Here is a 52,065-nt window from a genome sequence, read left to right as displayed (position 1 = left end):
TAAGCAACAAACTATGAGGTAGGTATTAATATAAGTTCTTATTTTATAGGTGAAGAAATCAAGGCAGAGTTTAAATGACATGCCCAAGGCTAGCTGGTGACCTAGCAGGTGCTAGAGAGCCAGGATTCAAATCCAGGTTGTCTGGTACCAAGACTTATGTCCTTATCTCTACCACATTGTCTTGCAGTCACACCTTGCTTGCCTTCTAAATTTGAATTCCAGGCAAGCCTGTGTGGCTCAGTGGGTTAAAGCCTCTGCCTTTGGCTTAGGTCATGATTCCAGGGTCCTCCTCCTCTCTCTCTGCCTGCCTCTGCCTACTTGTCATCTCTGTCTATTAAATAACTAAATAAGTAAATCTTTATATTTGAATTACAGATAAACAATGAATAATTGTTCAGTACAAGTATATTCCATGCAATGTTTGGGTCAAGACTTCTTCCGAGTTGCAGAGCCTGTGGTATTTCTGACCAGGTTCAGGTCTGTCTTTACTCCAGGCAATGCTGCAGATGCCCGGGGTCCCAGCATCTTCTCCTTCCCACCTCAAAATACATGCTTCAGTATCTATATGAATATTACACATATTATGGACTCTTTTGAGAATAATTAAGAGTAGACTATGAAGTAAGCTAGAAAAAAAAAAACCTCAACTCATGTGTGAAATACCACCCAACTGGTGGGCAGAATGGCAGCCTCCCCAGAAGATAAGTCTACTGGGAACTTGTGAATGTGAGCTTATTTGGGAATTGGGTTTAGATCGCCCCCCGAGGATCTTGAAATGAGATCATTCTGGGTTTAGGAGGGACCCTTAATGCAATGGTATATATGCGTAGAAAGGTAAAGGGAGGGACACCTGGGTGGCTCAGTTGGTTGGACGACTGCCTTGGGCTCAGGTCATGATCCTGGAGTTCCGGGATCGAGTCCCACATCAGGCTCCCAGCTCCACGGGGAGTCTGCTGCTCCCTCTGACCTTCTCCTTGCTCATGCTCTCTCTCTCACTGTCTCTCTCTCAAAAAAGTAAATAAAATCTTTAAAAAAATAAAAAAGTTCAAGGGAGGTTTGAGATACAGAGTTACAGGACACAGAGGCAGAAGGCCACAATGAAGACCAGTAGAGATTGAAGTCTTGCTGGTAGAAGCCAAGGAACATCTGGATCCACCAGAAATTAGACATGGAAGGATTCTCTTCCAGAATCTTTGGGGAGCTCCTGCTGACCCTTGATTTTGGACTTCTGGCCTCTAGAACTGTGAGAGGGGGGGAAAAAAAAAAAAGCACAACCCACCTGCTGTCTTTTTCTCTAAACAGTTGTGGTGATTTGTTGGGCAGTCTCAGGAAACTGACACAGGTCATGTTCCATCCATCAGTGAATTATGACAACTCAACCTTCAAGATATATCTAGAACGAGCATCACCTCCCTCTGCCCAGTTAGCTGCACAAGCCACCAACATGGTGGTGGTGGCCATCCTGTGCTAGTCCCTTTGTCCCCTATAGTCACAGCAATCAGAGAGTGATTTTACACTGAAGTCAAATCTTGCCAGTCCTCTGTTCAAACCTTTCCACTTCCCATTTCTCTCAGAATAAAACCCAAAGTTCTGACCAGGGCCTGCAAAGCTGGATATGATCTGGCCCTACTTTCCCTCTGACCTCATTTCTATCCACCCAGTCTCTGTTTCCTTGGTTGTTCCACAAAGGTGCCAAACACCTCCCTTGGAGCCTTTGTGTGCCCTTCCTTCCAGCCAGATAACCACAGGCCTGCTTCCTTACACGTCCCTGCTCAAGTCCCACCTCCTCAGAGAAGCCTTGCTCACCCATCCTATCCAAAGTGGCCAATTACTGTCTAAACAAATTTGTTTATTGATTATCCTGAAAGTACTCATCGTAAATACTCTGTGTTCCTGTTCATAGCCTCTCTTTTTCCTGTTGAGCATGAAAGCCTCCTAAGTGTCAGGACCTTGTCTGTCTTGTTCCTTCTACATTTCTGGTATTAATGCTCTGTACAGTGCAGTCAGTGATAAATAATTGTTGAATGAAGAAATGAATAAACCTTATAGCTATTAAGGGTGTCGACCAAAGAAGATGGAGATGGTGACTACTTTCAGGTCCGCCCAAACAGCACTTCTAGAAAAGTAACCTGGATAGCTACCTACACACATTCTCTGTGGATGGAATAAGAGTCACCACCAAAAGAAACAACCCGCTGTAATGGCAAAGGAAGATCTGAAGAGAGGGCATAGTTTAATACTGTCAGCTGTTTAATGAGACATTTTAGAATGCTTGGAACTGTCAAGTCCAAGAGATCTATTCATGTGAAATCTAGAAATGGGCTCCTAAAGGAATTTGGAAGGAACAAAAACAATTTTTCATGTGTTTAACACTCAGCAGTTGAAAAAGTGCTTTCATACTACTCATTTGGACTGTTACCTGCCTGAGTATAATATTCTCATCTTACAGATGGAATTAGGGAGACTGGAGAAGGCTAAGTGAACTAACTATACAAGGGCACAGCTGCATGACTGATGTTAGGGTAGCGTCAGACCCAAACCCAGACTTTTTGTTTTTTAAGATTTTATTTACTTATTTATTTATTTACTTAATTATGAGAAAGAGCAAGAGGACAAGCAGGAGGAGTGGCAGAGTGAGAGGGAGAAGCAGGCTCCCCAGTAAGCAGGAAGCCTGAGGTAGGACTCCAGTCCAGGACCCTGGGATCATGACGTGTGTCGAAGCCACCCGGGCACCTTACAAACCCAGACTTCTGGTTTCAGATTCCTTATTTCCCTCTCTCGCACACCGTTCACTTATTTATTTAATGTGCATTATTGAGCACAAACTGTTTCAGGAACTGCTTTAAGTGTGTCACATTAGGTTAAGAAGGTTAATAATCTTTGCCTTTCGTTTTTTCAATTAAGAAAAAGAATGTACATGTACTAAATATTGTTGGGGAAAAAAGTAACAGTAGCTGCTACCCTTTACCCACCCGCTTTTTATTTCTCCGGATGCAACTGCTGTTTTCTGGAAATTTTGGTAAATAACGCAAGTCCCCTGTCTGTCGCGTTTGTGAAGGGGGTTCCTTCATGCAGTTGGGGATTGGACAGGACGACTTTGGCTGGCTCATCGCCACTCCGTGGGCGGCCACCGCGCAGGATAAGCGAGCTACACCTGGTAACGAGGATGCCGTTCTCGCGTGTAGGGCTGTGGAGTGGGAAGCATGACGGTGCTGCTGGACATGCTCCCAGAGGGGCCGGGGCCGAGTACCCCGGTAGCAGCACCTCAGGTCCGAGGTACACAGACGAGTTTAACCTGCGTTCTCGGGAGGGGCGGGGCGCGACGAGGCTCCCCGTGGGCGGGGCGCGGGGCGGGGCGGGGCCGGGCGCGACCCAGAGGCTCCCAGCGGGCGGGGCGGTGCGTGGTCGACGTGGCAGCCGCAGGGGCGTGCGCCTTCGGTGGCCATTTTGGAGGCGGGGACGCGCAGCGGTGAGCTGTTGCCGGCGTCTTCGCGGTCTTCTCCGAGCGGTAGTCTTAGCACCCCGAAGTCCTGTCCTGCACTTTCCAACTGCCACGCATACGCTCTCTCGGGCCCCCAGGTAAGCGTCAGCCTGGCAGCGACGCAGGTGCTGACGGGCGGTGGGGTGGGATGCGGGCGCCAACGGGCGCCGACCCCTCCAGGTGGGCGGGCCAGCGGGCAGCGCCGCGGGATGGTTAGGGTCGCTTCGGAGCCCCGCAGCGGAGTCCCGAGCGCAGGCTGTGCTAGCGTGTACAGTGCGGCCCGGCACGGGGACCCTTGGCCAGGCGAGCAGTCCCCGCCGCGCGTTTAGCACTGTGGGTGCCGGTCCTGGGTCCGGTTCCCGTCCTTGGCTCCGGGGTGCGGACCCAGCCTGGCGCCCCTGACCGTTTGGCTCCGCCTTCCAGCGCGCGGGCGGCCGAACGGGACGGGCGGCAGGCGCCCGCTGACCTTAGCCCGGCCCGGCCTGGAGACGTGGCAGGGCCTGCGGGAAGGCCGCTGTCTCCGGGCACAGGGTGCCGGCCGTTCCCGCCTTCTCCCGGCTCCTGGGTCCGTGCACTGGGAATGGCAGTGGGAAGGAGTTTATTTTCCCCAGGTTCCCTGGCTTTTGCATTCTGCTCTTTGTTCGCCTTTGGGACCGGCTTCCGGCAAACTGGCATGCTAGCTCCTATCCTAGATGGGCAGAATTTATATCCATTTCTGCCTGTCAGGGTAGGTATTTTTGAGTGACAACATGTACTTGCTTGGGAACATGACATTTTGGCGTTCCGGTCTTTCTGCTTTACAGCCATTCTTTCATTCAGTGAACATTTATGGAAGTGTATTTTGGGGTCACAGCTGAGAATGCGTAGACAAAACTCTCACATCCTGCTTTGGCGTTCGTTGTTTGTTAGAGCACCAGTAATAACTGCTTTTAAGGCTTTTACTTTGATCAAAGCTGCATTATTCCATTTCTTTATTGTATTCTTATAAGTAGCCATTCACTTTGTATTAGAAAAACCATAATAGATGCAAATTCGAAGAGACTGAGGACTCAATTTTCTAAGCTATTTTTCATTACTTTCTTTAATGTTGACACCTTAATAACACTTCCTATGCTGAAAAGGTATGCACTAAAACCTTTACCAAGTCTGACACTTCACTGTAATCACAGTAGCTTTTCTTCAGTAAGAAGGCATAATGTTTATGTACACCGAATTTACCTAATAACCTCATTAAGCCACTTCTTAGTGTGTCTTTTAAAGACGGAAAGAAATGGACCCTTTGTTGCAGGTTATAAGTTGTTTTCATTGCAGAGACTGTTTTGCCAACACATTCATTAATTTAGGGATCAAGATTATCTTTAAACAGGACTTCTACTGGCCATTGTGAGGATTTGGTAGTATCTGTAAGGAGGAAAACGGGGAGATGAAAAGAGGTGGCTTTGGCAGGGAGGGATCAAGTCCCCAGAAGGCTGTTTGTGTTCCAGTTTATCTCACTTTGGTGTAGAGGTACTGAGTGAAAAGATGCTTGCCTCCCAGATCCCTGGTCTCGACTTAAATGCCATAGATATTTCCTCCACATTCACAACCAAACTCTTTCAAAGTGTTGTGTATTTCTACCTCACCTCCTCCTACTCAGTCCAATTGAAACTGGCTTCTAGCCCTGCTCTTTCTATGGAAACTGCTCTCCCTGTGTTCATATCTTCAGTTTGGAAAATCAGTGACATTCTTTCAGATATCATAGTACTTTGGCATTTCTGCAGCATTTGGTACTGCTGCCCCTTCCTACCTTGGAACTTCTTTGGCTTTTGGACACCACCGTCTCCTGGTTTTCTCCTTTTTGGTCATTTCACTCTTTGCAAGCTCACCTGCCAGGCATTTTTTCAAGGATTGGTTGGGTCATCTTTTCCTTTTCACTTGGTATTCTCTCCTTAGATAACCTTATCCCAGAACACGACTTTAGGACTCAGTAAACTGAAGAAACCTACACTTACGGCTAAACCACAGACTTCATCAGTGTCTCTATTTGGATGTTTCAAGGAGCTTAAACTTGGTATGTCCAATTTTAAGCAGCGCATAATGCCCCTTCCCAAAAAAGAAGACATCAAACCTCTTGACCTTTTCCCGTGTTCCCTGTCTTAGTGAATGCATAGCCATCTATACATTTGTGTAAGTCATGCCCCATCTCCAGTTTTTGAATCTACTCATTCTTCCTTATCTCCCCTGTCATCATATTAGTCTAGGCCAAAGCTTCTCACTCTTGCTACAATTGATATGTGGGGCCAGATAATTAATCATTCTTATGAGGGTTTTCCTGTGCCCTGTGCGATTTTTAGTTGTATTCCTAGCCTTTACCTACTAGATACCAGTAGTCCCTCTAGTTCTGACAATGAAAAATGTCTCAGATGTTGTCCAATGACCTCTGGGTCCCTCCTCCCCTCCCTGCACTTTAGAGGCACTTGCCTTGGGTGTTATCAGTTCCTATATGAACTACTCTCCTTCTTAATAGTCTCTCTGCATTTACTCTGACTGCCCTATATCCCAACCTGCATACTGTGGTCAGAGGAATGTTTTCAGAACACAAATATGAATTGCCAAAAGCTGGAATTAGCCTAAATGTCCTTTACCAGACCAATAGATAAACTGTGGCACATCAGTAAAATGGAATACCATTCAGAAATTTTAAAAAACCCCAACCAGTGATACATCCGACAACTTGGATAGGTCTCAGGAGCATTATATTGACTGAAGAAAAAAAAAAAAAGCCAGTCTCAGAATGTCATATGCCGTATGGTTCTATTTAGGTAACATTCATTAAATGAGAAAATGATAGAGAACAGTCTCTTGCCACAGCCTGTGGTTAGTGGGAGGCTCTGACAAAGGAGCACCACAAAGGAGATTCTTTAGAATGATAGTGGTGTTGGTTACATGAGTCTTTGTGTGTGATGAAACTTCATGGAGCTACACACACAGACAGAAGCATACACATGTAAAAACAGGTGAAAACCCAAATAAAATCACTGGTTACTAGTACAGCACCAGTGTTAATTTCCTGGGTGTGATCACTCTACTGCAGTTAGGTAAGATGCTGTTGGTTGGAGAAGCTGGGGTTAGGATACTCAGGAACTCTGGTCTATTTTTGCATCTTTTTGCAAATCTAAAACTTCTCCAAAAAAGTTAGAAGGCAAATATGTCATCCCCAGCTTGAATGCTGTACGGTGCCTTTGTGTCCTTAAAAAATCCAACTCCTTGATGTGGTTTATAAGGTTCAACACGGTATGGGTTTTTGCCTGTGTCTCCAGTCTTCATCTTTTTTTCTGTTCCTTGTCACATGGGTTTTCTTGAATATGTCTTGTTCCCTCTACTTTACGCTTGTACACTTGGTGTATATTCACTTTTTCTGGAACCTTCCCTACTTCTTTCCCGTTGCCTAATGAAATTCTGCATCTTTTGGATCTCTGTTTATATGGGACTTCCTTTCCTCACTCAACTGAAAATCGTATTCCCCCTCAAATAGGATGGTGTTCTTACCCTCAGAGCACATAATTAAGGCTACAGTTCATTGGTGGTATTACTTGACCCTCTGCTGTACTGGACTGTAAGTATCTTGTTTGTCTTTGTTTACATTTTATGTCCAGAGGCACTGGTGCAGTGCTTGGCTAGCAGTTGACTTTCATTGAGTATTTGTTAAATGACTGAACACATCAAAATCAAAACCAGAAGTTTTATTTAGAAGTTTTGATTTTATACTTGAGACAGACTTGAAGTTTTTAGTTTTTAAGGAAGTTTTCCATATTTGATAAACCATTTTTCTCTTAGGATCCTGCTATCTAGTTTAACATTTCTAAAATATGAGACATATCATTTAGCCATTACTAAGTATGATTTTACTTTATTTATTTATTTTTTTTTTTAAAGATTTTATTTATTTATTTGACAGAGAGAAATCACAAGTAGATGGAGAGGCAGGCAGAGAGAGAGAGAGAGGGAAGCAGGCTCCCTGCCGAGCAGAGAGCCCGATGCGGGACTCGATCCCAGGACCCTGAGATCATGACCTGAGCCGAAGGCAGCGGCCCAACCCACTGAGCCACCCAGGCGCCCCACTAAGTATGATTTTAAATGTGAACTAGAAAAAGAAGAAGAAAAATAAATTAACATATTTTTATTTTAAATGTATTAGTAACTAGAATGAAGATAAAAGTCTAACGTAGATTCATGTGGCAAAAAATTGTATTAGTGAGTTACTGTTTGAAATTTATGAATAATATAAAATTATTTCTCAATTATAAGGTATGTGTATGAAAATGTTATGTGCACATTAAACATTGTCACAGACAATGTTTTTCTAGGAGTTTTGACAGAGCCTTTATCCAGAAATAAGTGGCATTATAAATTGTATAGACCTCTGTGTCTTGATGATTTTTTTTTCTAAAATTATTCTTTGAAACTACACTTGATTACTGTGCAATATATGTTCCATTTCTCTATTTTTACAGTAAACCATAATTGAAGAAAAATGATGGAAGAGAGCGGAATAGAGACAACCCCGCCGGGGACTCCTCCACCACACTCCGCAGGCCTGGCTGCAGCTGCCGCAGCTTCCACCCCGCTGCCTTTAGGTACGTGGCGTCGCCAGCATCTAGTGTGGCTGGACGGTAGTAATGATGTTGTTAACTTTCCTCAGAGTCGGTTATAAGAAAAATACATAGACGAAAACATTTCTGATTTTTCCCACGATGAAGGGAAGTGAACTTTTTTTATTGAAGCCCAAAAGTTTGTTTTCCTTTGGGTAAACTTTTGTTCTCTATATTCATACTGACTACAGATGGTCATCTTAGGACAAAAGTATCCCAAAAAGCTTGTGTTAGTTTTGTCTCATAGTCTTGTCACTTTGTGATGATCAGCCTCCTGACCAAAATTTTGGAGTCACTTTGTAGGTTTTTATGCTAAAGGCATCAAGGGTGAAAACAGCTCTGTTTTCTTGGGTGGGGGATGGGAAGCAAAATGAATGAAAACGTAAAGATCTATTTATGACTAGGACTGTAACTTAATTTTATGTAACTGCTACTTTTAGTTAGGGGAGTTGAAAGTCATTTGCACTTAGTCGTAGGTGTTGTATATTTTAAATAACACATTAAAGATAATGGGTTATGGTCTGTTAAATTTTTAAATTTTGCAGTAAAAAAGTAATGAGATACTTTGAAAACTAAGTGAATGAAAAGCATTTCTAATTTTTGTGGGGTTTTTTCCTTCCCATCTTCCAGCTGCAACCAGTTCTTTCTCTTCTCCAAATGTGTCCTCCATACAGTCTTTGCCGCCACATGCGTACTCCACCCCTCAGCCGTCCCTCCCTCCCGTGAGGCCCTCCGCACCCTTGCCCTTCGTGCCGCCTTCACCGGTCCCTTCTGTTCCAGCTCTCACGACTTCTATCCCACCTCCTGTCTCTCCACCACCTGCTGCTGCCTTCAGTAATCCTCCTCTGTCCCACTTCCCGGCTTCATCGTCTGCCCAAAGCACTCTTTCATCTGCACCCCCTTCTGGTCCTCCCACATCGGGATTTTCCGTTGGGGCAACTTACGACATTACAAGGGGACATGCAGGAAGAGCTCCCCAGACACCCCTGATGCCGTCATTCTCCGCACCTCCGGTAACAGGTAATTCTCTTACTGATACTTTGAAATAAATGGCTACAGTTAATGTTTAAATACATTTTAAAATAATTGCTTTATTGGCAAATAATTTATATCATACAATTTACCCTTACGTTAAAGTATATAATTCAGTAGTTGTCACAGTATTTACAGAGTTGTGCAGCCATCACTGTCATCAGTTATAGAAACTTTTAATCACCCCCGAAAGAAGCCCTCTACCTATTAGCAATTACTCCCCACTTGCTCCCGATGTTCACAGCCCCAAACAACCATTCATGAGCTTTGTGCCTCTATGAGTATACCTATTTTGGATTTTTCATATAAATAGAATCATACCATATATAGTCTTGTGACAAACTTCGTTCACTTAGTGTGTTTTTTTTGAAGATTTTATTTGAGAAAGCAAGTGAGCGAGCACATGAGTGTGGGAAGGGGTGAGGGAGAAGCACACTCACTGCTTAGCAGGGAGCCTGATGCGGGGCTCCATCCCAGGACCCTGAGATTGTTACTGGAGCCGAAGGCAGACATTTAACCTACTGAGTCAACCAGGCTCCCCTCAGGGTATTTTTAAGTTCATCCATGTTGTAGCATGTGTCTGTACTCTTTGTTTTTATGGGTCAGTATTCTGTAGTAGGGATTTTCCTTCCACATTTTGTTTATTCATTTCATCCATTGATGAACTTCTGTGTTGTTTCTACTTTTTGGTATTACACACACTGCTTTTATGAACATTTGTGTACAGGTTTTTGTGAAGACATATTTTCACGTCTCTTGGGTATATAACTACGCATGGAATTGTTTGCTTTCAAGAAACTGCTAGACTGTTTTCCAAGGCATTTTTACCATTTCACTTTCTCTTCAGTACTGTTTGAGGGTTTCAGTATTGCTGCATTACTTTTTTTTTTAAACTTTTTTCTTTTTTGCCGCTTTACTTTTAACTCATGTCTTTGATTTCTGGAGTTTTCTTTTCCATGTTTTGATATTTACATTATCAAAATAAAGGTAATGTTACTAGTGATAAATTTTGTGTGTTGTAAAATGTAGAGTATGTATACTGTATGTAGTGTCAGATAAAATTTTAAATACTTGTTCTAATATTTTGTATACTTACAGAGAGACAGCAAGGTGATATTTGAGAGTTTTTTTAAAAGCTTTACTTAAAAGGATGGTCCAGGGAGTAGGGAGTATTTTTATTTAGCCAGGTAAAAATTTAAAACCAAATAAAAGCTTCATGTGTGCCTTAAGTTTATGGTAATGGGCCATCTTCTTTTCTAAATCGGTTACACCTACTTTTCTAGCTTCCCTGGAATGATTGGTGGAAACCAGTAATAAAAGTTCGTCCTTGTCATCCTTTGCCTGTTACGTCTAGTTTTAGGAAAAGAAGTAATTTCGTTCTGATTTTTATTAATCCAACTTTGCTAATCTAGTTTTACTAATAAAATTTTTTGCATAGTATAGGCATTATGTCTATCTCTTTGAATATATGAATTTTCTTTTTTGAGTTAAAGTAGGGCATATAAAATAAATATTGTTACATGCTTTTATATGTTGGTCTTGGGTGCTCACATTAATTATTTTTATGCATTAAAGGGATTAGAATTACAGTTGTCCACATCCATGTGCTAAATAGGACCAACAGGGAGTACTTTTTGATACATATTTTGTCCTTTTTCAGGACACTTGGTTAAAAAGTCTACAGAAAGGGCAGGAAATTTCTTGAGAATTTTGTTTTTGTTTGCATTTTATAAAGGTTTAGGTGATTCTTGGAGTGCATACCTCAGTCTTGAAATACCTGAGTATGTATTTACATTATGTACGCCAAGAATCACCAAAACGTTTATAAAATATGAAAGCTATTTTGAGTACTCATCTCCTACAGTGTATCTTCTTTTCATAGAAAATCGCTTATGAAATAAATTATATATATTGGAAATTTTTGCCACATACCAGGTATTTTGCCAACTCCCATTACTCAGCAAGCCAGTTTGACATCTCTGGCCCAAGGACCAGGAACCACATCAGCCATTACGTTTCCAGAGGAACAAGAAGATCCTCGAGTTGGTAGAGGTCAGGATGAAGCATCTGCTGGTGGACTCTGGGGTTTTATTAAGGTAACGGGTATTGAGTTTGAAAGTTATACTGAACTTTTTAATTTCGAAACTATTAGATGTTCATTAGAATGATTTTGAAAGCGTAAAATGCTATAAAGAAAAAATAGTAATTCTTTTTATTCTTATTACCAGTTTTCTGTAGTTCTCAGTCTTTTTATGTGCGTATCTCTACAGTTGTAATTTTTTAGATTACTCAAAATGGGTTAGTAACGTGGACACTGTTTTGTATCTTGTGTTTGTCTTTATCTAGCATATATTAGGAACATCTTCCCAGTCATAAATATTCTGCAGAAATTTTTTTTTCCTTTATGGCTGTTTTTGCCCTGCATGCCATAGGGCATTTATTTCCCGTATTTTGCTAATGTAGTTTAGTATTCTGTAATAGTAATTTTTTTTTAAGATTTTATTTATTTATTTGACAGAGATTACAAATAGGCAGAGAGGCAGGCACAGAGAGAGGGGGGAAGCAGGCTCCCTGCTGAGCAGAGAGCCCAATGTGGGGCTCCATCCCAGGACCCTGGGATCATGACCTGAGCCGAAGGCAGAGATTTTAACCCACTGAGCCACCCAGGTGCCCCTCAATTGGAAATTTTTTTCTGATTTTCTTTGATTCTTTTTTTTTTTTTAAGATTTTATTTATTTATTTGACAGAGAGATCACAAGTAGGCAGAGAGGCAGGCAGAGAGAGAGGGGGAAGCAGGCTCCCCACTGAGCAGAGAGCGCGATGCCGGGCTCGATCCCAGGACCCTGTGATCATGACCTGAGCTGAAGGCAGAAGCTATAACCCACTGAGCCACCCAGGTGCCCCTGTAAGAGTAATCTTACAAATAAAACTATGATGAGCACTCTTACTTGCATATCTTTATGCCCATCTTGTTTTATTGAGGTTAATTCCTGATGAATGTCAGGGTAAACATTTTTTAAAAAATTACTTACAAGAATGACTCTCCAGGAGGGTTATATCAAAATAGACTGTCCCAGTATTTTTCACTTGCCGGCACTGATTATGAATTCGAAATAGAACTTTTTCTAGTTTGATAGACAAAAAACATAACCTCGTTTTAATTTACATTTCTTGGTTACCAAACTTGAACATTTTATTCATGTGTTTTTTTTTTTTTTTTTGGTTGTTTGTATTTTTCTTTTGTGCAGTCTCTAGTCGTATTTGTTGCCCATTTTTTGAATTGGGATGATTTTCCTTTCTAAATGAATTTGTGAGAGTGCCTCATGTAGTAATATTTTATTATATGCTGTCATATATCGCAGTTTTCTCATATTTTTATCATACATTTAAATTTTATTACCCTTTTTTTGACACAAAAGCATCTAAATTTTCAGGAGTCTTTTTTTCAGTCTTTCTTTTCATTTTTTTATTAAAAATAACCTTCTCTCCACCACAACATGTGGTAAATATTTTTCTGTGATTTCTTCTAATTCTTTTATGGTTTTATTTTTTTATACCTAACCAATTTAATGTTGCTGACACTTAAGTTTATTACGTAAAATAGAAGTCAGACTTAATTTTCTTCCATCCACTTTCTTGACTTCTCCAACATCCTATTCCAGTGTTGTGATATGTCGTCTTTATCTTAGTTATGTGGTTGTGTGTTAATGTCAGTTTCTGGACTCTGTTCTGTTCTGCTGTTTGGCCTGTCTCTGCAGTATTACCTTACTATTTTAGTTACTGTTAATTCTGTTTATTATTATACTAATACTTAGTGAAAGTCTCTTCTGCTCAGGTGAGGATGGGGAGTACGCATTGATGAGTAAGAAAGAAAGATCATTTCCACGTCTTTGCATTAATAATGACCTATTAGTATTTGGTTTTATAATATAAGTTTGCCAGTTTCTCTCTACTTGAGAATTTTTTTTTAACTATTCTTTTCTGTTAATTTCTCTTAATGAATTTTGGGATTACTGTGTCACATTCCTCCCAATATTCAGAGGGTTTGGCTGGATCTTAATTATATATTAAATATATTTTTAAATTGGTAAGTGGCTAACTAATTCACTACATTTGAATTTTATGTTTCACAAATACGGTATTTTTCTAAGCTTCCTTTTTTTTTTTTTTTTTTTTTTAAGATTTTATTTATTTATTTGACAGAGATCACAAGTAGGCAGAGAGGCAGAGAGAGGGGGAAGCAGGCTCCCTGCTGAGCAGAGAGCTCGATGCGGGGCTCGATCCCAGGACCCTGAGACCATGACCTGAGCCGAAGGCAGAGGCTTAACCCACTGAGCCACCCAGGCGCTCCCATTTTCCTTTTTTTTTTTTTTAAATCCTTCTGTACCTTTTCAAGGTTTTCTTCATACAGGGATTACTACTACTTTCCCTGGTTAAGAGCATGTGTCAGTGTGTCTGTTAGCACTTGTATCCAACTCAACTCTACATGTCCTATAAATCATTCTTCTAATATTCTGCATAAGATTGGTCAACAGTTCTAAATATCAATATTAAGGATTCAGCTTTTCTCTGAACCACCTTGGTTCAGTGATTGGTTGGAAGAAGTGGAATGATGGCCTGTTAGCCAGGTGCTATCTCAGAAGCCACTGCTCCCCTGAAGTCTTTTTTACCACGGGAGAAGTAGAGCACAAGAAAGGAATACTCAGACCTGGTTCCTTCTGTTTAATAGTGTGGTTTTAAGAATTCAGAGGAATAGGGCTGAGTTAAAAGAGAAAATTTGGGAATAAACACAACAAATGGGAAGTAGAAAAAAATGTTAATAGAAGATAGCAGAGTAATATATATTAATAGGTAAATTTGGGGAGTAATGATGAGAAATGTTGATATTCCTATTTTTTTCTTAGGGAGCGAAGTATGTGTTTATGGAGACAACTAATTATAGTTTTTATTTGGGACCTTGATGGATAGGTTTTGCCTAGTCTTTGTTATAAATAAAAAGATGTGAAATGAAATTAAAATATATTAAAATATATACACACAAAGAAATAAGATGCATATATAGGGATACATGTGTATAATGAATACATATGAATATATACATCCATAAAATGAATACACGTATGTGTGTGTACATGGAATTCCTAGGTCAGTGCTCCTCAGAACGTGGTCTGCACACTGCCATGGGTCTGTGAGAAAAAGAGAATGTGAGAGTGAGCCTTTTGAAAACTTAACAGCAATTTGACATTGCCGTAGCCTTGTTTTTCTTATATTTTACCAAATTACAAGTCTGTGGTGTATCAGAAACATAAGAGTTTTCTTACACCATCAGGTGTTCTTTGCTTAGAATGGGTGTTTATGTGTTATTTTATCTTGTGCAGGGTGTGGCCGGAAATCCTATGGTGAAATCTGTGCTTGATAAAACAAAACATTCAGTAGAAAGCATGATTACAACGCTGGACCCCGGCATGGCTCCATATATCAGTATGTACTTAAGATAGAGCAGCGTCTGCCTGTGTTTTTAAAGTATGTGCCTTTGTCAGGCTCTCACTGTTACTCTATAGTCTTGTAATCAGTGAAAATCCTATGTTGTAAGTTGCTTATAAGTCTTAGTATTATTAATTTATCTTTTTCTTAGTCACAAATTTTGAAAACACCATAGGATGAACTTTGGGAGGAGTGAGACCAATATGCATTAGTATACTAATTAGTACGCTTTAACTGTAAGTAGTATATTTTAATTGTAAATATGGTTAGCGTTGCATTGTATGAATTTTCCTTTATTCACTAAGGACATTTGAAGTGATATTGGTTATATATGATTTTGGTAAGTGTCCAATTATCTGTTTTAATTAAATGTGATTAGACTTAACCTGGGAATAATATTTTTAGAGGAAGTTAATCTATTTATTAAGAATATCTGATTAATAGGTTTGGCGGGGGAGCTGTTTTAACCACTCTTGAATCCTCCTTCCCAAGAATTCTGTAGACATGACATAGGCATACATGTTGTCTGCCATTTAATTTTGAGTGTACCTGTCCACTATGTGAAGAAACAACCACTTTAATGGGATCCGTGGACAATTATTAGTCATTCTGTTAAACATAGCACCTTGGAAGCCAAAGTTGTGCACTAGAACAGAGATTTTCAATAGCAATAAAAAATCAGTTGCTTTCAGCAGTCCTGATCCTGTTGGTAGTTTACAAACCAGTAAATGTCAAAGAACAAGATCTTTGTCCTTTATTATCAGAATTATCATTTATTAAGTGCTTGCTCTGCCAGACAGTACTTAGGAACTCTGCAAGGTAAGTATTTTCCTCAAGTTGTAGATGAGGAAGAGATGATCTCTCTGAGTTTGGGTTCAGAGAGATGATTATCCTCAGCCACACAGCTTGGTGGAGCTAGATTGAGCCCATGTTCAGTTTGTTTCTGCACTTAGCTACTTTGCTTCCCTGAAAGTAGAAAATCGATTTAAGTATCAAGTCAGCTGAATTGTTCTTATAACTGCCTGAGGATTTAGAAATTGGACTCTACCATAGATAAGACTTCCTATATTCATAATAATCGAGTTTGACATAATTCATACATCATATATATTTTTTTCTTCATGAGGTCTTTTTTTTTTTAAGACATTATTTATTAGAGGGGCGCGTGGGTGGCTCAGTGGGTTAAAGCCTCTGCCCTCGGCTCAGGTCATGATCCCAGGGTCCTGGGATCAAGCCCCGTATTGGGCTCTCTGCTCAGCAGGGAGCCTGCTTCCCCCTCTCAGTCTGCCTCTCTGCCTACTTGTGATTTCTCTCTGTCAAATAAATAAATAAAATTAAAAAAAAAAAAGACATTATTTATTAGAGTGAGAGAGAGCACGAGACAGAGGAGGGTCAGAGGGAGAAGCAGAATCCCTAGTAGGTGGGGAACCCCATGTGCGACTTGATTCTGGGATTTGGGAATCATGACCTGAGTTGAAGGCAGATGCTTAACCGATTGAGCCACCCAGGCACCTGCCACAAGCCCATATTTTGAATGAGGGAAAGAAAGAAATTAGTATTTTTGGAGTCCTTGCTATTTTAATAGGTACTGTGTTAGACTGTGAAAGCAGTTATTTACTCCTTAGAACAAGCCCTATGAGGTGGCCAATACTTTGCTGTGAAGAAACAAGCTCAGTGACTTCACTGACGTAACAGAGCTAATGAAGTCAGGATTCAAACCCAAGGCTTTATCTCAGGCCAGTAGTCTGCCTGACATCAAGAAAAAGGCAAAAGGTGAAGGGGGTAGGATTCTGGGGGAAGGTACAAAATGAAATGCCTATTAGTGAATATCATAACTTAACATATGATCTCGATCAGGTAACTGTAAAAAGCAGTAAAACTAATATGAAAAAGTTGACACCTTATTGACAGGCAGTGAAAGCAAGGCCATTCTGATGTAACAAAACTTGAATTAAAACCCAAGGTATTTTTAGAGAAATATTCTAGACATCGTAACACTTTCAGAGATACCAAGAAAACACAAGAACTGTTAGAAATGGATTGTAACACAGTTTAGGTTCCTACATTCTTAGAATTACTTTTCCCATCATCATTAAAGGTGGCACTGCTTATTAACAAAAAGGCTGGGCGCCTGGGTGGCTCAGTGGGTTAAGCGGCTGCCTTTGGCTCAGGTCATGATCTCAGGGTCCTGGGATCGAGTCCCACATCGGGCTTCTTGTTCCGTAGGGAGCCGGCTTCTCCCTCTGCCACTCTGTCTGCCTGTACTCGCTCGCTCTCTCTCTCTCTCTCTCTCTCTGACAAAGAAATAAATAAAATCTTCTTTAAAAAAAAATGCTCCTTTTTAAGTTGGGAAAAGATGGTAGTTTGGGTCTAAACACTTGTAATAAGATGCTATGAGATGAGGGGATGAAAATGTGTGTGATGGATCAGCTGTGTAGTGAAGAGGACTTTGGAGTTTGGCAGATACAGGTTTGAGTCCCGACATCATGGCTAAGTAAGTTGCTTTGTCATCTTGGACAAGGCATTATCAGTCTTAGTTTCCTCAGCCTATAAAAAAAGTTCATCATTTGTGTCTTGCGGTATTTTGTGAGGTTGGTAATAATTATATACCAAAATGTTAGTATATGGCATTTTTGCTTAAGAGAATTTTATTATTTTATTTTGGAATTAAAATTTTCTTCTGATCTTTGTAGAATCTGGAGGTGAACTGGATATTGTAGTGACCTCAAATAAAGAAGTAAAAGTTGCTGCTGTCCGAGATGCCTTCCAGGAGGTCTTTGGCTTAGCTGTGGTCATAGGGGAAGCTGGACAGTCCAATATTGCCCCACAGCCGGTAGGCTATGCAGCTGGATTAAAAGTGAGTAATACAATACCTTTTTTCAGCATAAAGAAACTGGCAGTTAATTTTTTCATAATTCTGGTGATAATCTTTGGTCTTTATGGAGCTAATGGGTTTTTACATTCTGAGGTATTGATCGTCTTGGTTTTTATTTTGACAACTGTTGTGTTACGATGATACAGGGTCAGGTTTGATGCTTGGGGCGGGGAGGAAACACATGCAGAGAATACAGAGAGTAGTTCAGAAGAAATCTTAATCGATTGCTAACCTGTAAGTCCTACTGAACTTAAACATTTTATACTGAAATTATAGTATTACTTGAATTCTCTAAGCTTTATATTACTATCACTGTTAATAATAATAATTTATACTTATGTATTTCTTCATGGTTTTGGAAACTCTTAACATATTTGAAATTTTCCAGAGTAGTAATGGGGCTCCAGTAGGCAGGTTCTAGATTGACCCTCTAAGTCTGCCTTTTCCCTTGTGCTTGCTGACGGGACTCAGCATTCTTCAGAAAGCTTTCCCTTGCTTCCTCGGCTTGATTCTTCCTTTCTCCATCCTTTTAATTCCCTTGTCTTAAAGACCCAACTAGCTAGCACCCTATAGGTATGTATTACACCTTTATATAACCAGAGTTTTCCAGGATCTCTCTCTCTCTTTTTTTTGGCCAGGATCTCTTTTAATAGAGACCTATTAAATCTTACTATCAGTAGTAATATCAAAAGGAGGGCACTGCCTTAGTTTTTCCATAGTGAGAGAAGAGAATCTTGTGATCAAGTCTATACATAATAAACTCTCCATAACAGGGACAGATGATAGGATAACTTACTTTAAAGAGAAATTTCATACAAGTGCATAGTGACACCACCACTTCAGTATTACACAGTTTGTCTTCTGGCCTGTTACTATTTAAAAATTTGTCCCATGTCTGCATAAAACCAGGCCAATTTCCAGTGAACTAGAACTGGTCCCCCCAAATCAGTGAAGGTTAAAGTTCCAAGAATCCTGTCCTCCCATTTTATTTATTTATTTATTTATTTATTTATTTATTTATTACCACCAGTATATAGACACACAGGAACAAATGAACACTGAACCAGGTCATCAGCATACAAATATTTCTCCCGCTTTAAAAAGCATACAAAAGAAATTTTTAACAGATTTTTTTTAACCTCCTCTTCTCATGATCTAATACCTTAATTTTTAGTTGCTTCTTTTTGCAGCAGAACAACTCCACAAAGAATTGCCAGCATTTTATCTCTAGTTGTTTCCTGCATATTCTCTTACCCCTGGCTCCGTCAGGTGCTCAGCCTGACTCCTCGGAGAATGCTGTACAGATCAGCAGTGTTCCCCATCTTGTTTTGCCTGTCAGTGGCTTTTGAGACAGTTCTTATTCTTTATTGTTTCTTTCACTTCTGAAGCGCCACACTGTTTTTTTTCCGCCGCCTCACTATTTGCTCACTCCTCTGTGCCGCCTCTTTTGGTTTCCCCTAATGATCCTGTCTTTACATTCCTTCCCTCGTGAGCTCATAGTGTCTCATGGCTTTAAATACCATCTGTGAGTGGACAGTTTCAAGTTTCTATCTCCAGCACTGGCCTCTCACCTAAACTAGATGCATGTTGAAGTTGTCTGAGTTCTCAACACCTTAAACTGAATGTCTCAAACTTAACTGTACCTAGCATCCATCTGCTTTTCTTTCCTCCAAGCCTGTTCCTTTAGCCTTGTCCATCTCTGTTCATTGATGGCAGCACTATCCTTCCCGTTTCTCAGGTGAGCCACCTTAGAGTCACCCATAACTTCTCTCTTTATCCATGTCTGGTTCTTCAGGAAATCTTATTCATCCTCCACACTTGTTCACAGTGTGTCCAGCATCTGACTCCTCACATCACTGCGTCTCTCTCTGGAGCCTTGCCATTGCCTACTACGAGGCCATCCAATTTTAGTGTTATCTGATAAGGTAACTTTGTGGCCTTCTAGGTCATTCTGAACAGAGTAGACCGGTAATCCTTTTAAGTCATAGGTCAGAACATGTCACTTGTGTTTCAGCACTTTATATTTTACTCATTGTAAACCCACATTCCTTAGGGTGGCTTCCATGGCCCCAACACAGTCTGGCTGATGTGGTGCTTGTTTCCTCTCTGGCTGCTTCTCCAGCGGACCTTCCCATTGCCCACTCATGCCAGTCACGCTGTCTTCCTTCTGTTCTTCATACTTGGCTGGCATGCTCCTCTCTTAGCCTTTTCTCTAGCTCTTTCTTCTCTTTGGGACATTCTTCCCTCAAATATATACTTGGTTGACTTTCTAAACCTTCCTTAAGTCTTCACTCTAGTCTTCCTTGCATGGCGAGGTCTGTCCTCATTGCCTGCTGAGTACTACATTCCACACTTACATACCAAGATCACCCTTCCTCTCCTCTCTGTTTCCTTTCCTGTAGTACTCAGCACCTTCTCCTACACTGTGTCATTTAGTTTTATATTCGTGTTTTATGTTTTCCCATAGGAATTAAGGTCCTCAAGAGCAGGACCTTTTTTTTGAGTCATGGATGTGAACTCTCAGATGTTCTTTAAATGAGTATCTAGGAGTTTTATCAAATTCCAAATGCTAAACTTCAGGGATGCCTGGGTGGCTCAGTCAGTTATGTGGCTGCCTTCAGCTCAGGTCATGATCCCAGAGTCCTGGGATTGAGCCCGCATCGGGCTCCCTGCTCAGTGGGGATCTGTTTCTCCCTCTACCCTTCCCCCCTGCTTGTGATCTATCATTCATGTTCTCTCTCAAAATAAATAAAATCTTCAAATAAATTAATAAATTAAACCTTAAACACAGAATTAAAAGTGCAGGAGTATGTTTTTAAAATTCTTTATTTCCTCAAGTAAACAGTCTAGTATGCAAAATACTTTCATTGTGAGGTTTGCTTTCACACTTTTACTTTAACACCCTATCAGTTTCATGAGGAGAATAAAGATGTTTCATTTAATAGCACTCTAGTGGCCCATCCATTGTGATACCTTGATCAAACCTCCACAATCAATCAGTGATCTTCAGACTTGTCTAGAAGTACCTCTGTTGATACACAAAGATTTTACAAGCTGTAAAGAGACCCAGAGAGTTTTAAGGAACTCAGCTTCTTCAGCTTCCATATGTACTCTTGCCTAAAAATTTTCTGCCTGAATACTTACCTGTGGTTAATTAAGGTAACTTGTTCTCCTTTCCCATCTCCCCCTTACAAAGCCCACTTCGCTTCCTTTGGGAAATGAGACATACCTTGTATCCACTAAATATTCACATGATACATTGCCTCCAAACATAAAATACTCCCAAGTGTCATCGGAAGGAAGGGACAATTCAAAATAGTGTTTTTGATGTTGGGAATACAAATGACATAATGCCTGGGTAAAACCCTTTTGGAAGTCATGTGGCTTCCTTTTGTTTGTTCCCATCAAAAATAAAGAGGGGACCAGACTGAGTTGTCACCTGATAGGTCATTAATTTTTGATGATAAATCACCATGTGATATTTGGAGTATAATTCAAAATTTCACAGTTTTAAAAACAAGGGTCTTAAATATTTTGTTATAGTAAATATTATTACATAGAAGATACTTAAAAATCATTAGGTGCTGTTCTTGTAAGGCTGAGATTTTTTCTGAAAGAAAAACCTCATCTTCTAGATCATACTTCAGTTATGTTGTGGTTTGACTACTGTCCGACAGATTCATTGTGCTATTGGTTTTGCTCTTCAAATTCAGACATTGGGTTTCTTTTCCATAATTTTTTTTAAAAGATTTTATTTATTTATTTGATAGAGATCACAAGTAGGCAGAGAGGCAGGCAGAGAGAGAGTGGGAAGCAGGCTCCCTGCTGAGCAGAGAGCCCAATGCGGGGCTCGATTCCAGGACCCTGAGATCATGACCTGAGCCGAAGGCAGAGGGTTTAACCCACTGAGCCACGCAGGTGCCCCCTTTTCCATAATTTTTAATAAAAGCTTAAAATAAAAATTCATTAAAACTGATAACATGCATAGGAAAATCATTTATAAATTTATCAGTTTTTAATTCTTTTCAGAAACAGTAGAGGGAGCTAATGAGAAGAAAAATAATGTAGAATCCTAAAATATTAAAATTTCAATCCAGATTTTTTTACTCCCCATCAGATTGTATTTGAAGTGATTGGCTCTTTGAAGGAAAACTGAAGTTTAAAGGAAATAAATCTGCTATAATTAACGTTAGGAAGCCCCTGAAACTTATGTGCCAGCCATTAATTTCATCAAAAAGCCTGTCATAGTTACCACCACTGTTTTATAACTTATATTCATCAAAGATGTAGATAACATTTACATGCACATTAGAAGCAGCATGGGATTTTGATTAAACAAAATTGCTTAGTATAAACTCTTAGAGTACAGGGTAAACTCTGGGGGCCTTTCTGTATCTTTCTTCTGTTCGAGACAATTACTTAAGTGTGGTCTGAAAACTATGTAATTCTTGATTCCTTACACTTCTGAAAATAAAGTTAAAATTTCATTCTCAAAATGAAAGGGCTAATCTTAAGTGTAAGGGCTAATCTTAAAGTGTCTATATTTGTGATTCCAGAAGATGCCACACTTAATTAACATCAGAGGAGAAGAGGCACATATAACCCTCACTTCATTTTTTTTATGAAATAAAAAGCTCTGTGTTGTAGGATAGTAGAAAATGAACAAGCTTAGTTTCCTGGAAGCATCAGATCTAGGGCTATTTTGTTGCAGTGCTTAGCTGAGATATCTTCAAAGAGCCAGGAATGAATCTCCTAAATACCCCACTAATCCTATAATAGTTTTTACTGAATTAACATTTTTTTTTTAAAGATTTTACTTATTTATTTGACAAACGGAGATCACAAGTAGGCAGAGAGGCAGGCAGAGAGAGAGAGGAGGAAGCAGGCTCCCTGCAGAGCAGAGAGCTCGATGTGGGGCTCTATCCCAGGATCCTGGGATCATGACCTGAGCTGAAGGCAGAGGCTTTAACCCACTGAGCCACCCAAGGGCCCCAACTAAATTAACATTTATTTAAACTTACTCATAAGCAAATTTAACCATTACTGATTTCCTCTTGGGAGGAAAATGATTTAGGCAAATTTACATTATTCAGTGTAACATCTGTTAAATTTTCTTTCAAATTCAACAGCTGCCTCCTCATTCACTGTTACTAGATTGACATCATTCAGATTCTTAACATAAGCGATACAAATTTTTAAGAAGGCCCTTATTTCTTACCTTTTGTTGGGTTAGACTGTGCGTGGTACTAGAGAGATAAAAGTAAGATAATCAATATTAGTATAGCTTAATTCATACCTTCTTTCATCCTTCATAATTATAAGCTAATATCTTAAATTGGTTTATCCATTTTCATGCACTGGTCAGCTTCTCCTCTTTATTTCTGTTGTCTCTGAAATAAGTTTAGTTATCTCTAGAAGTGTCCTAGCTTTTGAAATTCTCATTTGATAAGGATTGACCACTTTTTCTTATTCACTACTTACCTCTGCTGTCCAGAGTAAAAGTAGGTTAATGTATTATCAATGGTAGTTTTATTCAAAAAAATAGAACACATTTTGTCTTGCTTTTTGAATACTTACTTTCACTTCCCTTATGAACACTGTTAATGAGGTGATTCAGATAAAGTAGTAAGTAGCAATTTTATTAGAAAACTTGGAGTTTTCTACCATAAGAAATGTATTGATGATTTTGAGTTATCTGTACAGTGTTCTAGTCCCTCAGTTTTATTGCATATTAATAACTTTCTTAAATAAGTTTCAGTGCAATATACACGTTTGTAGTTAAAAATAAATCACCAGTCATTTTCATGCATATTTTAGGCTATCTTTAAAGGAAGTAAGAAGCCAGAGAAAAAAAATCCACTTTGATATGACTGCCTACCTAGATACCTCAAGAGAAAATTAAATAAAAACGACTAGGTCTGAAAAAAGATTTTTGTCAGTAAGGTAGCCCTTAGCAGATCAACATTAAGAAGTACATAGTTTCATTATATTAGTAATGACCAATTAAAACATTAATATAAATATCCATTTTATAGTAGCAACCAAAATAATAGTGTATGTGGGAATATTTAGAATGTGTTGTATGAACTGTTAATACCAAGGGGCACATGATTGGATTTTTTTTTTACTATTCTTTATACTTCCATATTTTTTGAATATTTACAGTGGGTGTATAGGTGTTCATGTGTAAATGTATTTGTGTAATATTGTATAATCATAAATTAGGATATTTGATACTGAATGATTAGAAATAGTCTCTAACCTCCATGGTTGTCATTCAGGGTGCCCAGGAACGGATAGACAGCTTGCGTCGAGCTGGAGTGATCCATGAAAAACAGACTGCTGTGTCAGTAGAAAACTTCATTGCAGAATTGCTACCTGACAAGTAAGAGGCTTTTTTTTTTTAATAACATAATAACAAATTTGCTTTCTTGTAGTGAGAACTCTCAGGATCTACTCTTTCAGCAATTTTCATATACACAATATAGTAGTATTAAGTGTAGTCACTGTGCTGTACATTTGATCCTCATGACTTAATAACTGAAAATTTCTATCTTCTAACCTGCTTCACTCATTTTAGTCGCCTCCGCCATCACCCTGCCAACCATCAGTCTGTCTTTGTGAGTTTCTTTTTTTTATTCCATGTAAAAGTGGGATTATATGGTATTTATTTTCTCTGACTTTTTTCCCTTAGTATAATGCCCTGAAGGTCCATGCATACTGTTGGAAATGGCAAGATTTCCTTCAATTTCCATGGCTGAATAATGTAGTGTGTGTGTGTGTGTGTGTGTGTGTGTGTGTGTGTGTTTATGCACACATTTTCTTGATTCATTCTTTCATTGACAGGCACTTAGGTTGCTTCCATGTCTTGGTTATTGTCAGTAATGCTGCAGTGAACTGGGTGGGAGGTGCATATATATCTACAAGGTAGTGTTCTCATTTCCCTCCAATAAATAACCAGAAGTGGAAATGCTGGATCATATAGCTCATTTAATCTTTTGAGGAACTTCAAGATTGTTTTCCATAGTGGCTGCACCAGTTTACTTTCTTATCAAGAACTTTCTTTTTCTCCATATCTTTTCCAACACTTTTATTTTTTTACTTTTTGGTAGTAGCCATCCTAACAGGTGTTAAGGTAATACCTCATTTTGGTTTTGATTTGCATCTCCCTAATGAAGAGTGATGTTGAGCATCTTTTCATGTGTCTATTGGAAAACTTTCGTGTGTCTTAGGAAAACTTTTCAGAGCCTCTGCTCATTTTTTAATTGGATTCTTTTTTTTGCTCTTAAGTTCTTTGAGTTTTTGATAGGTTTTAGATGTTAACACTTTCTGAGGTATGTGATTTGTGAATGTTTTCTCCCCTTCAGAAGGTTGCCTTTTCATTTTGTTGATGGTTTCCTTTGCTGTGTAGAACCTTTTTAGTTTGATGTAGTCCTACTTAATGATTTTTGCCTTTGTTGCCTTTGCTTTTGGTGTCAAATCCAAAATATTATCACCAAGATTGGTATCAAACAACTTACACCATCGTCTAGAAGTTTGGTTTGTGGTCTTAAGTTCAAGTCTTGAATCTATTTGAGTTACTTTTTGTGTATGGTGTAAGTACTCCAGTTTCCCCAACACCATGTATTGTACAGACTGTACTTTTCCCATTGTATATTCCTGGCAGTTTGGTGTAAACTAATTGGCCATATAGGTGTGGGTTTATTCCTCAGTTCTTTTTTCTGTTGGATTGATCTTTGTGTCTATTATTATGCCAATACCATACTATTTTGATGGGTATAGCTTTGTAATATAGTTCAAAATATAGTTTGAAATCAAAGAGTGTGACGCTGCTTCTTTCTCAAGATGGCTTTGGCTATTCAGGGTCTTGTTCCATACAAACTTGAGGGTTGTTCTGTTTCTGTGAAAAATGCCATTGGAATTTTTGTAGAGATTATATTGAATTTGTAGATTGCTTAATGAATACTGTGGATATTTTAACAATTTTAATTTTTTGAATCCCTCAATCTGGAATATTTTTTTCATATATTTGAGTTTTCAGTTTTTTCCATTAATGTCTTACATAGTTTTCAGAGTAGAGATTTTTCACCTTCTTGGTTAAATCTATTCTTCAGTGTTTTGTCACAGTGTTCTGTCATTCCTCAGTGTTTGGATGTGATTTTTAAGTGGTATTTTTTCTCTAAGTTTTCTTTTTGGTAGTTTATTAGTGTATAGATATGCAACAGATTTTGGCATATCTATACACTACAGATTTTGATTTTTTATTCTGCACTTTTACTGAATTCATTTATAAGTTCTAAGTTTTAGAGGTTTTATTTTGTTTACTTGTTTGTATTGTTTTTCCATATGTAGTATCATGTCATCTGAAAATAATCACAGGTTTTCTTCTTCCCTTCCAGTTTGGATCCCTTTTATTTGTTTTTCTTGCCTAATTGCTCTGGTAAGGATTTTCAGTACCATACTGAATAAAGGAAGTGGAAAGAGTGGGCATCTTTGTCTTGTTCCTGATCTTAGAGGAAACACTTTCAGCTTTTGATTGTTGAATGTGATACTAGCTATGGGCTTATCATATGTGGCCTTTATTATTTTGAGTACATTCTTTCTAAACCTGTTCAGAGAGTTTTTATCATTACCAGTAGTTGAATCACATGCTTTTTCTCTATATTGGGGATGATCTTAACGATTTTTGCCCTTGATTTTGTTATTGTGTTGTATCATGTTGGTCTATGGATGTGGAACCATCTCTACATCTCTAGAATAAACCCTAAATGATGTGTATGATCCTTCTAATATATTGTTGAATTTGGCTTAATATTCTGTTGAAAATTTTTACTTATCTGTTTCTATGGAAATTGGCCTTTGATTCTCTCTTCTGTTGTGTCTTTGTCTGATTTTGGTATCAGGGTAATGCTGGCCTTGTAAAATGAGTTTGGAGGTGTCCCTTCTCTTTTTGTTTTGGAAGACTTTGAGAAGTGTTGGTAGTAATTTTTCTTTAAATGTTTGGTAGAGTTCACTAGTGAAGGGGTCTGGTTCTGACAGATGTCTGTTGGGAGGTTTTTGATTACTGACTAGAATCTCCTTACTAGAAATCAGTCTATTTTTGATTGATTTTCGATTTCTTCATGATTCAGTCTTGGTAGGTTATATGTTTCTAGAAATGTATCCATGTATTCTAGGTTATCTAGTTTGATGGCATATAATTATTCAGTAAGAGACTTATTTTGTCTATCTTACGAGCAGAATACAGTTAGTTCTGGGGTTACTGAGACTGAATATCTAGTTTAAAAATGTTTAGGTATTCAGTCTTTAACTATCCTATTTTAGAGAAAATTATATTCTGGTCTAGCTTTATCATCTAACCAGCTGTGTCATCTCTGCTACCTAGGTTTCTCTTTTTTAATTATAAAATGGAGATAATAATGTTTACATCTTAAGATTGGTGCTATTATATTTAGTGACTATATACACAATACAGTACTGTTTTGGCTGAGGTAATTGACCACCAGTAGCCAACATAATCATTCACATAGTTATTCAGCGTAATGGAAGGTATGGGAAACAGGGCCTGGTGCCAGTCATCAGGTTTGAGATCTGAGCAATGATGCTTATCTATTTAGTTTGGAGGATATTCAGAGAATCGTATTCATTATGGTCTTTTCAGGGCTTTGTACTTTAGTTGGCTTTTTTATGGGAGAAATTATTTTTAAAATGCTGAATTTATTTATACTGAAAGAGCTTCCTAACTTTTGAAATCGATCTCTTTTGTAATTACATTTGGTTTTGTTATTTTTTTTGTTTATTTATTATTGAATAGCGTTGTGCCTGGGACTTAATGGCTATAGTATATTAAAAATATTCTCCAGCTCTGAGAAGTTCTCCCAACTGCTGGCCAGTTGGGAGAAAATAATGTACACAGATGAACTGTTTTAAGTGACTGTATAAAATAGTGTGTAATTTTTTGTAGGAAATATATGCAATTCAATGAGAAATAACTGAATGTAGAGGTAGCATCAGATGAGATACGTGAGTGAGTGGGACTTGGACAGGATTGTGAAGAGTAGGTAAAATTTGGGTAAGTGACAAATATAGGACATTGTGAGTGGAGGAAGAGTTTGAAGATGATGAAGAGGATTCTGGGGTCAGTAGTTAAACTAGCTTTGCTGATCATTTGTTGGATTAGGAAATCAAGAAGTGATTTGGGACAGAGAGCTTTGAATGCTTTCCGTGTAAGCACCAAAGAGCCATCTAGTGATCATTATTTCATTTTTCCCTTATCTTAAGTTTTTACAATTCATTTATTGGTTATCTTAGAAATTAGTCTTTTAATAATAAAAATTGTGACTTGGTAATACTGAACCACTGTTAGTATTCTTTACCCAACATCCCCTTCATCTTTTATGGTATTATTTTCAGTTTTCTTAATTGTGCATACATTTTACACTCCTAAGGTATTAGTAGTGTTGTCCTTTACTGTCAGTATTCATTGATACTTATTCTCTGAATTCCTTCCTGTAGTTTTGTTTTCCTTTTTGGGATCATTTTTCTTCTGTCTTAGGGACTTCCTTTGGTACTACATTGCAATGGAAGATTTTACCTACAAACTTTCTTAGCTACTGTTTGTCTGAAAAAAAAATTTTTTTTTAAGATGTCATTTATTTGAGAGAGTGAGCTTGAGCAGGGGTAAGGGTAAAGGGAGAGGGAAAAGCAGACTCCCAGCTGAGCACAGAACCCAACACGAGGCTCGATCCCAGGACCCCAAGATAATGACTCGAACTGAAGGCAGACACTTAACCAGCTGAGCCACCCACGTGCCTCTGAAGATACTTTTAATTCACATTTACTAAGGCTGTTTTTGCTGAATATACAAGTCTAGATTGGCCGTTCTTTTCATTTGGCACTTTACTTTTTCTTTAATCAAAATAAACTTGTGGTACAATGTTTTATTAGTTTGAGGTATATAGCATAGTTATTAAACAATTCTGTACATTACAGAATGTTCACCGTAAGTGTAATTATCATCTTCACTCTACAAAATTATTATGGTGTTTGTTACTATTCTGTATGCTGTATTTTTGTCCCCCTGACTTATTTTATAACTGGAAGTTTGTACCTCTTAATCCCCTTCCCTATTTAGCCTGTCCTCCCACACCCTTCTCTTCTGGCAACCACCAGTTTATTGTCTTTCTGTTTGTTTGTTAATGTGTTTGGTTTTTTAGTTCCACATGTCAGTGAAATCGTATGATACTTGTCTTCCTGGGTCAGACTTATTTCACTTAGCATAATAGTCTCTAGGTCCATGTTGTTCCAAGTGGCAAGATGTCATTCTTTATGACTAATATTCCTGTGTGTGTGTGTGTGTGTGTGTGTGTGTGTGTGTGTGTCTGTCTCATATCTTAATCCATTCGTCTGTCAGTGTACATTTAGGTTGCTTCCCTAGCTTGGCTATTATGAATAATGCTGCAGTCGGCATATGGATGCAGGTATCTTTCTGAATTAGTATTTTTTTCTTTGGGTAAATACCCAGAGTGAAATTACTGGATAATAAGGTATTTCCATTTTTAATCTTTTGAGGAACCTCCATACTGTTTTCCACAGTGGCTGTATCACTTTACATTCCCACCAACAGTGCACGAAGGACCCTTTTTCTCTGCATCCTTGCCAATACTTGTTATTTATCTTTTTAAAATTTTAGTTATTCTGGCATTCTCTTTGTGGTTTTGATTTGCATTTCTCTGATGATGAGTTTTGTTGTACATCTTTTAATGTGTCTTTTGGTCATCTGGATGTCTTTTGTTGGAAAAATGTCTGTTCATGTCTTCCTTTTTTTTTTTTTTTAAGATTTTATTTAATGGAGAGAGAGCAAGAGAGCATGAGCAGGGTGAAGGTCAGAGAGAGAGGCAGATTCTCTGCTGAGCAGGGAGGCCAATGTGGGAATCAATCCCTGGACCCTGGGATCATGACCTGAGCTGAAGGCAGATGGTTAATCTACTGAGCCACCCAAGTGCCCTTTTCTGCCCATTTTTAACTGGATTATTTGGTTTTTGGTGTAGTTTATATTAGAGTTTTTTATAGGGATATTAACCCCTTATTGGATATATCCTTTGCAAAGATACTTTGTTAGGTAGGATTGCCTTTTTGTTTTGTTGATGGTTTCCTTTGTTGTGGAAAAGTTTTTTATTTTGGTGTAGTCTCAATGTTTATTTTTGCTTTTGTTTCCCTTGCATGAGGAGATATATTTAGAAAGAAAGTTACTCAGGCTGATGTTTAAGATACTGCTGTCTTGTGTTTTGTTTTAGGAATTATTTATGTTTAAGTTTTAATTAATTAAAATTTTTTTTTATGTTTATGTTTTATGTTTAAGCTCAAATACTACATTTAAGTCCATTTTGAGTTTGTGAATGGTGTTAGAAATTGGTCCATTGGTACCATTTATTGAAAACTTTTCCCCATTGTATATTCTGGCCAATTTTGTCCAAGTACTTTTGTCCAGTAAATTTTGTCCAATTTACTGACCATGTAAATGTGCGTTTATTTCCGGGTTCTCTACATTGTTTTATGGGTCTTTATGTTTATTGTACCAGTATCCTAGAAATTTGGTTACTTTAGCTTCAAAGTGTAGGGCTTGAAGTTTTGGATTATAATACCTCTAGCTTTTTTCTTTTTCCAGATTGCTTTGGCTATTCAAGGTATTTTGTATTTTTATACATATTTTAGTAGTATTTTCTCTAGTTCTGTGAAAAATTATACCAGTATTTTAATAGGGATGCATTGAATCTGTAGATTGTTTTGGGTAATGTGGATATCTTAATGCTGTTGCTTTTACTAATCCGTAAGCATGGAATATCTTTCCATTTGTGTCACCTTTAGCTTCTCTTCATTGTCTTATAGTTTTAAGATTACAGGTCTTGGGCATCTGGGTGGCTCAGTTGTTAAGCTCTGCCTTCAGCATGATCCCAGGGTCATGCTGGGATGTTATTTATCTTTTGGTGTTTGTGATGATCCCAGGGTCCTGGGGTCAAGCCCCAAATCGGGCTCTGTGCTCTGCCTGAAACCTGCTTCTCCCTCTTCCACGCCGCCCCCCCCCCCGCATCCCCCCACCTCCACCTGTGTTCCCTTTCTCACTATGTCTCTGTCAAATAAATAAATAAAATATTTAAAAAAAAGAAAGTACAGGTCTTTCACCTTCTTTGCGGAATATATTCTCAGGTATTTTATTCATCTGATGCACTTTTAAATGGGGTTGTTTTCTGTTATTAGTGTGCAGAAGTATACCAGATTTCCATGTTTTGACTTTGTGTCTTGCAACTTTGAGTTTTGTGGCATCTTTAAGTTTTCCTGTACATCATATCATATGCTCTTTCACTATTGACGGTTTGACTTCTTCCTTATCCAATTTGGATGCCTTTTATTTATTTTTTCTTGTCTGATTTCTGTGGCTAGAACTTTTAGTGTTATTATAAGGGCCTATTTAGCCAGGTGGCCCCACTTTGGTCGAACAGCCATTTTGTTGTTTATGCAATAAAACTTAAATTGACCCTGTCCCCCCCACCCCCCGGGAACTTATTTAAAAGCAAGTCCAGGAAACCAATCCCAGGTAACAAAGTCCAAATACGAGGATGGGTCAGGCCAGGTGGAGGTCTTCAATCAGTGGGGACCATACTGTCTCCTAGCTACCAAGGTGATAGGCAAGTTTCCATAGCTACTGTGGGGTGAGTTGTAATTCAGTTAGCCACCTGTGTGTGGCCAGGCCCAACCACATGGCCTTTGCTCTATAAAAGTTAGTCTGTGAGGCAGGGAGGGGTCGTCCTCTCTGTAAGGGGTGGCCCCAACCAGTCTGTTTGATGGTGGGTCTGATTCTTGATGCTTGGCACGAAAATAAAGCTTTGCTTGACTTTCGCTTTGTATCAATTTCGCTCCTTTGACCATGGACCCATTACTGGGGGACCCAACACTATGTTGAATAAAAGTGGTCAGAGTGTACATCTTAGTCTTAGAGGAAAATTTCAGTTTGTCACCATTATGATGTTATCTGTGGCTATATTGAGGTGTGTTCCCTCTAAACCTACTTTATTGGGAATTCTTAGCATGAATGGATGTCGAATTTTATCAAGTGCACTTTCTGCATTTACTGAAATGATCATATATGGTTTTTATCCCAGGTTTTGTGAATGTGATACATTATATTGATTTGCAGATGTTGAACCATTCTTGCATCCCTGAAAGAAGTCCCACTCAATTGTTATTATTTTAATGTATATTGAATTTGGCTTGCTAATGTTTTGAGGATTTTTGCATCTATGTTCATCAAGGATATTGGCCTATAACTTTCTTTTTTGTAGTTTTTGTCTGATTTTGCTATCAGGGTAATGCTGGCCTTGGGGAATGAATTTGGAAGTTTTCCTTCCTATTCTTCTATTTATTTATTGATTGATTGATTGATTGATTGATTGATTGGATAGTTTGAGAAGGGTAAGTATAAATAACTCAGAATTCTCTTGTGAAACTGCCTGGTCCTGGATTTTGTATGTTGGGGGCTTTTTGATTACTTAGTTTTGTTACTAGTAATTAATGTGTTCACATTTTCTGTTTCTTCCTGATTCAGTTTTGTATGTTTTTTGGAATGTATACATTTCTACATTCTGTTGTCTGTTTTGGTGGTGCCAATATTTTCATAGTATTCACAAGTATCTCAAAAATTTTTAAATTCTTATGTCATTTGTTGCTTTTCTTTCATTTCTCATTTGACTCTATTTTCTTGATTAGTGTGGCTAACGGTTTGTTTATGGTTTCAAAGAAGTAGCTCTTGATTCTTTTGGGGTGGGCGGTTTCTATTTCCACTCTAATCATTGTTATTTTTTTCCTTCTGTGATCTTGGAGCTTTGTTCTTTTCCTAGGTCTTTTAGGTTGTAAGGTTGAACTTTTTAGTTGAGGTAGTCCTTTAGAACTGCTTTTGCTGTGTCCCAAAGGCTTTCAGCTGTTGGGTGTCCATTTTCAGCTGTTTCCAAGGAGTTTTTGAGTTCCTCTTTGCTTTCTATGTTGACTCCTTGGTTTAGTAAGAAGCATATTGTTTGGTGTCCATATGTTCATGTTTTTCCCAGTTTTTAAAATTTTTTTCCTTGTAATTGATTTTTAGTTTAATAGCCTTGTAGTAGGAAAAGGTGCTTGATAGGATTTTATTCTCTGACATTTACTGAGTCTTGTTTTCAGCCTAATATATGATTTATCCTGGGAACAATCCATTTGCTATTGAAAAGAATGTGTCTTCAGTTGGTTAGGGAAGCAGTGTTGTATACAGATGCGTTAAATCCATCTGGTTGAAAGCTACCATTTCCTTACTGATTTTCTTTGTGAATGATCTATGCATCATTGATGTGTAATTTGGGGTCTGAGGGTGAATTTCTTTACTGTTATTGTTTTACTGTCTGTTACTTTCTCCTTTGAGATCTGCTAATACTTGTTTTACATATTTAGATGTTCTAATGTTGGGTACGTAGATAATATTGTTCTACTCTCTTGTTCAATTGATCCCATTATTACTATTATTATGTAATGCCATTCTTCGTCTTTTAATACAGTCTTTATTTCAGAGTCTATTTGTTCTGATACATGCCATGCTTCCCAGTTTTTGTTTTGGTGGGTTTTTTTTTTCACTTCCATTTACTTGAAATGCCTTTTCCATTCCTTCACTTAAAAGTCTCTTGTGTGTCTGTAGGTATAAAGTGGCTCTCTTTTAGGCCACATGTGGATGGGTCTTGTGTTTTTATCCAGTCACCCTATGTCTTATGATGGGAGCATTACGGACCTCATTACCATTTCATTGTTTTGTAGTTTATGTAGTTCTGCCATGTTCCCTTCTCTTTGTGACTGATGGCTTTCTGTAGTGTTATGTTACACAATCTGAAGTTGATCTATTTTAAGTTTAGACACATTCAAAAAGCACTTTACTCATCCCTCTACCTTTTATGTATATGAAGTCATTTTATATATTTTTATTTTGTAAATCCTTTAATGTAGATATAATTGATTTAACTACTTTTGCCTTTTAATGTTCCCAACAGCTGGGTAAGTGATTAATCTACTTCCTTTACTGTGTGTTTGCTTTTACCTGTGAAATTTGTCCCTTTTTTAGTTTTCACCTCTAGGCATGGCCTTTTCTTCTTAGAAAAGTCTTTTTAACATTTCTTAAAAGGTTGATTGAGTGGTGATAAGTTACTTTTCTTCAGGTAGAGTATTCCTGATTGTAGGTTTTTTTCTTTCTCTACTTGGAACAGATCATGACACTCCCTTCTGTTCTACAAAGTTTGTGTTAAGAAATCTGGTAGGTTTATGGGGTTTCCCTTATATGTAACTAGCTGCTTACCTCTTGGTGGCTTTATGATTATTTCTTTAATTTTTGATACTCTATGTTTCTTGGTGTGGACCTCCTTGGGTTCATCTTACTTTGGTTTGTGATTCTTGGGCCTGTATCTGCTACCTTCACCAGGCTAGGGAAGTTTTCAGGTCCTTTCTTGGTTTTCTGGGACCCCTATAATGTGAGTATGTATATAGTACGGTTAATGTCCCAGAGACCATTTAGCCTTTTTTTTTTTTTTTCCTTTTTGCTCTTCTGCTTGGTTGCATTATGATACCCTGTCTTCTGGATCACTGGTCTGTTCTGCCACATCCTCTCCTTTGCTGCTGATTCTCTCTAGTGTATTTGTCATTTCACTTACTGTATTTCAATCTGATTGGCTTTTTTATATTTGCTGAATTTATGCACTCTTCATCCAGTAGACTAAATCTTTGTTTCATTTAAGCATATTCCTGTCTCCCATTTTGACTTTGTGAATTAGGCCAGACACTTAGTTCTCCCAGTGTTGAAAGGGTGGCCTTCTGTAGGGATGTTCCCTGTGCAGTCGATGTCGATGAGAGTCGATGCAGTTGATGGGAGCCTTGAGGTGTGGGTGTACCACTGCATCCCATGCTGGGGCCGTCACAGTGAGATGGCTTGAGCTGGTGTGTGCGCACCAGGGGGACGGGGATCATTGAGGCCACCGGCCGGCTAGAATGTGCAAACTCTGCTTCTGTCTGCATGGTCAAAGTGGAAGGGGCACATAAATAACTTTGCTCCTGAACACTTCCAACCCCCAGAGTAAAGTCTAACCATTTCCCTACCTAGATGTTAGTGGTGGGTTTCCTTCACTTGTAGTCTGCTGGGTGACTTCAGGCTGGGTGGCATTTGGGTCCAGGTGTGCACCTCATTCTCAAAGTTTATCCCCTGTCACCAGCATTATTCCATGTGGTCCTCCTGCCTTCTACAGCTCTGTGACACAGGTAGCTGCAGGACTTGTGTACCTCTTACAGCTTTTCTTTGGGAACATTAGTCTGCCGTCAGCTGTCCCATCCTATGTAGATGTAGTATGTGGTATTTTTCCTACCAAATGCCTTTTGACAAGTACAGTAGCCTATTAGAAAGATTAGGGATAGTAGAAACAGGTGATTATTGAAAAGCATGGATTTGAACTGTACAAATCCACTTACATGTGGGTTTTTTTTTTTTGATACAGTGTAGTACAAAAAATGTATTTTCTTGCTGTGATTTTCTTAACTTTTCTCTAGCTCACTTATTATTATAAGAATATACAAAATACGTATTAGTAGACTATTACCAGTAAGAATTCTGGTTAACAGCAGGCTATTAGAAGCTTTTAGAGAGTCAAAAGTTTATGTCCCAGGGGGTCATAGCAACACTAACCTCCGCATTATTCAAGGATAAACTGTAATGTTAGGAAATCACTGGTTTCTAGTATGGGATTAAAGAGGAGAGTATGGAAAGGTGGTGTGAGAAGGTATGGAGGAGCAGAGGGGGAGGTCATGTGAATGGAGAGCAAAGCTAGGATCCCTACCACTTGATCGTTGGTGCTTTGGTTACTTCTATCTCCCGTGGTCCTGTGGGAAGTAAGTGCTGAGAAGATAAAGTCAAAAACATGGTTACTGATAGAGAAAGAGCCGGACAGCCAAAAGAGATCCCAGATGTGTTTAGCCCTAACAAAGAATAGAGCTAGGCCAGACCTGCCTGTCTCTGAATTTCACATCAATCCATGGTACATGAGAAAAACTACCATGATGTGTCCCTGACCTAGACAAAAGCCTGTGTAAGTATGGACTATCCTTATTCGGAGGTTAACCCACAAAGTTGAAAAATCTTGGGTTGTGTGTTAAGTGTGTTAACATGTCCTTTTTTTCTGAGAATTGACCAGTGGTGGTAGAGATCTTTTTTGTAAAACAGAGTGGCAGTTCCGACATCGTTTTAAGATTTTTGCTGGTAAATGAAATCCAAGTATCTTGGAACTACAGTTCTTCTTAAGCCCTTTTTTAATCAGAGTGACCCCTATGAGATCCTCCTAGTCCGAGTTCTTTCAGCAGCTGCATGGAGAGGGGGAGGAAGGGACGGAGACAGAGCCTTAGGAACTGTCCGTGAATCATGTGAGGTGGGGTGTGCGGGGGAAGTTGAAGGACAGTAACGAGGAGTGGAGAGTTCAGCATTTCCCCCACCAGCAGTACTAGTGAAAGAGATCGAAGAGGTTTTCATGGGCATGACGGTCGTTGCAGTTCTAGCTACTGAGTGGGCTATCCCTCTTGACTTGGTTAAGAGCACCATTGAATTTCAGATAGCAAAGAGGACCTTAGAGATCTAATCTGTATTCAGCAGCATCACGGGATGGTGGGGGCCCAGGCCGGGTCGGGGAGGGGGCGTGCTTTTACCTTCCCTGAGTCTGCTTTTCAGGAAGTCCATGCCTGCCAGCTTAATCACCACGTTTGTTCTCTATCTGCATTATATCCAAGTTATTGACTGATTAGTGTTCCAAATAAAATTCATATCCTTATTTGATGTTGTTTGTTTGAAACCAAGTTTTAGGATATGTATACTACAGATACTACCTGTTATCATTTTAATCTGCAGCAAAACTTACTCCATTTTTACTTGCTGTTTCTTGGAATATGTTAATGGAAGTTACCTAATTCATTTCGTGTTTTATCACATTCCATTAGATCTACATATTTTTAAAAATAGACTGAACTTTTTTTACTCTGTATATCCTCTTGTTATCCAAACTCATTTCATGGCATCTGGTGGTTGCATAATTCTGGTTATCTAAAATGCTGGTGCTGTTACAGATGACTTAAGGCAATTATAAAATGTATTTTTATAATTTATGAGTAACTTTAAATGGAAGAAAGTTTTCTTGATTTCATGAAGTGTTTTCAAAGACAGATTATCAAGAATAAGATTTGTTACTTCCTCTGAATGAGCTTATTTAATTTGCTAGTAACTTTGCAAGTGGGCTACACAGTAACCATAGAGATGGTAAAATAAAATTTCCTGTATTTTAGCAAGTGACATTTTTAAAAAGTTACTTGTGATTAAGTATTTGCATATTCAGATGAGTAACTATCTGTTGCTTTTTTAAATCTTCGTCTTCCCATCCTTCTGAGTCTCAGCAAGAAAAGCAAGAAAAACTTCACCTGGATAAGTTTCAGGTGTTTGTTTTTTTGTTGTTGTTGTTGTTGTTGTTGTTGTTGTTTTCCTCATTCCTGTTGGAATTAAGCCAACAGGTCATTTTTTATATAGTTTTTATGGATTATTCCCTTGAAAACTGATAAACATTTCGTTTTTGAACTCCAGTGGTTTATGGGAATGATACTAACTATTGTGGATTTGTTCTATCTGGTCACTGTAACCTTTATTTGGCACATGAACAACCATCTATTCTGTTGCAGGTGGTTTGACATTGGCTGTTTGATAGTGGAAGACCCTGTCCATGGCATTCACCTGGAAACGTTTACACAGGCCACACCCGTGCCTTTGGAATTTGTACAGCAGGTTCGTTTTCTTCTTTTTCATCCTATTAAATAGAAACTTGAAATACCGTTTTTAGAATACAAGTTTGTGTGAAATAGGCTATATATTCTTGATTTTGTGACAACTTCGCACTTTTAGCCTTTTCTGTTTTTCAGTTTCTAGTTTCTTTCATGTCGTTTGAGTACCTTCCTCCTTTCTTTTCCAGCTGTCTTTGAAAAGGTAATATGTCACAGGCTTAATCACTATTTTCCTCTTCTTTTTATTATCCTGTTCACTACTGTCAGCAGAAAAAAATGATTTACCTGTTCTGCTGGTGGTCTGTTTACCTTTCATTATCTATCATTTTGGTCCCCCATTACTTCCATATCTTTTGTCTTTGTTCATCTTTTGTAATAAGTGGAAACCAGTTTAGAAACCTTACGTGGGGCACCTGGGTGGCTCAGTTGGTTAAGCATCTCCCTTTGGCTCAGGCATTGGGCTCCCTGCTCCCTGGAAAGCCTGCTACTCCTTCTGCCTGCCACTCTGCATACTTGTGCTATTTCTCTGTCAAATAAATAAATAGAATCTTTTAAAAAGAAAAGAAACCTTACATGAAAGGCACATGGCTTTCGGTTTGTTAAAAATTTAACTCTGAGTTTACTTGTCCACATGGTATTTAGAATGGAAGCATCATGTACAATAACTGGTTCCCTACCTTTCATCCTTTCTTGAACAATCCAGAATGTAAATAGAGGTTTATGTGGAAGGCTTAGTACTCCATGGAAAAGGGCATTTTGTTGTCCTTTTCCTAAGTTCCATTTCACAAAATTTTCAACACATTTGGTCTTATGGACATTGTTAAATGTCATCTAAAACTCTCTCAGGAGTTAGTTGGGTCTTTAGCTATTTAGTCTTGTTCATGATGGTCTCCCTAGGCATCATGACCGTGTACATAAACCACCGCCGTGGGCACTGCCATCCCCACGAGGGCGTTTCTTAAACACCATCCTAGATATTATGGATATTTCACATTTCAGAATCATTTTATATCCTTCGGTGAAAGGAGTAGCTTTAATAATATCTGCTAGTAAATGCCCCCCCAAGTGGAAATATCCTACTCCTGAGTCGCAGTAGGGGTCACCAGGCACACTTGAATTTTTGCCATAAGCCTTAGTCTAAGCTCCACGTTGGACAGTGGCACAGAGAATTAGCCCCTGCTAGCATACCAGCTCCTGTTCCACACCGTGTGGGCCCAGACAGTCTTCCTGGTTCTCAGATAGCATGTCCAGCTAATCATGCATGAAGGGCATATCTCCACTGTTTCAGTTTCATCATACTAGGTCTGGGAAGCTTTCCCCAGTGAGACTGCAGTGTCCATTCTCACAATACAGTCAGGTATCAGAAGGCCACTTCACCTCAGGCCTTTTCACACGTAACAGTTTCCTTACAGATTTGACTGTAATTCCATCAAATTGTGTCCCTACGTATATCCATCCAGCATCAAGGCGAGACTAAGCATTGTCTTTTTTTTTTTTTTTTAAGATTTTATTTATTTATTTGACAGACAGAGATCACAAGTAGGCAGAGAGACAGGCAGAGAGAGAGGAGGAAGCAGGCTCCCTGCTGAGCAGAGAGCCTGACGCGGGACTCCATCCCAGGACCCTGAAATCATGACCTGAGCCAAAGGCAGAGGCTTTAACCCACTGAGCCACCCAGGTGCCCCTAAGCCTTGTCTTTTTACTTTGATGTTAGCTATGGTAGAGAATCACCACCAAGTGGTGGACTGTTTTGCCTTTTTCTTACTAGTTTGCATTTCTCTATGTATTCAGTAAACCAGCTTTCCAGGAGATAGATCCATCTCTAATTTCCATGGTAACCTTACCTTTAGTGACAGACTGCAGCCCAGATGCTGCTCCATTCCAGCACTGACCACATGGCCACCCAGCGGCCAGAGGTTCTTCAGCCCTCATCCTTTCCTCCCTGCTCTTCGTAAGCTACACATTTCAAGGAATCAGGGCTGTTCTAGCCAAGTACCTCTCCTGACACCAACTATTGAGGTTTCAGACCCAATTCCTGTGTGTGGGAGGGGTTTTTCCACACCACCAAGGAATTTTAGGATTCCAGATGGTGTCAGACATTTCATCTCAATTCTGACTCTACACCTGGAGATAGTATCCAATCCCACAGAATAAGGACTCTGTCCTACAAGATTGGCCCCTCCCCATCGCAGAGGCCAGTGGCAAGTCCAGGTGTCTTGTCTGGTTCTACAGGTTGGTTCTAACAATCCCTCCTTCTCAGGAACCCTCTCTACTCACTAAGTTGCTTATTTATTATGAAAAGATAGAACCTGGAAACAGGCAGATGGAAGAGATGCAGAGGGCAAGATCCCGGGAAAGGGTGCAGAGCTTCTGTGTGCTCTTCTAGCCTGCTGCTCTCCTGGAATCTCCACATGGGCACCAACCCAGAACCTCTCCCAACTCCAGCCTTTTGGGGTTTTTATGGAGGCTTCATTGGATAGTCATGATGGAGTCAATCATTCACCATTGGTTATTTAATCATCTTGCAGCCTCTCTCCCTATCCTGGAGCTGGGAGGGGGTGGGAGGACAAGCTATAACTGACCTTTGAGTAACACGGGTTTGAACTACACAGGTCCATTTATAAGGAGACTCTTTGACGTTCTTGGTAGTTTCTCTTTTTGCTTTTCTTAACATTTTTTCTGTAGCTTAGTAGACTTCAAGAATGTGGTATATAATAAATATAACATTACAAAGAGGGTGTTAATTGACTTATCACTAAGGCTTCTGGTTAACAGTAGGCTGTTAGTAATTAAGTTTTGGGGGAGTCAAAAGTTATATTGTGGATTTTCAGCTGTACTAGGTGGTCACTCTCCCTAACCTCTGCATGGTTCAAGGATCAGATGTATATGTATTTTTAATTGTAAATCACAGTATCACAAACAGAACAGCCTGGCCAAGATTGGTTTACCCCAGAAATGGCCTGATGGTTCAAGCAATAGCTCATCAGTTTACTCAGTTCAAATATGAGCATGTTAAAGGAGAAAAAAGGATTCAATAGAATTGAAATGTTAGAAATAACTACCATAGTGTTAACTCTTAGCTAATTAGGATATATGTGCTGGAAAATCAACACAAAAATCAGACCTGGTGATCAAATATTAGATCCTCAGATGCTTAATGAATTAGACAACATGTAGGCCGAGATGTCAGTGAACATTTCAGATGATGGGAAGGCTCAGAAGAGCACACTGATGAGGGAGGGACTATGAAAAGGACAGGAAGGGTTAGGGGTGGAGGCATGTGTGCTCAGCATTCCTCTTCCTCTTAACCTGAAGCAGCATGTACTCCTACTGGAACCTCAGGCCTTGGACACTGAGTGCTGTTAGATGGCATCATGAGATTAAGACTGAGTGGACACTGAACAGAGGAGGTGTGTGTAGTAGTGTTCTGAGTCTTCATAGCCTCAGCCTTGTCACCTCATAGAGCTGCCAGCATAGCTGTGTTTCTCGGGGTTTGTTGTCATCTATACTAAGGGACTTTGGGATGTCACTTAGAGCTAGACCCAGTCATTTGTTTTCAATGCAATATAAATCATACCCAGGTTCATTCTTCCACAGGCTCAAAGTCTCACTCCCCAGGACTACAGTCTGAGGTGGTCAGGCCTTCTGGTGACAGTGGGTGAAGTCCTGGAAAAGAGCTTAGTGAACGTGACGCGGACTGACTGGCACTTGACATTCACCGGCATGTCTCGCCGGCAGATGATCTACAGTGCGGCCAAAGCCATTGCTGGAATGTACAAACAGCGCCTGCCCCCCAGGACCGTGTGACAGGAGACTCACCCAGGGCGCAGCGACCTCTTCGCTTGGAGCGTGGCGGTAAAGACTTGGTCCCATCCCCATGTGGGGAGCTCCAGCAGATGTCGGGGTCTTGCGAATGTGCCTCTAGGCTACACTTGATTTTTCCTAGAAAGGAACGGTGTCATTCCAGTAGCTGCAAAGAAACAGATCCTTGCTGTGATCGTGCAATTTCACGTACCGCAGTTCTTAGAAAACAATTATTTTTATAGGACAATTTGATATACCAAATCTGTACGGTGCAAATTCACGTGCTTTGACCTTTAACTTAATGATACGTACTTGATTATTTTGTTGAAGATTGAAGAACATGTCATTGTTTATTTCATGATTTCTCTCTTCTTAGTCCTTGATGCTTTTTGTGTGTGCGGGTGATCTCAGGTCTGACACCGAACCGCGTGCTCAACAGCTGACCCTCAGACACCTACTTGCAGGGAGATGGTGCACGTTTCTATGCATACTTTTTACATGGGCCAAAATAATGGGATTTTTTTTTTTGTCATTATGTACATATACACATCCTCTAAAAAAAAGAAAAAAGGTTTATTTCAAAGTAAGTTTTGGCATTTCACATATTTAGACTCTGAGACATTGTAGCACTATTTTGTTTTTCTTTGCTATGTGACAACTAAGTGGCCCATGATTTGAGTGTATTTTAAATCAGAACAGTTCCTGTTTTTATATAGTACTATTCAATATTTTCAAGTAAACTCAGACAACAGCCATTATTTCTGCTTCCATTCATATATTCTCAAGTGTCGTATAGAAATTTTTCAGAGGAATTACTTTGTTATTTATGGGGTTGTATGCCTCCTCTTTTAATTAAGGTTACTTGATATTTAGTTTGCCTTAAACAGTGCTTTTCTAACTTGGTGCCATTCTGCCTTTACTACTCTTTATGGAATTTTCAGTGAAACTATTTAATATTCAACCTGGTTTATCTAGTTGATCATGTTTGTATTTAGTGACTGAAGCTTCTCCCTCCCCCCAGCCCCAAATAATATATTTTAGCATTTTTGGATTTATAGAAATCAGAATTTAAATAGTTTGTCTTATACTCTGGATTCTATGTATGCAAGTTCCTATAATGTTTTGAAGATAGTTTCTTACGCAAATGTAATTTAATTTTTACTTACTCGTCTATACAGTTCTTTGCTGTAAATTAATTAGCACAATCTTATAAAGGGTGTTGAAGCTCTTATCCTGCACTGTCACTACAGGTAACACTGCTTTGTATTACTTTGAGTACTTACTCAATTTTTGCTTTTTTTACCTGAGGACGAGAAGCATTATTTTCACAACTCTTTGTTCATTTCCAAGCACCATATGATTGCTTGGTGAAATTCAGACTTGTCTGTCATTAAAAGGAGAGAAAAGACATGTAACCAGTTGCTGCGGCGTGATAGGGCTAGAGTGATTTTCTCCCCTTTCATTGCTATTTGTGCAACACTTCATGTTTTCTCCATCTGATTAATAAAAAAGAGAAGCCTTTCTGTACCATTTGCTTTTTTATCCTTTATTTTCAAAAAGCTACACTTCTCTAACGGTATTTATCATGGCATTGGCCAGGTGACAAATCAGTTAGGGACGAAGGATGCCCATTCTTGGAATATGCGAGTGCGAAGGCCACTTTCCCTCCCGTTACAGGGAATCTTAGAGGTCCTAAAAAAATGTCTGTTTTCTATTTTACCAAGTCTCAAATAGTTTAGGTCTTTGAGGGCTGTTTTAATAGAATCACAAACATGGACATCCCCTTAGAGTACAATTTTTCCACAGTCTTCAAGTTCTTCGGTTAGGTAGTGGCTTGTGTGAAGCCAGGTAATTTTCCCATCCCTGGTCATCTGAGCCTTTGGCCCTTTGTCACAGTGTGAGTGGGCGAGGAGGATAAGGGAAGGGCACATGGAAGAGATAAACCCACCATCCGGGTTTTGCCTCTGATGCTTTTTTTGGCCACCAGTTACCGTTGAAAGTCATCCAAGCATGACTGACTCCACACGCTGTTTTCCCCACCTCATGCTTATTTTTTCATCTTTAGATTTGTCATATGAGGGGCAAGAAAAGTAACTCCTTACCTCGTACATGCCACAGCGGCTTGGGCTGGGTAGGCCTGTCGTGAGTGTTGGCCTGAGATAAGCGAGCCCTCAGTTGGAGGCCACATTTCCCCTCACCAGCACCCAGCTGTCTCCAGTTCTTTGCCCTTCGGGCTCATCTCCTGCCGACACTAGCATTTCTGAGGGAGAGTCAGACTCTGGGCTCTTTGCTTTTTTTGTCCCTCATGCTTCTCAGGAAAACCAGTCTCTAACACAGTTCTTCACCACTGTTCTTGTGGTCGGGTCATCAATATTTGTTCTGAATCATTTAGTCAACTTCCTCAGCTGGTACACTGTTTTGTTTTAATTAAGCAGTGTGAAAGACAACAGGAAAAATGCAGCAAGAGTAATGTAACATCAGCTTTGGGTGACAGAAGGGAACTCCGAGACTCCAAGACCCTTCGGTTAATAAGCCTGGACCAGAGCTGTGCCACTGTTGGAAAACTTCTGGCTGGGTCCAGTTTTCTCCTCCTTGTCTCTTAATTCCCCATTCTTTGTTCCTTTTTATCTTAAGGATTAATGAGGTAGAAAAATCGAGATGACTGAATTTAAACCAAGTGGTGGTATACTGGTAAGGTTAAGGAAAGTATGGTATGCATGTATTAAAAAATTATGCAAATTACTGATACACTCAGGGTCAAGTTAATTACTTTATGTTGTTGAATTTACATTGTTCCTTGACTACAAAAAATTCTCAACAGATGTTCGTGTCCTCTGAATCCAAATTGATGGTATTTTGTGATCCAAAAGATGTTGGGTAATGTATAAATTAAGAAAGTTGGATTTTTACTCCCAGCATATGATGTTCATTCTTAAGATACTATGCAGGATGATGTATTGGATAAGAACCATTTTATAAGAATGTAAATATGTTACAAATAAATAATACCTCAATTTAGTTCCTGAAGTTGTAAAGTGATTTTTTAAATGCTGAGTCATATTAATATTCTGTTAGAAGGGCCTATATTACTTTAATAGTCCCAACGGGTTACTGGTTGCCAATAGTTCCTACAGAATAGCAACTTAAAAGCATATCTTTCAAGTTCAGTGGTAATGATTCAAATATACCTGAATCGCTAACTTCATGCTCAGAGAACTCAATAGGGCAGACGATATTTTGGAGTTGGAGGTGATGGGCAAGAGGTTATAGCCTGTGCTCCTGAGGAGATGTCTTGACTGGGGAGTTTAATTTGCCCTTAACCTCCACAAATATCTCCTCAAAAAAAAAAAGGTTTGTTATTATATTTGCTATTCTGAGCCTGTGATCTCAGGGCAGAGATTTCTGTTTTGATTTGTTAGGCAAGGGGGTACTTCACAAGAGACCATGAAATATTCATTTGGGTGTTTTGTTTCTTTGTCAAAGGAAAACAATACTGTTTTTAGTACACTAGAAAAACACCAATTCAGAATCCAGGATAGGCCCTATCCTATCCTAATACTATAAAGTATTAAATTATTAAATTAAAGTATATCCTAATACTATAAAGTATTAAATTTATACTTTGTTTTAGAATCAGCTGGAGGAGAAAAAACAGTTTAGGCAAGAGAAACAAAATTAGCAAGACCAATATAAAGATTTAAAAACTTACACATAAAGGAAATTTTTGAAATTGTCCTTAACATGAATACATATTAAGGATTTAAAGCAGTAAGAAAAAGGAACTGATAAGTGCGAAGTGCATAGTGCTGGTTCGGTACTGGAGTAGAAACTTCCTTTTTAGGTGTGGTAACGGAAACAGAATCAGCTACTAACTCAGTATCATCCCAGTGAATCTGTTACAGACAAGGGACTGAAGCAGAGGCTGTCACTTCCCAAATCTTTCTCTTATAAAACATCCTGCATGTTTGCTTCACGAACTTAGTAGTACATAGCTAGTCCTGTAAATATTTGTTGAATTCAACTTACTTGAAACAATAGCTTGAGACTCTGCCCTGGTATACTCTCAGTTGTACAACATGTTTAAGGAACACTCTTTTTACTCCATATATTTTTTTAATTTTTTATTTTTTATAAACATGTATTTTTATCCCCAGGGGTACAGGTCTGTGAATCAGCACTCACCAAAGCACATACCCTCCCCAATGTCCATAACCCCACCCCCCCTTCTCCCAAACCTCCCTCCCCCCAGCAACCCTCAGTTTGTTTTGTAAGATTAAGAGTCACTTATGGTTTGTCTCCCTCCCAATCCCATCTTGTTTCATTGATTCTTCTCCTACCCACTTAAGCCCCCATGTTGCATCACCACTTCCTCATATCAGGGAGATCATATGATAGTTGTCTTTCTCCGCTTGACTTATTTCGCTAAGCATGATACGCTCTAGTTCCATCCATGTTGTCGCAAATGGCAAGATTTCATTTCTTTTGATGGCTGCATAGTATTCCATTGTGTATATATACCACATCTTCTTGATCCATTCATCTGTTGATGGACATCTAGATTCTTTCCATAGTTTGGCTATTGTGGACATTGCTGCTGTAAACATTCGGGTGCACGTGCCCCTTTGGATCACTACGTTTGTATCTTTAGGGTAAATACCCAGTAGTGCAATTGCTGGGTCATAGGGCAGTTCTATTTTCAATATTTTGAGGAACCTCCATGCTGTTTTCCAGAGTGGCTGCACCAGCTTGCATTCCCACCAACAGTGTAGGAGGGTTCCCCTTTCTCCGCATCCTCGCCAGCATCTGTCATTTCCTGACTTGTTGATTTTAGCCATTCTGACTGGTGTGAGGGGATATCTCATTGTGGTTTTGATTTGTATTTCCCTGATGCCGAGTGATATGGAGCACTTTTTCATGTGTCTGTTGGCCATCTGGATGTCTTCTTTGCAGAAATGTCTGTTCATGTCCTCTGCCCATTTCTTGATTGGATTATTTGTTCTTTGGGTGTTGAGTTTGCTAAATTCTTTATAGATTTTGGACACTAGTCCTTTATCTGATATGTCGTTTGCAAATATCTTCTCCCATTCTGTCAGTTGTCTTTTGATTTTGTTAACTGTTTCCTTTGCTGTGCAAAAGCTTTTGATCTTGATGAAATCCCAATAGTTCATTTTTGCCCTTGCTTCCCTTGCCTTTGGCGATGTTCCTAGGAAGATGTTGCTGCAGTTGAGGTCGAAGAGGTTGCTGCCTGTGTTCTCCTCAAGGATTTTGAAGGATTCCTTTCTCACATTGAGGTCCTTCATTTTGAGTCTATTTTTGTGTGTGGTGTAAGGAAATGGTCCAATTTCATTTTTCTGCAGGTGGCTGTCCAATTTTCCCAACACCATTTATTGAAGAGGCTGTCTTTTTTCCATTGGACATTCTTTCCTGCTTTGTCGAAGATTAGTTGACCGTAGAGTTGAGGGTCTATTTCTGGGCTCTCTATTCTGTTCCATTGATCTATGTGTCTGTTTTTGTGCCAGTACCATGCTGTCTTGATGATGACAGCTTTGTAATAGAGCTTGAAGTCTGAAATTGTGATGCCACCAACTTTGGCTTTCTTTTGCAATATCCCTTTGGCTATTCGAGGTCTTTTCTGGTTCCATATAAATTTTAGAATTATTTGTTCCATTTCTTTGAAAAAGATGGATGGTACTTTGATAGGAATTGCATTAAATGTATAGATTGCTTTAGGTAGCATAGACATTTTAACAATATTTATTCTTCCAATCCATGAGCATGGAACATTTTTCCATTTCTTTTTGTCTTCCTCAATTTCTTTCATGAGTACTTTATAGTTTTCTGAGTATAGATTCTGTGCCTCTTTGGTTAGGTTTATTCCTAGGTATCTTATGGTTTGGGGTGCAATTGTAAATGGGATTGACTCCTTAATTTCTCTTTCTTCTGTCTTGTTGTTGGTGTAGAGAAATGCAACTGATTTCTGTGCATTGATTTTATATCCTGACACTTTACTGAATTCCTGTACAAGTTCTAGCAGTTTTGGAGTGGAGTCTTTTGGGTTTTCCACATATAGTATCATATCATCTGCGAAGAGGGATAATTTGACTTCTTCTTTGCCGATTTGGATGCCTTTAATTTCCTTTTGTTGTCTGATTGCTGAGGCTAGGACTTCTAGTTACTATGTTGAATAGCAATGGTGATAATGGACATCCCTGCCGTGTTCCTGACCTTAGCGGAAAAGCTTTCAGTTTTTCTCCATTGAGAACGATATTTGCGGTGGGTTTTTCATAGATGGCTTTGATGATATTGAGGTATGTGCCCTCTATCCCTACACTTTGAAGAGTTTTGATCAGGAAGGGATGCTGTACTTTGTCAAATGCTTTTTCAGCATCTATTGAGAGTATCATATGGTTCTTGTTCTTTCTTTTATTGATGTGTTGTATCACACTGACTGATTTGCGGATGTTGAACCAACCTTGCATCCCTGGAATAAATCCCACTTGGTCGTGGTGAATAATCTTTTTAATGTACTGTTGAATCCTATTGGCTAGTATTTTGTTGAGTATTTTCGCATCTGTGTTCATCAAGGATATCGGTCTATAGCTCTCTTTTTTGGTGGGATCCTTGTCTGGTTTTGGGATCAAGGTGATGCTGGCCTCATAAAATGAGTTTGGAAGTTTTCCTTCCATTTCTTTTTTTTGGAACAGTTTCAGGAGAATAGGAATTAGTTCTTCTTTAAATGTTTGGTAGAATTCCCCCGGGAAGCCATCTGGCCCTGGGCTTTTGTTTGTTTGGAGACTTTTAATGACTGTTTCAATCTCCTTACTGGTTATGGGTCTGTTCAGGTTTTCTATTTCTTCCTGGTTCAGTTGTGGTAGTTTATATGTTTCTAGGAATGCATCCATTTCTTCCAGATTGTCAAATTTGTTGGCGTAGAGTTCCTCATAGTATGTTCTTATAATAGTTTGTATTTCTTTGGTGTTAGTTGTGATCTCTCCTCTTTCATTCATGATTTTATTTATTTGGGTCCTTTCTCTTTTCTTTTTGATAAGTCGGGCCAGGGGTTTATCAATTTTATTAATTCTTTCAAAGAACCAGCTCTTAGTTTTGTTGATTTGTTCTATTGTTTTTTTGGTTTCTATTTCATTGATTTCTGCTCTGATCTTTATGATTTCTCTTCTCCTGCTGGGCTTAGGGTTTCTTTCTTGTTCTTTCTCCAGCTCCTTTAGGTGTAGGGTTAGGTTGTGTACCTGAGACCTTTCTTGTTTCTTGAGAAAGGCTTGTACCGCTATATATTTTCCTCTCAGGACTGCCTTTGTTGTGTCCCACAGATTTTGAACCGTTGTATTTTCATTATCATTTGTTTCCATGATTTTTTTCAATTCTTCTTTAATTTCCCGGTTGACCCATTCATTCTTTAGAAGGATGCTGTTTAGTCTCCATGTATTTGGGTTCTTTCCAAACTTCCTTTTGTGGTTGAGTTCTAGCTTTAGAGCATTGTGGTCTGAAAATATGCAGGGAATGATCCCAATCTTTTGGTACCGGTTGAGTCCTGATTTAGGACCGAGGATGTGATCTATTCTGGAGAATGTTCCATGTGCACTAGAGAAGAATGTGTATTCTGTTGCTTTGGGATGAAATATTCTGAATATATATGTGATGTCCATCTGGTCCAGTGTGTCATTTAAGGCCTTTATTTCCTTGCTGATCTTTTGCTTGGATGATCTGTCCATTTCAGTGAGGGGAGTGTTAAAGTCCCCTACTATTATTGTATTATTGTTGATGTGTTTCTTTGATTTTGTTATTAATTGGTTTATATAGTTGGCTGCTCCCACGTTGGGGGCATAGATATTTAAAATTGTTAAATCTTCTTGTTGGACAGACCCTTTGAGTATGATATAGTGTCCATCCTCATCTCTTATTATAGTCTTTGGCTTAAAATCTAATTGATCTGATATAAGGATTGCCACTCCTGCTTTCTTCTGATGTCCATTAGCATGGTAAATTCTTTTCCACCCCCTCACTTTAAATCTGGAGGTGTCTTCGGGCTTAAAATGAGTTTCTTGGAGGCAACATATAGATGGGTTTTGTTTTTTTATCCATTCTGATACCCTGTGTCTTTTGACAGGGGCATTTAGCCCATTAACATTCAGGGTAACTATTGAGAGATATGAATTTAGTGCCATTGTATTGCCTGTAAGTTGACTGTTACTGTATATGGTCTCTGTTCCTTTCTGATCTACCACTTGTAGGCTCTCTCTTTGCTTAGAGGACCCCTTTCAATATTTCCTGTAGAGCTGGTTTGGTATTTGCAAATTCTTTCAGTTTTTGTTTGTCCTGAAAGCTTTTAATCTCTCCTTCTATTTTCAATGATAGCCTAGCTGGATATAGTATTCTTGGCTGCATGTTTTTCTCGTTTAGTGCTCTGAAAATATCATGCCAGCTCTTTCTGGCCTGCCAGGTCTCTGTGGATAAGTCAGCTGCCAATCTAAAATTTTTAACATTGTATGTTACAGACTTCTTTTCCCGGGCTGCTTTCAGGATTTTCTCTTTGTCACTGAGACTTGTAAATTTTACTATTAGGTGACGGGGTGTGGGCCTATTCCTATTGATTTTGAGGGGCGTTCTCTGAACCTCCTGAATTTTGATGCTCGTTCCCTTTGCCATATTGGGGAAATTCTCCCCAATAATTCTCTCCAGTATACCTTCTGCTCCCCTCTCTCTTTCTTCTTCTTCTGGAATCCCAATTATTCTAATGTTGTTTCGTCTTATGGTGTCACTTATCTCTCGAATTCTCCCCTCGTGGTCCAGTAGCTGTTTGTCCCTCTTTTGCTCAGCTTCTTTATTCTCTGTCATTTGGTCTTCTATATCACTAATTCTTTCTTCTGCCTCATTTATCCTAGCAGTGAGAGCCTCCATTTTTGATTGCACTTCATTAATAGCTTTTTTTATTTCAACTTGGTTAGATTTTAGTTCTTTTATTTCTCCAGAAAGGGCTTTTATATCTCTCGAGAGGGTTTCTCTAATATCTTCCATGCCTTTTTCGAGCCCGGCTAGAACCTTGAGAATTGTCATTCTGAACTCTAGATCTGACATATTACCAATGTCTGTATTGATTAGGTCCCTAGCCTTCGGTACTGCCTCTTGTTCTTTTTTTTTGTGTTGAATTTTTCCGTCTTGTCATTTTGTCCAGATAAGAGTATATGAAGGGGTAAGTAAAATACTAAAAGGGTGGCAACAACCCCAGGAAAAAATGCTTTAACCAAATTAGAAGAGATCCAAAATCGTGAGGGGGGAGAAAGGGGATAAAAAGAGGTTCAAAAAGGAAGAAAGAAAAGAAAAAAGAAAAGAAAAGAATTAAAAAAAAAAAAAGGAAAACACCTAAGAAAAATGTAAAAAAGAAAAAATATATATATTAGATAAACTAGTAAAAAATCGTTAAAAAAGAAAAAGGTAACAGTTAAAAAAAAAAAAAATTTTACCCGAAGGCGAGAAAAAAAAAAAAAATGAAAAAGAAAAAAATTAAATTAACTGCAAGACTAAAAAAAAATCACAGGGAAAAAGCCATGAGTTCCGTGCTTGGCTTTCTCCTCCTCCGAATTCTGCTGCTCTCCTTGGTATTGAAACCGCACTCCTTGGTAGGTGAACTTGGTCTCGGCTGGATTTCTTGATCTTCTGGGGGAGGGGCCTGTTGTAGTGATTCTCAAGTGTCTTTGCCCCAGGCGGAATTACACCGCCCTTACCCGGGGCCGGGGTGAGTAATCCGCTCGGGTTTGCTTTCAGGAGCTTTTGTTCCCTGAGCGCTTTCCGTAGAGTTCCAGAGGACGGGAATACAAATGGCGGCCTCCTGGTCTCCGGCCCGGAGGAGCCGAGAGCCCAGGGCCGCACTCCTCAGTGCGCCCTCAGAGAACAGCGCCCAGTTACTCCCGTCTGCCTGACCTCCGGCCGCGCTCCGAGCTCTCCGAGCCTGCGACCAGTTCAAGGTAACACCGAGCTGTGAGCTTACTGTCGGCTCTGTCTCTGTAGCCGGCTTTCCCGTTCCAATACCCGCAAGGTCTGCGACACTCAGACACCCCTGCTCCTTCTGTGACCCTGCGGGACCTGAGGCCACGCTGAACCCGCGTGGGCTTCGCCCCGGTTTAGCCTCTGGAGCGATGTCCCTCAGCGGAACAGACTTCTAAAAGTCCTGATTTTGTGCACCGTTGCTCCGTCGCTTGCCGGGAGACGGCCCCTCCCCCCGGGGTCTATCTTCCCGTCGCTTTGGATTCACTTCTCCGCCGGTCCTACCTTTCAGAAAGTGGTTGTTTTTCTGTTTCCAGAATTGCTGTTCTTCTTCTCTTCGATCTGCCGATGGATTTTCAGGTGTTTGCAATCTTTAGATAAGCTATCTAGCTGATCTCCGGCTAGCTGAAGCAGTCTCAGCCTGCTACTTCTCCGCCATCTTGACTCCTCCCTCCGTGTCCCACAGATTTTGAACCGTTGTATTTTCATTATCATTTGTTTCCATGATTTTTTTCAATTCTTCTTTAATTTCCCGGTTGACCCATTCATTCTTTAAAGGATGCTGTTTAGTCTCCATGTATTTGGGTTCTTTCCAAACTTCCTCTTGTGGTTGAGTTCTAGCTTCAGAGCATTGTGGTCTGAAAATATGCAGGGAATGATCCCAATCTTATGATACCGGTTGAGACCTGATTTAGGACCGAGGATGTGATCTATTCTGGAGAATGTTCCATGTGCACTAGAGAAGAATGTGTATTCTGTTGCTTTGGGATGAAATGTTCTGAATATATCTGTGATGTCCATCTGGTCCAGTGTGTCATTTAAGGCCTTTATTTCCTTGTTGATCTTTTGCTTGGATGATCTGTCCATTTCAGTGAGGGGAGTGTTAAAGTCCCCTACTA

General features: G+C 39.2%; 1 protein-coding gene across 1 annotated transcript; it reads left to right on the top strand.

Annotated features, from left to right (window-relative positions):
- Positions 1 to 3,485: 3,485 nt before the first annotated feature.
- On the top strand, positions 3,486 to 44,185 carry PRRC1 (proline rich coiled-coil 1). The gene is made up of 9 exons (XM_032336848.1): positions 3,486 to 3,579; positions 7,975 to 8,097; positions 8,743 to 9,132; positions 11,080 to 11,240; positions 14,523 to 14,625; positions 17,322 to 17,485; positions 23,785 to 23,888; positions 37,265 to 37,367; positions 40,961 to 44,185. Exons 2-9 carry the CDS (start codon positions 7,995 to 7,997, stop codon positions 41,168 to 41,170), a joined length of 1,338 nt encoding a protein of 445 aa, XP_032192739.1. The 5' UTR covers positions 3,486 to 3,579; positions 7,975 to 7,994; the 3' UTR covers positions 41,171 to 44,185.
- Positions 44,186 to 52,065: the final 7,880 nt, after the last annotated feature.

Source organism: Mustela erminea, chromosome 3 (genome assembly GCF_009829155.1).
Source record: "Mustela erminea isolate mMusErm1 chromosome 3, mMusErm1.Pri, whole genome shotgun sequence".
Lineage (NCBI taxonomy): Eukaryota > Metazoa > Chordata > Mammalia > Carnivora > Mustelidae > Mustela > Mustela erminea.
Note: the sequence above shows the minus strand (reverse complement) of the source record. Positions and strands in the feature narration are given on the sequence as shown.

Excerpts from the sequence above, each read along its gene's own strand:
- PRRC1 (XM_032336848.1), top strand. The coding sequence starts at position 7,995 with ATGATGGAAGAGAGCGGAATAGAGACAACCCCGCCGGGGACTCCTCCA. Across the intron at positions 9,133-11,079 it reads CTCCGCACCTCCGGTAACAG|GTATTTTGCCAACTCCCATT; the intron begins GTAATTCTCTTA and ends GCCACATACCAG. Across the intron at positions 14,626-17,321 it reads CGGCATGGCTCCATATATCA|AATCTGGAGGTGAACTGGAT; the intron begins GTATGTACTTAA and ends TGATCTTTGTAG.